This window comes from Drosophila obscura, unplaced genomic scaffold (assembly GCF_018151105.1).
Source record: "Drosophila obscura isolate BZ-5 IFL unplaced genomic scaffold, ASM1815110v1 contig_206, whole genome shotgun sequence".
NCBI classification, from domain to species: Eukaryota; Metazoa; Arthropoda; class Insecta; order Diptera; family Drosophilidae; genus Drosophila; species Drosophila obscura.
In genome coordinates, this window is record NW_024542797.1 from 152,301 (window position 1) to 224,389 (window position 72,089).

The following is a 72,089-nucleotide window of genomic DNA, read 5'->3' on the forward strand; positions in this document are numbered from 1 at the left end:
AGCAGTTGCCTAGGGCCCTCCTAGAAATAACAGAAAAATGTTGTTGAAAAAACAAAACTCCAAATAATGAATAAAAAATATAATAGCCACTGATAAAAATACAAATTAATAAAGCAAACATTAAATTTATAAGTTTTTATTTCAAATGAAAAAAAGAAGGAACTGGCGTGAAAAAATGGAGGGCCCCAGATTGATGGTTGCCCAGGCCCGGTTGAGGGTTGATCCGGCCCTGAATAGGTCGCTACATCACATCAGCCCTCAAAACAAAACGAACAACCAATTCAAGCGGACAACAATTGTAGAGCCCACACACAAGCACAGTATGTGTGAATACATGGCACACACACATTTACGTAACCTGGAAACGAAACTCAAAACGGTTTCGGAAAATAAGAATTGATACAAAATTTTGTCGTGTCTGTTTACACACATACATTTGCAATTCTCAGCTTGCTTTCGCTTCCCGACATGAGTCATACATGCCGAACGGCCCAGCTCCCGACCCGAATGGCCTGGCTCCCGACCCGAGTGTCTCAGCCTCACAGAGCCGAAGCGCTGGGAGCCGGGACAGAACACTCAGCTTGCGCCCCTTTCGATGTATGAACTGGCACATCTATATTAGAGGTGGAGAACTATCGATAGCACTATCGGCACTATCGATGGTAGGTCACTATCGCGGCGCCATCGATGGTAGCCAACCACTTTCGATAGTTCCCGACGTACCATCGATAGTATTTATTTCACATCACCAAAAAAAAAAAATTCGCGTTTATTTGTTTTGTCTGTGTGAAAACATTTATAATTAAAATCAGTGATACAAGAGATACAAGAGTGATACAGAGAAATGGACCGCTTTCTTCAAAGAGGTATAATGCTTACTTTTAAAGTAGTTATAAGTTGTTTTGACTTTGTGTCGAATTTAAGGTAAACGTCGGAGCTCCCTCACACCCAGTGTGTCCAGCGCTGAAATGCAGGCATGGGATAGCAGCAGCACGGACTCGGAGAAAGATTTGGCGACCGAGAGGCAAACACATAAGAAGAAAAATAAAATCTCACAAGTGTGGAAATATTTTAAAAGGTCTGAAGACAAAAAATTTGCAAATTGCATTAACTGCGGAAAGGAGTATAAGACCAGCGGAAATACGTCCAATTTGCACGATCATCTAAAAAGATTTCATCCTGGCTTGGTTCATGTCTCAGACTCCAGCACTCCAGCTGCAGCTACTTCGAAGGATACCGACAACATCGCATCTACAAGCAGCAGTTGTAGATCAAGTATGCATTCTGTAGCTTCTTACTTTAAAAGAGCTGTTTTGTACGACACTAATTCAAAACGAAAGAACGACATTGACAGGGCTTTAACGGAAATGATTGCAAAGGATGTACAGCCTTATAATATAGTGGAAAATGAAGGCTTTGTAAACTACAGTCAGGTATTGGATCCCAGATATAAGCTCCCAAGCAAAACACATTTAAGAGATGTGCTGATGCTTAATATGTTCAAGGAAACTTCTGCTAAATTGTTAACGATACTAGAAGATATTTCGTATATATCAGTCACATGTGACTTGTGGACATCGAGGGCCAACGATAGTTTTTTGACCGTCACATGTCACTTTGTTTATAATTATAATTTGAAAACAGCATCATTGGCCACAAGAAAATTATTAGACACAACAAACCATTCGGCGCAAAATATTGCAAACACTTTGCAAGATGTTTTAAATAATTGGAATGTCCTCGAAAAAACAGTTTGCATTGTTACGGATAATGCCAGCTCAATGCTGAAAGCATGTGAAATATTAAAAATTCAAAATCTTCCATGCTTTGCTCATACTCTGAATCTGGTGGTTCATGATGGTTTAAAATTCGACAACGACGATTTAGTAAAAGCTTTGTTTACAAAGTGCAAGACCATAGTAAGGTTTTTTAAGCACAGCACCATATCGGGTGAAAAATTTAAAATGGCTCAAGATGAATTCTCTTATACTTTGTTACAAGAAGTACCAACAAGGTGGAACAGTTTCTACCTTATGATCCAGCGTATATTAGCAACAAATGATGCCATTTCTACAGTTTTATTATCAACTACAAAAGCACCGCTACCATTTACTGCTGAAGAAATTAATATATTGAAAGATTTAGAAAAAATATTGGCCTTTTTCCAACAAGCAAGCGAAAAAATTTCTGGTGGAAAATATGTGACGATTTCGCTTATAATACCGATGGCATATGGACTCTACCGCAAACTTGAAAATCTTCTACCACAACTACAAACTTTGCAAGGAAAAAAAATGCAAAATACTTTATTGGAGTCCATAAAAAAACGTCTTTCCATTTATGAGCAACGGTCATTAACCAGAATGGCTACAATATTAGATCCACGATTCAAAAAAAACGGTTTTCAGCATTATTCAAATGCTGAACAAGCATCAACAGCTTTTGAAAACGAGCTTTTAAATTTGACGGTCAAAGAAAACCCTGTCAATTTGAGCCCGGCAACGGAGACCAAAACTCAGGACACATTTTTTGATTTTTTAGATGAGAGACCTACAAGCAAACAAACAAACGCACGAACAGATGCAATTATTATTAAAAGACAATATCTAGAAAGAGATATAGCCGCCCAGGAAATGGATCCTCTTTTATGGATTATGGTAAACTAAAATAAAGAATTATCAATACTCAAAAAATATATATATTTATTTATATTAAATTATATTTCAGGTCAACCAAACGGATTTTCCCTTGCTGAAAAGGCTATTCTTAAAATACTTGTGCATCCCCGCAACATCCGTTGAGTCCGAAAGAGTATTTAGCAAGGCGGGCCAAATTGTTTCAGAGAGGCGAACCGGGCTCAAAGAAGAAAACGTGAACATACTTTTATTCTTAAACCAAAACTTTTGGATAACAAAAAATTAATATATTATATGGATTTTCTTGTTTATAATTTAAGCAAACTTTAATACTAACCAAATATGTATGGATTTTCATATTTAAAATTTAAACAAACTTAAAACTTTATATACATACCAAATAATAGAAAAAAGGAAGAAAGAACTACCAAATATGTATATTATTGTGGGCCCTTCCACTATCGTCGACTATCGATGGCACTATCGTCCACTATCGATGGTTGTGAAAGTACTATCGTCGACTATCGATGGCGCCGACTATCGATAGTTCTCCACCTCTAATCTATATACTGTATGGTTAGTGGTTATGCTAAAGACAATAACAAAAAGATGCGGAACGCCATTTGGTTTTTTTTGCATTCGAATATTTCGAGCTTCCTGGCTCCCAGGCTCTTCTTAAATTTGGTTGAAAGGCCAGAGAGGGAGAGAGATCGTTTTAGAGCCAGTTTTCACACAGTAGCATCCGACGACTGTATGTGTGCTCACGTATTTTCGAAATATTCCATATATGAGCGCCTGTATTTCAGAGACTATAAGAGCTAGAGCAACCAAATTTTGTTTCCAGACTCATGTGATATCACACTCCCTGCAGTTCCAAAAGTCACTTTTCACTCGTGATTCATTCGGTGAATCACTCATGGCATGTCCTCTGCCACTGGTGACTCACTGGTGAAACTCCAGATGAAATTTGTATGGACATGTCCGCTTTTGTCACTCGTGAAACTTCATATGAAATTGTCACTGAATTTTCTAGTGATTTCACCGGTGGCTTATACGTATAAGCCAGGAGTGAAATCACTCGGGACATGCCACGAGTGATTTCACTGGTGACATGCCAGGAGTGATTTCACTCGGGATATGCCACGAGTGATTTCACTGGGGAAACTCCCGAAAATGTCCTATATGAAATCACTCGTGATTCATTCGAAATATCCCATATGAAATCACTCGTGGCTCTTTTGAAATGTCCTATATGAAATCACCTGTGAGACTTCTCATTAAATTTAACGGAATTTCACGGATAATTTCATAAGTGAAAGCCACCCAAAAATTTCTTTAAACACTTCATTCAAATAAAAGTAAATATATTTATTTTACACAGATTTTCTAGATTTTTCATTGACTTAATTATTTTTAATTATCTGTAGGGCCTTCCTTAACTGACTCGATCAAGTTAATAAGCACCAATGCTCCTGAAATGATATAAAAAATAAAAATATTTAGCCACGGAAGGTAATATTTTCTGAACTAACTTCTGAGTTATGTTCAGATTTGTATAAAGCAATGCACATATGAAATTTGATTTTACCTTTGAGGAATTTTAAACAATTACTCCTGGACTAATATTTTGATTTTGACTTCAGAAATGTTTTGATCTGTAAATAAATAAGTCAATTTGTACATATATATTTTTTAATTAAAAATGCTGTATTTGCAGTTACATGGGTTTCCACGAGCAAAAACAAACACTCGCAGCGACGCACATGGTTAACGGGACCACACCGCTTGAATGATCTAGAATCTAAACATATTTGTTCTTGCGAAACCCATGTACAAATTTAATTTAACTAACAACGCGCACTGTAATCACTGAATCCACTTACCTGACTTTAAAAACACTGAAAAACCACTTTTAAAAGGAATAAACATGTAAAAAGACGCTCAACTCAAAAAAATCACAGCCGCTCGCAACAAAAGATTGCACCAAATAATCGGTTTTTCTCCCCTCATCCCTTTGAGGAGACGAAATGCGCGAGAGTAGAAGAGTTAGGGTCGAATGCAGGTAGAGAAAACTAAAAATATGAGAGAGAGGGAAATCTATGGATATCTGCTTCTCTTTCTTACGAGTCAGCTTCGATCTGCAGCAGTTGAAGCTGGTCAGAATTTCATGCTGACGTCGACGTCGCTGCCTTTGTCGACGTCGAGCCCGAACAATTTTTCCTATGACACTTTCATGCCGTGACAGCCAGAACTGCAGGGAGCTGTTACAAGTGCATTTCAAAATTTCAGCCCGCCCCCTTCCACACACACAAATGACGAAAATCTCTGGCATCCGCAATACGATAAAACTAAAAACGCAGATTTGTAGAGTATGCCCATATGTACCAGAATGCCGAATCTGGTTCAGGTTGGATCATTATTATAGCCAAAATGAACAAATCCATTTCCCGTGGTTGAGTTGCTACGCGCTCAATCTCTCTCTCTGTTTCCCCTTTCACATTCAGACCAAGCCGCAAAAACCAAATAAGAAAGAGAGAGCATGACTCGGAATATAACATGTCCGAAACAAGAATAAATAATGAAGAATGACAAAAATGAGTTACGTCTACATGTATAATATACATGGGTGTACTTATACAGTATATGTATATATACAAGTTTAATAATGAAAACAATGCACACAAGCATATGAAAACATGTACCAAATATTTTAATTTAGATATATTTACATATGTATGTTATCAATATGTATGTATATATATATGTACATACACTTGCCAGAATAACTATGCGTACAAACCTTTTTTACAACTTTGTCGTAAAAAAAACATGTGTCAAAGCAAATATAGAATTTTAAATTTTTTATGAATAACAGTGTGTTTATTAGGCTTTATTTTGATTATACTCCCTAGCTTCTAGCTTATCAACTTTTCTTAATATAAAACAAAATGTACAATATAGTCAGAATTTCGGTCAGAAAAAGTATGCGTACAAACAAAAAAAACCAATGAATATTCCTTTTTTTTCACAAAATAATAAGAATTTTAGTATGAAGTTGGATACCCTTTACGTTTTATTACTTCCGCCAATCGATTTGGCATTGATTCGACCAATTTTTTGGTATCCTCGACCGTTATTTGGCTCCATTCTTCAATAATGACTCTTTTGAGCATATCCTTCGACGTTATAGTGTGCCGTCGGATCCTGCGCTCCAGGAGGTCCCACAGATGCTCAATGGGATTAAGATCTGGGGATTGCGGCGGCGATTTCAGTTGGTTCTTTACGTATGTGTATGTACATGCAGTTGTTAAAACGTACCAACTGGTGTTAAATAAAAGTATGAATCTATTTAAACGATATACTACATATGTAAATGTACACAGTATGTATACATATGTATGTATTAACTTTATCCAATAGTCACTAAGGCGGCAGCAGCTAAATAAATACATAATAAATCACCAAAAATAACAAATAATTAACCGAAATACAAAACATATTTAATTTCATATAATATTGAATATTGAAAATAAAAAGTTTTTGTCATTGATTTCAAAATGAATATTTTTAAAATAAGTTATAATAGTATTCAATATAAATATGGAACATATTAAACTACAAATGTAATATATTATATATGTTTTTAAAATTTTTACCTTTGATTTCAAAATAAATATTTTCAAATTTAATCACAACAATATTCAATATTAATATGAAACATATTAAACTACAAATTTATTATATTATATTTATTTTAAAGTGTTTTGTATTAAGATTAAATATGACCGTATTAAAAAAGCCATTTTAATACAATTATATATGAATCAAAGTGAATTCTATTTAATTTTACTATGTTTGTATTTAAAAATCGCATTTTAAATTCAAATATGATTGTAGTTATTTTTACTATGCCTTTTTTCTATCAGTGTATCTCGTCATGAATCGAACATGTCGAAAAAATGCCCGAACGTCTCAGGTCCGCGACCCTACCGTCTCAGGTCCAGCAGCCGAAGACCTGGGGACCTGGGACAGAAAACTCAGCAGCGACACGTTCGGTGTATGAACTGGCACATATATATAGTAACATATCCATAATGCCCTACACCCACATACGCATTAAGTATACGTTAAGCACTTGACATATTCATAACCACACCCACACCTATACACGTTATGCATATGCCCAGCACTCACCCCTACACCCATGTATTCGCATCTATATGAAATAAGATAAACATATAAGAAGATACCCCAACACCTGAATAAACAACGCATGATTCGTCCATACCGAAATCAACAGGAAGTCCCATGCAACCCAAAACTCGGGAATGCAATAGAACGTCGTCTCTCTCAGCCGAAGCCATCATCACTCAATTACGAAGACGAAATATCAGCCGAAGCCGAAAGCTTAAGGAGATAAGTTTTAAGCTTCCCAACAGAGGTCTCGAGAACAATAACCCGAGAACAAGAAGACAGTTCCGTTTGAGACTTTCTAACATTGAGTTGGGGAATTCATTATCATATCATATGTTCTATTATATAAGTTCGATTAAATAAAATATCTTTTTAAAAACCTACTTGTGAACTTGGAAATTCTTATTATATATACTGTATGGTTAGTGGCGAAACTTAACAAATCGCTCTAACCAGGTTCCTAAACTTAGTGTTGAAAAAGTTATTATTTTTAGTTTAGTCTCACAATTGATATTTTACTTTATATAATGAATATTGTTTAACCGATAGTTTATGGCGATAGCTGAATATCGATGGGTGTATGATCTCTTGAGAAAAAAGAAGAAGACGAACACGCGGAATAGAAAGAAATATTTTTTAAGTCGTAAATTGTAAGAGAAATATGAAATAAACGAGCAAATGCGCAACGGAATTAACACAATAAAAGGAAGAGTGATGGATAGCCAATCCAGGAGCTTTCAAGCCTGATACAGTTAATATTCCACAGGTACAACAACACGGCCTTTTTAGCCGGATAACACAGTTAATATTCCACAGGAACAACAACATGGTCCTTCGTAGTTTTGCGAAACAGCTTTTGCTTTAGCATCTTACGACACTAAGAGGTCCTATTTCATCATCCGTTGCAAGTGTGTATGGATTGGTAGATAATATGCAACGCTTTTCGGTGATCAAGTTTCTGGCATCTGAAAAAGCTCTTTCAGAAGCCGCACTACTCGCTGGTATGCAAAATATTTTGCAGCTTGTTTTATGCAACAGGGGGAAAACATCTTTGTAAAAATTCCACAACGCTAAACAGTCAAAGTCGGGTGTGTATATTACGTTAATGTTGCTATATCCTATGCTTAGAGTGCACGGCAAAAGTTCTAGTTATTCGAATTGCTCTATCTCTGCCATTTCGTTTTGTGCACTACTTCATTCTAACTCAAACAACCGAATGTTGAAAAGTGTGAAGCACACACACACTCCCATTTGTATGAACTTAATGCATTGTGTGTGTGTCACACACTCAAATAAAATCAATGGATTCTATTGGAATTTTTTTTTTAATGGAGCTACGCAGATCTCTATTACATATGTCGTAGAGTCATTTTTACAATAATACTCTTCATTGTTTTCCTCATCCTCTCCTTCTGCCACCTCGTCGACAAAACGTTTCCTGGCGCGTGGCATGACTTCTCGCTTCACACTCCAAAAACTGACTGCCTCCGCAGTTCTTTTCTAATTGCGATCTTCTCTTTTCCAGTCATCACTCACACATGCAAGAATTTTGCCAACACACACTCAAGCCTTGAGTGTACTTCTTTTTGCTCTCCTTCTTAATCTGCTTTACTGCAGATGTATTCTCTTTCATGCCCACGCCAGGCTACGTCAGACAAGAACTGCCAGTCCACGAAAGTAGCAGAGGAACAAACAAACAGTACCGTGGTTAAAGACACACCAAACACGGAAGTTACATTTATAAATAATTTTCTTTATTTAAATTAAAAAGTTAATATGCGACACGGCCTTCCTGACCTACACACGTCCTCGTGTGTTTGCAAATACAAATTTCTTTTCTTTTCTTTAATCTTTGTTTTTCTTTCACATGTTTTCGAAATATAAATCATAAACAAATAATTACTCCTTTATATAGAAATGCTTTCCTCAAAGCTTACTTTCTTTTTAAATTGATTCAATTTTACCGCCCCAAGATACGGGTTACCACAAATTAATATAGCCAAAATTTATTGAACGTACAATAGCTCTCAGTTTATATCACAATAAACCGGCCAAACAGCATTATCTTCGTTACCATAGCTCACAGTTTACACCACATTAAACCGGCCAAACAGTCAAAGTTCACAGCTTGAATCAAATTTTACTGACCATCATACAACAATAGCACGCAGCTTAAATCACATTAAACTGGCCATCATACAACAATAGCACGCAGCTTAAATCACATTAAACTGGCCATCATATCTTCTTAACAACTCATTACTTTTACATCAGGTCAACATCATCACAGCCCTCAAAGGCCTCATTTTCATCATTTTGATCATCATACTCAGTAACATCCAAGCTCTCACCGGCTTTACCTTCGACATTTTCCTCATCACTTCCAATATCCAACTCTGTGGTAATCCCCTCCTTGGGCATACTTCGCAAAAATTCGTGCGAGTATTTATACGTTCGATTAGAATTTATCGACTTAAGCTTATACCGATCCCCATCCAAAACTTCGGTCACTAAAAACGGACCTCTATACTTAGGATCTAATTTGGTTTGGTGCCTTTCTTCATTCTTAAGCAGCACATAGTCTCCGACCTTGTGTTTTACAATTGTTGCCTTATTTTTATCAAATCTATTTTTTTCGTAATTGGCATTCTTTTCCATATTATACTTTGCCATTTTCTCTAACTTTTTGAACTTCAACAGTATTTTCATTATCAGCAACAGGCGTTAGACCAAATGGCCTTGCTTCTTTTCCAATAAGTAATTCTAATGGACTAACTTTGGTCACTCTGTTGGACGTGCAATTCAGAGCAAATTGTACCTCTTGTAAAGCATCTTGCCAGGATCGCTGGCTCGTTTCAACAGCAATTAGCATTGACTTTAGAGTACTCATTACTCGCTCCACCTGGCCGTTGGCTCGACTAGCCCCAGTTGCAATTAAATGCAAATCTATCTTTTGCGCAGAGCAGAAATCACGAAACACTGAACTAGAAAAACTACGACCCTGATCTGCGATCAAGCGAGAAGGGACACCAAACAACGATATTGATGCCTTCACAGCTTTAATACAGTTTTCACTATCCAGCCTTACCGTATGGCACAAGTGGACAAATTTGGTAAATCCGTCTATTTGGACAATAACATACTCCTTTTGGTCGTTTTTACCACTAAGCTTTCCAGTAATGTCGATATGGACAGTATGCCACGGAATATCAATCTTCTGGATGGGATGCAATTCGGCCTGTATTTTTCCAGATGGTGGTTTGGACAATCCAGGTAATGCAGTTATCTACAAATTTGCGGACATATTTAGACATTTTTTCAAACCAATAAAATTCATACATTTTCTCCAGTGTTTTTTTCCCAACCAAGATGCATAATTGCCTCGTGAACATTATTAACTACGGACCACCTAAACGGCTTTGGGATAACAGGCAGACAACGGGTTTTTCCATTTTCTCTGAATTTTCCTATAGAGTGTTCCAGCTCGCAACTCATACGTCTTGGCCATATCCTCAGATAACTCATTGTCACGCAACTTGGTAACAATTGACGACGTTTCCTTATCTCTCTGCTGTTCAGCCAACAGCCAATTATCTGTGATCTCAGTTAAATTGATGTGATGTTCGACTGTACTAGGTAACACTACATGATTGTCTGGTAGTGGGTTTCGAGAAAGGAAATCTACATGAGCCATTCGCTCACCAGGTCTATATTCTATTTCGAATTCGAACGACTGCATATACGACCACCAACGATGTACTCTGGGAGTCAGTTCGATCTTGGTGCGGGAGGCCTTAAGCGAATTGCAATCTGTGAAAACTACAAATTTGCGGCCATGTATGTAATGGCGAAAATGTCTAATTGAATTGTAAACAGCGAGGGTTCTTAACTCATATGAATGGTATCAAGATTCAGCAGGTGATGTTCGTTTGCTGTAGTACTCGATTACCTAGGCGTTGTCAATTTTGTGCAACAAAATTGCACCATAGCCATCTGCACTCGCATCAGTGTGCAGCTCTATGGGAAATTGCGGATCGAAGGTAGTGAGAACAGGTTCATTGGTCAGAATAGAAATAACTTTCTGCCGTATTTGTTGTCTGTGTTTCCCAATGAAAAGAAACATTTTTCGAAGTCAAAGCATAAAGTGGTTTTAACATCTGCGAAAAATTTAGGCACAAACTGCCGAAAATACGAAACCAATCCAATAAACTGCCTTAATTGGTGCACCGACTGCGGAGGAATCAAATTCACGTATCTTTCGCGGATTTGGTCGGATTTCACCCTCTCTAACTTCGAATCCCAAATATTCAACGCTGGACTTAAGAAAAGAAAATTTTGCAACATTAAAAGAGAAGCCAGCTTTGGTAAGCGTTTGCAAAACTACTCGTAACCTATCCAGGGCTTCATTTTTATTGCCCGCGACTATCATAATGTCGTCCATATAAACAACGACATATGAATGAGTAAGTTCACCTAATGTCTTGTTAACGGCCCTTTGAAATACCGATGGGGCATTCGAAAACTCGAATTGTCCTTCTGGTGTCACAAAAGCGGTGCGCTCGATTGAGTTGGGATGAATTAGAATTTGATGAAACCCACTTGCCATATCTATGCAGGTAAAATATTTAGCTCCACACAATTGGGGAAATCTGATCAGAAATCAGTGGCAAAGGATATTTATCAGACACAGTGTTTGCGTTCAACTCTCTATAGTCTACACACAGGGCGGTCCGAACCATTTTTCTTTTCGGACAAGTATCATCGGGCTCGCAAACGGAGAACAACTAGGGCGTATAATATTTGCCTTTAACAATTCATCCACTATTCGTCTTACTTGTTCTTTTTCTTCAACACTCAACCTAAAGGGGCATCTCTGTACTGTCTTGTTAGGATCAATCAGACGTATTTCCAATTGTCCAGTAGTCACGCGGCTCTGTGGAACTCCATTTATAAATGATTTAGAATAGTCTTTTAAAATTGTTATCAACTGATCTCTATCAGATCCTACCAAATCGGTATCAACGCTTGCCAGGTCAGGAGTGCTTTCGGGAACCAACACAGGATATATAGATTTTTCCTTAAATATAACAAGCGATTTAGAGGTAATTGTTACACCGATTCCCTGGCTCAAAATCTCTCGACCAATCATTACTTCGTAATTCATGTAGTTGTTTAGAACCACGTGAAACAGAATCTCAAAAGAATATTCGCTTATCATAACATTTGCAAGTATTTGTAAAGTGCTACATACTGTATTATTACCAATACCCCTTAGTACAACTACATTGTTTACCTTAGTTCCGGAAAGTCTCTGTGACGCAGCTTCCTTGATGAGCGAGCATTCGGCTCCGGAATCAAAACAAAATGGAAACGACTCACCAAATTGCATCAGCGTTCCCATGGGCTCGACGACAGTACACACGTTAACGTGCTTAACGTTAATGTTGTTGGAAGGTGTGACACGCTCTGGGCAAACTGTAGATACATGCCCAACTTTTCCGCACTTGTAGCAGGTCAGAGCTGACCGATTCTTTATCTCCTGTGCTGGAAACGTGCTGATTGTGAATTGGTTGGTGCCGAGCTGCTTCTCTCTTAAAACGACAGGGCCATCTTATGACCAAGTTTCCCACAATTGTGACACTTGATGTATGGAAATTGCTTGACCCTTTTTGCTGGCGGAGCAGATGAATTATCAGTAAAACACTGACCCTGTCGTACGTCAAATGAAAACGCCTTCAATTCTTGATGCAGCTCGTTGCGCGTCTTAATGTCCGTTGTAAACACTAAACGCTGCAGTCTCTTGTCAACTCCAGCGGTATGCGCCAAAACAACAGAAACGGCTATTTGTTCCACGGTCAATGATTTCCATCTGGACATGAGCGAAGTGACCATTCTGCTTCCATACAACGAAAGGCATTCTCCAGCATTTGGGCGCCCATTTAGCAGATTCATAACGGTTGCCGCCAAGGTCTCCGTACCAGTAAAATGTTGCAAAAATAATTCTCGGAATTGTGTCCATGTTATGCCCGCAAAGCAAGTTTGCGACAGCCAATGTGACGCGGTTCCCTCTAGCGACTGGCTAAGAGACATTACAAGAGCGCTGCCCTCCAACGGGTTTTCAGAGAGAATGTAGTCGACAGTTGAACACCAAGAGAGCGCGTCCGCGCCTGCACGATCAGGATTGAATTTCGTAGTACGACGACTATTGCGTCGTTTGATTGCGTACGCTGCACGGTTTTGATGAGCTCCATAAAATGGCGATTTTGCGACTCCAACAGCATTCGGAGGTTTTCGTCAGAACCGGCCTGAGGAGTAGTCCATCCCACTTCTGATGTCGTAGAGTCATTTTTACAATAATACTCTTCATTGTTTTCCTCATCCTCTCCTTCTGCCACCTCGTCGACAAAACGTTTCCTGGCGCGTGGCATGACTTCTCGCTTCACACCCCAAAAACTGACTGCCTCCGCAGTTCTTTTCTAATTGCGATCTTCTCTTTTCCAGTCATCACTCACACATGCAAGAATTTTGCCAACACACACTCAAGCCTTGAGTGTACTTCTTTTTGCTCTCCTTCTTAATCTGCTTTACTGCAGATGTATTCTCTTTCATGCCCACGCCAGGCTACGTCACACAAGAACTGCCAGTCCACGAAAGTAGCAGAGGAACAAACAAACAGTACCGTGGTTAAAGACACACCAAACACGGAAGTTACATTTATAAATACTTTTCTTTATTTAAATTAAAAAGTTAATATGCGACACATACATACAACATAATATTAAAATTTATATAGATATGATTTTTTGTGTTGCCATCACCTCCGATTCAATACACACAAAATTTATATATTAACAATTGGTCACCGCAGCGAAACGAAACGGTTGGAAGTGCCAGTACCTTCGCTTAACTATACAAAATTTGTATAAAAAAAAACAACGTAAGAAGGAACAATCACTGTTTAAGTCGTGGATCTTGGCCACGTAACGAGGGGCATTGGAAATCCGGTAAGCCCAGGACCACGATCATACCGAGGAACAAGATCACCTGCACTGCTCCCACCAGGATTTGCTTGAACATTTCCAAACCCCACTCTGAGTCGTCCACTCGCGGTGCCGCGTTGATCTTTCTGGAAGACTTTTCCCGTCCCCCGGCCAAACGTGTCGTCCGCTTCTTGGTCTTGAGCCCAGGCCCACGGGCACTTGTCGATGGCTGTTCCTCGGTCTGCGTGCCGCATGGCACCTGTGGGGGAATGGGCAGCGAGGATATGGCTGTCACCAGTAGCTGCTCCACCATCGGCAAAGTCCATCCATTGTCGGAAATCCCGTTTTCGGGCATGTGCGTTTCTATCGGGTGGCCATCGGAGGTCAGGCATGTCATCATCGAGTGCGTCGACTGGGCTGAGAGGCTAGTGGGACTCAGGCAGGACTTCATCGACGGCGTTGCGGTGGCATTGAGGCTCAAGCAGGACCCCAACGACGGCGTTGCGGTTCCGTCGGAGCTCAAGCAGGACAATATCGATTCCATCGATTCCAACGATGTCTTCGAGTGCAATGAGGCCAAAAATTGGCAAAATTGTTCTTGCGTGTCCCGACTGCCGGTCGATTCCAATCCCAGCTGGAGCTGCGATATGGAACGAATCAAGCTGTCCCTGTCTGCTGTCCTTGATGGCTCGTGCTGCGCTCACCAGAGGACGCAGCTGGCCCAACACCCAGTTGGCGTTCGAGAAGCGGCACACGCCACCAACAGGACCAGCACGAGAAGCAGCACCTAAACCAGCATTGCGCTCAGAGTTTGCCGGTTTCAAACGGTCCCTGAAGCTGCGCCTCTCTATAGAGTACTGATGGGCAATGCCGATAGGCTGCGACCTGGCGCTGACGCGAGGCATCTGCATTACGCTCGCCACGTGCTCAATGTGCCGGAATCCGACCTGGCTGACGGTCACATCTTTCTGCCGGTTCTGCTTGCGCTTGGTCCCGCAGATGCTGTGCTTATTGGCACAGTAGCAGGGCTGCATAGAGGGACTGATGGATCTGAAGCTGTCGCATGGCGTGCAGTAGCTGCTCGAGGTATCGCTGGAGTCCACCATCATCTCATCGTTGGTTGTGGTTGCGGTTGCGGTGGTGGCTTTGGCGTTCGCGTTGGTCTTGATTGTTGGCTTAGATGATTTTTTGTGTGATTTGGGTTCTGGTGTCGTTGGCGGGCCTCCTCCTTCAGTGCGGTCCACCGGATTGATAATGGCCTGCATATTGGTCTCTATCTTCCTTTTCAGATGTATATTTATATTTTCTTCTTGTGCTCATTTTTAGCAGCGGAGGACACCGAGGGCCCCAGCTGCTTTTTGCTGGCCTCTTTTCGGTTGGGCCTGGCCGTCTCAGTGCCAGCGACCATCTCGTTCAGCAGCTGGTAGCTATCGTTTAACGCCTCCACGTCCCCTTGGTCCCAGGATAGTTCGCTCCAGCTCTCGGCACGACTGTTCGTTCCTCTGTGTGTATAGGAATCGTCGCTACGTCGGGGCACCTCGGCATTGGCATCCGTCGCCGACAGGTACGCGAAGCTGGAGTGGTGCACCTCCCCCTGCGCTGGCCATGTGCCAGACCGATCTGAGCGACCAGTTCGCCGGTCTCACCACTGCCACTGGTGCTGGGATTGGCGCTGCCCAGCACCGCCAGACTCGGCGCTTCGTGAGGATGAGGGGACGCCTTCTTGCTGGGCACTGGCCGAGCCAGTGGCGTCTTCAATGGCTGCACCTTTTGTGGGCGGGCCTGACCACGGCGGCTGAGTCCTGCGACGCGAGGCAGAAAATTCCTCATTGGCTGGCCAGCGGGTGGATGTGAAGCAGGTGCCGGATAGGGCGCAGCAGATCGGGCTGCTGCCATGGTCAAAGCTGTCCCCAGTTGCGTGACTTCGTCCGAACGTGGATGGGAATTGCAATTGGCATTGCCATGACCATGGCAATGGCCCTGGCCACTGGTTGTATTGTTCCTATGGCAGCCTGCCGACTGCCGGGAAGAACGTCCCTCGAAAACTTCCATGCCGGTCCGAAATCAGTGTAAGAATGAAAAATATTGCCCAGCCTCAAATCAAACGATACAAATAGAAAGGGAAATGCTAACTAGATGAAATACTTTTCCATGCAAGTAAAACACATGCAAAATATATTGATTTTTGTCAGTTTATGTTTTGGGAGAATGTTTTGTATTATCTTTCAAATTGAAAGCAGCAGAACGCCACACGTCTGACCTCGAAGTCTCAGCAACTTCTGATTCCTCTTCGGGAAGCTTCTATAAAACGGTTTGGATTCGATCATCTAGTTAAGGACTTGTGAAATTCCAAATAGCAATGTTTGCAGAAATCGGCCACAGCTGCAACGTAAATGGATTTCTAATTGAAATCGACGATTGTTTATAATAAGGCTGGGGTGGCCTGACTTCCAACTTAAGTGATATCAACAATTGTTTATATTAAAGCTGGGGTGGCCTGACTTCCAATTATGGGAAACCGAAGATTGTGTATAGCATACTATGGGAAGCCAAAGATTGTTTATAAATTGAATAATATTCTTATGGGAACGGGTTCGTTAACTTGCATAAGCGTGGTGAGTCTGGCGCACGAGAGCGCGTCACAGGGGGGAAAAACGCTCATAAGCGTGAGAGCGGGAGCGAGGGCAAACACTTGCGTAGCTGGAATGCTAACAGTGGTGTGGCTGGAATGCCCACAGAGCTGTTGCCCAGCCAGCGCCGTCCTCACTCTGAGCACTGTCAGAAGATAATCATTTAAGCAAGTACCATGACTGTTGCAGCCGCATCAAAGACAATCCGCAGTTTGTTTCGCTTGTTGATATTTTTAACACCAAAGTGTGGTAAATAGTACGTCAAGGAAGTTTTAGTAAGTATCCTTTGTATCCGGCATCCGAAAAACTTACTCCGACCACTCCCTTAGTGCAGCAGTTGATTACGTTTGCTACTCCAAGGGCAACGATCGCTGCTGGTGATGCAGATTCGGGAGCCGAATGCGTCACTTCGGAGAGTATGCAGTTAGAAATGTCTGTAGAGTCCGTGTCCGTCGAGTCCGCACCCAACCCCTTAACTATCCCCTCAGTTTTGCTCCCACCAGCTAATAGATGTCCAGGACCACCGGATACTGCCATCACAGGTACTAGGCCTGTGGTGCCAAAACCACTGGTGGGAGTCCCACCAAAGCGACAAGTTTTTGTCTCGTGGCTAGCCCCTGACCTCACAAAATGATGTGACCGCTTTTATACAAAGCAAAATAAAAGCCGTCGGCTTAAAGGTGGAAAAATTTAACTTTTCTTACGCCAGGAGATATCTTCCTTCAAGATAAGCGTCTCTCCAACTCAATTTGAAACCATTTGTTCCGCCAAGTTTTGGCCAGAGCATTTGGTGGTTAAAGAGTTTAAGGCTAAGAAAAAGAATAGGCCCCCCATGACTCTTCCTAGCATTCAGACCAGTGCTCCATCTCCATCCTCATCTTCCACCTCTACTTCCACCCATCCAAAAAACTAACTTCCTCTCTTGTAGTTACCTACCAGAATGCTAGAGGCTTGCGTAGTAAGCTCAGCACTCTTTTCCTTGAGAGTCTCGCATTCTCATCCCACGTTATTGTGTTCACCGAGACCTGGTTAAAGCCGGACATCCTTAGTTCCGAAGTTTTGGCAGGTCGGTACACAATTTTTAGAAATGACCGTTCGTCTGACGTGGAGGTGGGGTCCTTATTGCAGTGGACTCAAATTTCACGTCGGAACATTTCATGGTCCAGTTTCAACAAGACCTGGAATTCCTGTGCGTAAAACTGATTCTCCCAGGCTTTTCCATTTTCATTACTTGCTCGTATATTCCACCTTCCTCGGATATCTTAACATACGAGCATCACCTGACCGCTTTAAAAACTGTTTCTTCCTCGCTATCAGATAAAGACCATATGATAGTTCTTGGTGATTTTAATTTGCCAGGTGCTGTTTGGTCTTCGGTAAACGAGTCTAATAACCTTGTGCCCATGTCACGACATGACTTTATCGACGGCTTGCTAGACCTATCCCTGTCTCAAGTCAACCATGTGAAAAATTCCTTGGGTCGATTGCTTGATCTGTGCTTTGTCTCGGATCCGACCATAGCGTTGTTAACCCGAGCCCTTCCGCTCAGTATACCTGAAGACTCCTACCATCCTACATTCGAAGTGTCAGTCGATATTGGCCCTACTGTATTGGATCGAGATGAGTAGGCTATCCGAACGTGTCCGCTGCTTTCGTAAAGCCGAGTTTACGAAGCTTAATAACCTTATTAGGGATTTTGATTGGTCCGCTCTGTACTTGTGCACTGACGTTATGAAAGGCACACACATTTTTTACAATGTACTTGACACATTTTTTGATTCTTGTGTCCCACTTTCTTGTCCGGTTAGATCTGGAAAACCTCCTTGGTTTACCAAGGAGTTATCCAGTCTAAAAAATTTAAAATCAAGACTTTATAAAAAATTTCGAGAAGTTGGTTCTCCCTCTTCTCTTTCTCACTATGTAATAGCTCGGTCAAATTTCTCCGTTCTTAACGCTCAATGCTATAAGAACTACCTATCTCGATGCAGGATACGATTTTCACAGGACCCTAAACAGTTTTACAGCTTCGTAAATAGTAAGCGTAGAACGTCCGTACATCCATCCTCGTTATCTTTTCTCAATATGTCAGCAAACAATGATCAGGCAATTGCCGATCTTTTTGCCAAATTTTTCCAAACAACCTATTCTCATGAAAGCTACTCTGGTCAGCCGTATCCATACAGTTTACCAAGGTCGAATGGCATCTTCAGCCCCTTGTTAAATGAAAGCTCACTGCTTCATGATCTTCGACTAGTTAAGCCGGTGTTTTCACCAGGTCCCGACGGAGTTCCCGGCTGTGTACTCAGGTACTGTTCCGACGCTCTGTGTGGACCCTTGCTTAAACTATTCACCCTATCTATTAACTCTTCATGCTTCCCCCCATCTGGAAGGAATCTTTTATTATTCCGCTCCATAAGAAAGGTAGCAAGTCTGATGCAAATAATTATAGGGGTATATCTAAGTTATCCGCTATTCCTAAAATGTTTGAAAAAATTTTAACTCCGCACTTGCAACATCTCTGCAAATCACTTATATCTCCGTCCCAGCACGGATTTATAAGGCGACGATCAACAACCACAAATTTATTAGAGTTTACCTCTTTTATCATTAAAGGCTTTCAAGGTAACTTGCAGACGGATGTCATTTACACTGATTTTAGTAAAGCATTTGATTCTGTAAACCATTCCCTTTTAGCACAAAAACTTGACCTTTTAGGGTTTCCGCCTAATCTCTTGAGATGGATTTCTAGCTACCTTTGTTCTAGGTCTCAAAGAGTCCTCTTCAAAAACTCCTTCTCTTCACCTGTTAAGGTTACTTCTGGAGTACCACAGGGCAGCCATCTAGGCCCCCTACTATTCACACTCTTTATTAATGATCTGCCTTCAGTATTAACAAACTCTCGAGTACTCATGTATGCGGATGATGTTAAACTTTGTGTCCAGTATAAGGACATTTCATTTCACTCTCGCTTGCAATCCGATCTCAATAACTTTCAATCATGGTGTTGTGCAAATATGTTACACCTAAATGCCTCGAAATGCAAAGTAATGACATTTCATCGCTCCAGCCCCCTATTGGCTCCTTATAGCCTCTGCGGTGGTTCTCTTGAGAGAATTACCTTGGTTGATGATCTTGGTGTTAAATTAGACCCAAAGTTGAAGTTTTCTGAACACATTTCTACCATGGTAAATAAGGCCATGGGTGTGCTTGGGCTTATAAAGAGGTGGTCAAAGGAATTTGATGACCCCTATATAACGAAGACTCTCTATATCTCGCTTGTTCGTCCGATTTTAGAATACGGCTCTTGTGTATGGTGCCCCCAGTACAAAGTACACCAGGACCGTATAGAATCAGTCCAGAAAAACTTTTTACTTTTTGCTCTGCGTGGCCTTAACTGGGATGCAGGTGTGAGACTGCCATCTTATCCTCGTAGATTGCTTTTAATAAACCTTCCAACCTTAGTTAGTCGTAGAAAAATGCTTGGTGTGATTTTTATGCACAACCTGATCAAGGGTGATGTAGATAGCCCTGACTTGTTGAGCCGCATAAACTTTACGATTCCTATCAGATCTACTAGAAACTTCATTGCTCTTTTCCTTCCGCTTTGTAGATCGAATTATTCCTTGCACGAACCATTTAGGGTACTTTGCTCGGACTTCAATTCCCTTTACCACATAATATCAACTACTAATTCCCTTCCTCTTCTTAAATCACTAATACTAACATACCTTTCCCGTAATTAGTTATATTTTTTAGCTATCTTTGCATGCTTAGCTCTTTGAGTTGTGTTTAGCTCTAATTTTCCTCGAATTTTAGTCTAACACCTATCTTTCCTGCATGCTCGCGATCGGTTCGGTAACACGCGTCGCGCGTCATGCGGCAGCGCCCCTCGGTCGGTTGGGCGGGAGGAGGGCTGCGTTTCTGCCTGGGTTCCGCGCGTAACAGGCTTCGGCTTGGTGTCGCATGGGCCACTTGATGGTGCAGGCATTGCATATCAACGTCCAGACATCCTTTGTCTATATATGATTCTATCACTTCCTGATATTTTAAACCATATAGCTTGTTTTTGTCTATTTTGCGTTCTAACAGAATTAGTCGATAGGTATGCGTTATTGTAGCTTTCTGGAAATACAGTATTCTCGTTCTTCCAAAATAACCCACACTCAAATCTATTTTCTTTTCTTACATGTGTCTTGTCAATGATATCCAAGCATTTTTTATCGTCAAAAGATATTGGATTATCTTTTGGAAAAGTCATTTCATTCTCCATTGACCATTGACAAGGTTGTGCAAAATACTTAAATCGTATATTTCGTCATTCTTATGTGAACAGTTATATGTAACATATACATAATTTGAATTATTGTCCGAACTATTCTTACTCGTGACTATGAGTGACCAAATGTACTGTCCAATAAGTATCGTAGGCCTTGCATTCTGATATGCACAGTCCTTAAAGTCATTTAGGAATTACGTTACTCTGATTCAAGTTTATATTACAATTTCTTTGGGTATCAATTCGGTGATTTTGAATCTCTGGTAAAATTAGATTTTGACCTGCCAAGTTTGGTAATTTCTTTATGTAATAATGTATTATGACTGTACGTACACTTATTAATATTATTAATATTACAAATCTTTTTGCGTTTACAATTTTTCATTGCATGATTCTTACATAAACATGAAATACACTGTAACGAACCATGGTTCTAGCCTAGCTCGTCACAAACGGCGGAGTGTCAGCGCATTTACGCTAGTCGACAACAATAATCAAACTGATCTACACAGAGAGAACGAACCACGGTTCGCCACAAATAGCGGTGCGTCAGCACCTCCGGAAAATAAAATAGTCTTAAGCAACGCACGCAATTACTAAAATTAAGAGCTCTCGATCAACAACTCTACCCATTCTTGTCCACACGTCAATTTAAAACAACACACCTCTTGCATTATTTCGCAATCAGCGAAGACAGCATGAAATTCTCGACCACCCACTTCTATGCGATATTTCGCAACCACTCGGCCTCAAATTACCGACCCAAATGCAGATATCGCCTTCAGCGATCTTAGTTAGCAAAACCTTATTTCGCAAAACCCCATTTCGAAACCCAATTTATAATTGCAGCCCGCACTTTCCGCGATGCAGTCTCATCAAAAACTCACTGACCCACTAACAATTGTCAACGAAGCACCAAGCTTCAACCCACTTACCACGGCCCACAATTATTGTTACCAACAATCATAAGTTAGCAATAATTAATTATTTCCGGGTCGCAGACAGACCACGGAAAATCACGGTCTCAGGTGCGATCGCCAGCTGCATAAAAAGGCCAATATCGGCCGAAGAAGCAGGCAGTCCATCAGCCCAAAGCCAAGCCACTGCACTAGGCAGTCCATCAGCCCAAGCCCAAGCCACTGCACTAGGCAGTCGATCAGCTCACAGCACTTCTAGCAAGACCAGCAGGTCTCGAAATTGTAATTGTATATGTAAAACGAATAAAAAGCATTCATAATAAACAAAACCACAAAAGCTACCGCGTCATCAATTCTTCCAATTTTCCTAATGCTCTTTCGGAAATTTCAAGGCCAGCACCGAACCTGAAGTTCCTATACATCTACAAATTTCTTGTAGAGTACCCTGGACAGGCTGGTGCATATCCCAGCCTGAAATAGGTATCTTGCAACACAAATGATTTTTTGAGACGTGCTCCCAGCTTTTGTCAACGTCTAGGCTTTTAAATTTGTCACATGATGACACATAGTGATCAATCAGCTTACAAAAATTACAATATTGAGTTGTTATTTGTTTATGTGGCCACTTATCATCCTATATAGTAAGTGTCGTTTCTTTTGGCTTGTTCAGTCGATACCCTTATATTTGAGCAGCTCTACTTTTTTTGCCAATCCATCTTTGCAACACTAGAAGTTGCGGTTCGTCTTTATCCGTTTCTTGATAATGCAGGATATGCGTTGTGATACTGGAAGTTTTCCAATATGTCATTAAACAAAATAGGATTTCGAATATGGTCAATTTGCTCAAGTGACAACAAAGTATGAATTAAATTTGTAAGTTGGTCAATAAATTTATAAATTATTCAAACTTGTCATCTTCTAAAACAGGAATATTTCTTATTTTATCAATTAACTGTCGTACAATATGATTTGCAGCGCCAAATCGTTCTTTCAAAACCTCAATGACATCATCAATATGGCAATAAAAGAAGCGACTGTACTGCTTCCTTAGCTCTACCTGTCAAGGCCTTTCTTAAACGAATGATATTTTCATAATCATTAAATTTACAACTCGCTGTGCTGTTGACAAACTCAAACTAAAGGGTCGCCTGCAAATTTTGGGAAATCCTGCACGATTGTTTGTCTTGCCATAAAACTTGCAATTAAATTTAAACTCGTCTTTTCGTTATTACCATTATCAGCGCTACACTTAAACTGTAAAATACGAGGAAGTCCGTCGAAGCACTTACGTGTTCTGGATTCCGCCTGTGCTTTGTCTTCCTGAGGACACTGCACATTCCAGTTCTATTTGTTGTTGAAGCTCAACTTTTTGCTGCATCAAAAAATCCATTTGAATTTCGAGTTTCTCCATTTTCGACGATTTCCGAGAGCATTCTGATGTTCCTGATCCTCCTTTTTTTGTAGCTGGAAAAGGTGTCAAAGCTGGAACTACCGTGTTGTGAATTTCATCATAATCGGAAATATGCTGTATGTCGTCTTCGTCAGCTATCTTTTCTTTGTCTGCCGTTTTAGGCGTTTTCGGCTTGTGCTTTGGTGGCATGATTGCTGTCTGTTATCTGCTTTACTCTGCTGTCTGCAAATTTGTATGTATACCCAAGCCTGGGCTTATACTTATAAATGTCGTTGAGTCTGTGTGCTCGGTGCAACTGTCTGTTGCTGATATGCGTGTCTAAATCTGACCAACTTAGAACACTCCTCTCCAGAGTGTGTCCAAACCTCTGAATCCTCTCTAGAGTGTGTCCAAACCTCTGAATCCTCGCCAGAGTGTGTCCAAAACTCTGAACCTTTCCCAAACCTACGCATCAATCTTCTCCTCGGAGCGTGTCCAAACCTCCGCACCAATCTTCCCCTCGGAGTGTGTTCAAACCTCCGCATCAATCTTCTCCTCGGAACGTGTCCAAACCTCCGCATCAATCTTCTCCTCGGAGTGTGTTCAAACCTCCGTATCGATCTTCTCCTCGGAGCGTGTTCAAACCTCCGCACCGATCTTCCCTCGGAGTGTGTTCAAACCTCCGCCTCCATACTCTCGTCCGAGTCCCCTCGAGCCACTCGACTTATAAACCGACGCAGCACGCAGCAAACAGCCACGTGCGGCCGAGTAGCCAAAACCGAAGGATAATCCAGAAGGAAGACGAGTCACCACGATCCAACCTATTTCCAACTCTGTACAATTAAGACCAATAAAAAATCCTTTTTACTATACTACTTGTCCTTGCTTCATCTGAACCGAGATATCCCTTTCAGCTACCACAGCCAGAAACCTAACAAATTTCTGGGAACCCGGCGCGGCGAGCACACCCCGGACGAAGCGACGTCACAGTGGCACCCGAGCAGGTTGTGATAGGGTAAAGTGAAAATATCTTATGGTCAAGATGGCAAGAGTGTGGATCAACCAAGCGACAAAAGCAGAGCTGATCAGCTACTGCGAGGAATTTGGATTGGAAAAAACTGAAGGAGTGGAAATATTGCGGAAACAACTAATACAATTCACGGAAAGGAAGGACCTAAGCAGGGAAATACTGGAGAGGCTGGACCAACTCGGAACAACCCAGACAAGAGGCAGGAGCCCAAAACAATCACCGAGGATAACAACACAGAACAATACAGAACACTGTTTCCAAAGCAGATACGAAAAGGTTCACCAGAAGCGGTGGCCATAATAGATAAAATAAGGAAGTGGGACCTCACATTCACGGGGAATGGAGAACTGCTCGAATTCCTCAGCCGAATGGAGGAATTAGCAGAGACATATGGGATCGAAGTAGACCACATAGTATTTGCAATGCCAGTAATACTGGAGAAGAGTGCATTGGACTGGTGGCACACAAAACCCAGCGCCATAACGACATGGGAGGACGTGAAAAGCCAGTTAAAGGAGACCTTCATGTCGCCACAATACCATGAAGAACTGATACAACTCGTATCAGAACGGAAACAAGCAGAAACAGAGACCATACGAGAATTCATTCAAGACTTACGTAAATTGATGAGATTCGGGACGTACACCGAGAACGAGAAACTAGACATGGCATACCGGAATTGTAGGCTACCGATCAAACTCTATGTGAAGAGAACAAAATTCCCGACTCGATCAGAATTCATTATAACAGCGGAAGAGTTTGAGAAACTGGAGAGAGAGGCAGGCCTGTCAAAAACCACGACCAATACTCAGCTGAGTCGACAGTTGAACACCAAGAGAGCGCGTCCGCGCCTGCACGATCAGGATTGAATTTCGGTAGTACGACGACTATTGCGTCGTTTGATTGCGTACGCTGCACGGTTTTGATGAGCTCCATAAAATGGCGATTTTGCGACTCCAACAGCATTCGGAGGTTTTCGTCAGAACCGGCCTGAGGAGTAGTCCATCCCACTTCTGATGTCGTAGAGTCATTTTTACAATAATACTCTTCATTGTTTTCCTCATCCTCTCCTTCTGCCACCTCGTCGACAAAACGTTTCCTGGCGCGTGGCATGACTTCTCGCTTCACACTCCAAAAACTGACTGCCTCCGCAGTTCTTTTCTAATTGCGATCTTCTCTTTTCCAGTCATCACTCACACATGCAAGAATTTTGCCAACACACACTCAAGCCTTGATTGTACTTCTTTTTGCTCTCCTTCTTAATCTGCTTTACTGCAGATGTATTCTCTTTCATGCCCACGCCAGGCTACGTCACACAAGAACTGCCAGTCCACGAAAGTAGCAGAGGAACAAACAAACAGTACCGTGGTTAAAGACACACCAAACACGGAAGTTACATTTATAAATCATTTTCTTTATTTAAATTAAAAAGTTAATATGCGACACATACATACAACATAATATTAAAATTTATATAGATAGGATTTTTTGTGTTGCCATCACCTCCGATTCAATACACACAAAATTTATATATTAACAATTGGTCACCGCAGCGAAACGAAACGGTTGGAAGTGCCAGTACCTTCGCTTAACTATACAAAATTTGTATAAAAAAAAACAACGTAAGAAGGAACAATCACTGTTTAAGTCGTGGATCTTGGCCACGTAACGAGGGGCATTGCAAATCCGGTAAGCCCAGGACCACGATCATACCGAGGAACAAGATCACCTGCACTGCTCCCACCAGGATTTGCTTGAACATTTCCAAACCCCACTCTGAGTCGTCCACTCGCGGTGCCGCGTTGATCTTTCTGGAAGACTTTTCCCGTCCCCCGGCCAAACGTGTCGTCCGCTTCTTGGCTCTGAGCCCAGGCCCACGGGCACTTGTCGATGGCTGTTCCTCGGTCTGCGTGCCGCATGGCACCTGTGGGGGAATGGGCAGCGAGGATATGGCTGTCACCAGTAGCTGCTCCACCATCGGCAAAGTCCATCCATTGTCGGAAATCCCGTTTTCGGGCATGTGCGTTTCTATCGGGTGGCCATCGGAGGTCAGGCATGTCATCATCGAGTGCGTCGACTGGGCTGGGAGGTGAGTGGGACTCAGGCAGGACTTCATCGACGGCGTTGCGGTGGCATTGAGGCTCAAGCAGGACCCCAACGACGGCGTTGCGGTTCCGTCGGAGCTCAAGCAGGACAATATCGATTCCATCGATTCCAACGATGTCTTCGAGTGCAATGAGGCCAAAAATTGGCAAAATTGTTCTTGCGTGTCCCGACTGCCGGTCGATTCCAATCCCAGCTGGAGCTGCGATATGGAACGAATCAAGCTGTCCCTGTCGCTGTCCTTGATGGCTCGTGCTGCGCTCACCAGAGGACGCAGCTGGCCCAACACCCAGTTGGCGTTCGAGAAGCGGCACACGCCACCAACAGGACCAGCACGAGAAGCAGCACCTAAACCAGCATTGCGCTCAGAGTTTGCCGGTTTCAAACGGTCCCTGAAGCTGCGCCTCTCTATAGAGTACTGATGGGCAATGCCGATAGGCTGCGACCTGGCGCTGACGCGAGGCATCTGCATTACGCTCGCCACGTGCTCAATGTGCCGGAATCCGACCTGGCTGACGGTCACATCTTTCTGCCGGTTCTGCTTGCGCTTGGTCCCGCAGATGCTGTGCTTATTGGCACAGTAGCAGGGCTGCATAGAGGGACTGATGGATCTGAAGCTGTCGCATGGCGTGCAGTAGCTGCTCGAGGTATCGCTGGAGTCCACCATCATCTCATCGTTGGTTGTGGTTGCGGTTGCGGTGGTGGCTTTGGCGTTCGCGTTGGTCTTGATTGTTGGCTTAGATGATTTTTTGTGTGATTTGGGTTCTGGTGTCGTTGGCGGGCCTCCTCCTTCAGTGCGGTCCACCGGATTGATAATGGCCTGCATATTGGTCTCTATCTTCCTTTTCAGATGTATATTTACCGGTGCCGTTTTCTTCTTGTGCTCATTTTTAGCAGCGGAGGACACCGAGGGCCCCAGCTGCTTTTTGCTGGCCTCTTTTCGGTTGGGCCTGGCCGTCTCAGTGCCAGCGACCATCTCGTTCAGCAGCTGGTAGCTATCGTTTAACGCCTCCACGTCCCCTTGGTCCCAGGATAGTTCGCTCCAGCTCTCGGCACGACTGTTCGTTCCTCTGTGTGTATAGGAATCGTCGCTACGTCGGGGCACCTCGGCATTGGCATCCGTCGCCGACAGGTACGCGAAGCTGGAGTGGTGCACCTCTCCCCTGCGCTGGCCATGTGCCAGACCGATCTGAGCGACCAGTTCGCCGGTCTCCCCACTGTCACTGGTGCTGGGATTGGCGCTGCCCAGCACCGCCAGACTCGGCGATTCCTGAGGATGAGGCGACGCCTTCTTGTTGGGCACTGGCCGAGCCAGTGGCGTCTTCAATTGCTTCACCTTTGGTGGGGGGGCCTGACCTCGGCGGCTGAGTCCTGCGACGCGAGGCAGAAAATTCCTCATTGGCTGGCCAGCGGGTGGATGTGAAGCAGGTGCCGGATAGGGCGCAGCAGATCGGGCTGCTGCCATGGTCAAAGCTGTCCCCAGTTGCGTGACTTCGTCCGAACGTGGATGGGAATTGCAATTGGCATTGCCATGACCATGGCAATGGCCCTGGCCACTGGTTGTATTGTTCCTATGGCAGCCTGCCGACTGCCGGGAAGAACGTCCCTCGAAAACTTCCATGCCGGTCCGAAATCAGTGTAAGAATGAAATATTGCCCAGCCTCAAATCAAACGATACAAATAGAAAGGGAAATGCTAACTAGATGAAATACTTTTCCATGCAAGTAAAACACATGCAAAATATATTGATTTTTGTCAGTTTATGTTTTGGGAGAATGTTTTGTATTATCTTTCAAATTGAAAGCAGCAGAACGCCACACGTCTGACCTCGAAGTCTCAGCAACTTCTGATTCCTCTTCGGGAAGCTTCTATAAAACGGTTTGGATTCGATCATCTAGTTAAGGACTTGTGAAATTCCAAATAGCAATGTTTGCAGAAATCGGCCACAGCTGCAACGTAAATGGATTTCTAATTGAAATCGACGATTGTTTATAATAAGGCTGGGGTGGCCTGACTTCCAACTTAAGTGATATCAACAATTGTTTATATTAAAGCTGGGGTGGCCTGACTTCCAATTATGGGAAACCGAAGATTGTGTATAGCATACTATGGGAAGCCAAAGATTGTTTATAAATTGAATAATATTCTTATGGGAACGGGTTCGTTAACTTGCATAAGCGTGGTGAGTCTGGCGCACGAGAGCGCGTCACAGGGGGGAAAAACGCTCATAAGCGTGAGAGCGGGAGCGAGGGCAAACACTTGCGTAGCTGGAATGCTAACAGTGGTGTGGCTGGAATGCCCACAGAGCTGTTGCCCAGCCAGCGCCGTCCTCACTCTGAGCACTGTCAGAAGATAATCATTTAAGCAAGTACCATGACTGTTGCAGCCGCATCAAAGACAATCCGCAGTTTGTTTCGCTTGTTGATATTTTTAACACCAAAGTGTGGTAAATAGTACGTCAAGGAAGTTTTAGTAAGTATCCTTTGTCTATATATGATTCTATCACTTCCTGATATTTTAAACCATATAGCTTGTTTTTGTCTATTTTGCGTTCTAACAGAATTAGTCGATAGGTATGCGTTATTGTAGCTTTCTGGAAATACAGTATTCTCGTTCTTCCAAAATAACCCACACTCAAATCTATTTTCTTTTCTTACATGTGTCTTGTCAATGATATCCAACATTTTTTATCGTCAAAAGATATTGGATTATCTTTTGGAAAAGTCATTTCATTCTCCATTGACCATTGACAAGGTTGTGCAAAATACTTAAATCGTATATTTCGTCATTCTTATGTGAACAGTTATATGTAACATATACATAATTTGAATTATTGTCCGAACTATTCTTACTCGTGACTATGAGTGACCAAATGTACTGTCCAATAAGTATCGTAGGCCTTGCATTCTGATATGCACAGTCCTTAAAGTCATTTAGGAATTACGTTACTCTGATTCAAGTTTATATTACAATTTTCTTTGGGTATCAATTCGGTGATTTTGAATCTCTGGTAAAATTAGATTTTGACCTGCCAAGTTTGGTAATTTCTTTATGTAATAATGTATTATGACTGTACGTACACTTATTAATATTATTAATATTACAAATCTTTTTGCGTTTACAATTTTTCATTGCATGATTCTTACATAAACATGAAATACACTGTAACGAACCATGGTTCTAGCCTAGCTCGTCACAAACGGCGGAGTGTCAGCGCATTTACGCTAGTCGACAACAATAATCAAACTGATCTACACAGAGAGAACGAACCACGGTTCGCCACAAATAGCGGTGCGTCAGCACCTCCGGAAAATAAAATAGTCTTAAGCAACGCACGCAATTACTAAAATTAAGAGCTCTCGATCAACAACTCTACCCATTCTTGTCCACACGTCAATTTAAAACAACACACCTCTTGCATTATTTCGCAATCAGCGAAGACAGCATGAAATTCTCGACCACCCACTTCTATGCGATATTTCGCAACCACTCGGCCTCAAATTACCGACCCAAATGCAGATATCGCCTTCAGCGATCTTAGTTAGCAAAACCTTATTTCGCAAAACCCCATTTCGAAACCCAATTTATAATTGCAGCCCGCACTTTCCGCGATGCAGTCTCATCAAAAACTCACTGACCCACTATCCAATTGTCAACGAAGCACCAAGCTTCTACCTACTTACCACGCCCCACAATTATTGTTACCCAACAATCATAAGTTAGCAATAATTAATTATTTCCGGGTCGCAGACAGACCACGGAAAATCACGGTCTCAGGTGCGATCGCCAGCTGCATAAAAAGGCCAATATCGGCCGAAGAAGCAGGCAGTCCATCAGCCCAAAGCCAAGCCACTGCACTAGGCAGTCCATCAGCCCAAGCCCAAGCCACTGCACTAGGCAGTCGATCAGCTCACAGCACTTCTAGCAAGACCAGCAGGTCTCGAAATTGTAATTGTATATGTAAAACGAATAAAAAGCATTCATAATAAACAAAACCACAAAAGCTACCGCGTCATCAATTCTTCCAATTTTCCTAATGCTCTTTTCGGAAATTTCAAGGCCAGCACCGAACCTGAAGTTCCTATACATCTACAAATTTCTTGTAAACCCTGGACAGGCTGGTGCATATCCCAGCCTGAAATAGGTATCTTGCAACACAAATGATTTTTTGAGACGTGCTCCCAGCTTTTGTCAACGTCTAGGCTTTTAAATTTGTCACATGATGACACATAGTGATCAATCAGCTTACAAAAATTACAATATTGAGTTGTTATTTGTTTATGTGGCCACTTATCATCCTATATAGTAAGTGTCGTTTCTTTTGGCTTGTTCAGTCGATACCCTTATATTTGAGCAGCTCTACTTTTTTTGCCAATCCATCTTTGCAACACTAGAAGTTGCGGTTCGTCTTTATCCGTTTCTTGATAATGCAGGATATGCGTTGTGATACTGGAAGTTTTCCAATATGTCATTAAACAAAATAGGATTTCGAATATGGTCAATTTGCTCAAGTGACAACAAAGTATGAATTAAATTTGTAAGTTGGTCAATAAATTTATAAATTATTCAAACTTGTCATCTTCTAAAACAGGAATATTTCTTATTTTATCAATTAACTGTCGTACAATATGATTTGCAGCGCCAAGTCGTTCTTTCAAAACCTCAATGACATCATCAATATGGCAATAAAAGAAGCGACTGTACTGCTTCCTTAGCTCTACCTGTCAAGGCCTTTCTTAAACGAATGATATTTTCATAATCATTAAATTTACAACTCGCTGTGCTGTTGACAAACTCAAACTAAAGGGTCGCCTGCAAATTTTGGGAAATCCTGCACGATTGTTTGTCTTGCCATAAAACTTGCAATTAAATTTAAACTCGTTGTCTGGTTTCCCGGCCTCATATTCCCCAATAAATTCCTCAAAATAGCCAGTGGAGCAAATTAACGTAATCTCACCTTTGTTTTCTATTTGCATTGCCCACTGCATATATATTGTAACCGATTATAATTACTCACGGCAGCGGCCGTTCTTTCGCCTCTTTATATCTCCTTCTTCATTTGCTACTGCAGCTGCAGCATCTATACTGTTCTATCGCATTCTCTCTCTCTATCTATCGCTCGTGCTCGGCTCAGCAGCAGCCGAGCTTCTATCGCTTCTTTCGTTTCTCTCTCGCTTGCATTAGGGAACGGGCAATTCGGTCCGCCTGCCCTCTTCTAGTCTTTAATTGATCGTCATCATTATCGCACTCACGTTCTACTGTCTTGATCAATCACTCACTTCTCTCGCATATTGAACAGACCCTGCGTCTTCAATTCTCGCTTTGATTTGATCATCCGGTACCCCTCGCTTTATTTTCGCTACACCTACGCACCCCATATTTCGCCTACTTAACAAATAAACTGTACACACATAAAGTATATTGAATCGCTCGACTTCTTAATTTAATCTAAATTCAACAGCTAGTGAAAAAGCTCGCTAGCTCAACATTTGGTGACCCCGACGTGATTTGTGCAATAAACAATTCGGTAGTGCAAATTACAAACTACAATTTATTATCGAAATTACCCTCAAGATCCGTTCGTTCGTTTGGTTTCACTTGCCTGCTGTCTCAACCCGTGTCATCGACCACATAGGTGCATACAAGCTTATAGAGACAGCCCATGCATATAGGGCATAGCTGTCGGCAGTCTTTCCCGTATATTTTGCGTGTTGCTCTTTTCGGTCATCTTCCCGCTAGAAACGTTTCTAACTCTGCCCTTGCTATGGGAACCGATGCTGGAAACGACATTGCAGTAGCCGCAGCTAAAAACAGGGTGACTTTCCTGAGACTGAAAGTACCTTCATTAATAAAACAATTGGAAAGGATGAAGGCTATTTTGGAGAGTGAGATATCGCTGCGTGATTATTTTACGCTAATTGTATGGCTGAAGGAGATCGAGGAGCTGCAGGGCACTTTTAAAACCCTGCACAACGAGCTCCAAGAGTTGGATTACGACAATAATCACATTGGATTGTGCGAAAAGTTTAATTGTGGTTTTATGCCGCTGAATGCTTCGATTCGGCTGGAAATCTCTCGTCTCAACCCTCACCTGCCTCCTCCCTCTACAGTTTCAGCAAAAACTATTATTGCTAATATTGTTGGCAGGCAGCTGCCACCACGGAGGAATCCGGCACCCGTTCTATGCCTTGTGCAATCGCCATCTACGGATACAACGAAGCCAGCCACATGCTTATGTGTGGGGCGAATGCTGCAGTTGACAACAGATGAGCGGGTAAAGCAGTCTGTTGATGCAAAAAATCATTTTCGCGACGTATGCATGGATGTCTCTGAATCCAGCTCCCGTTCTCAGGAGGAGTACAATACGATTTTGGAGAAACCAGCTTTATCAGCTGCTCAATTGACGACAGGTTACAAGGAACCACATTTGAAGTTCGACATTGGCAGCGATGTCCCAGCACCGTTGGAACTAGCTTCGGAACCGGCTACTAAGAGACCATTACTCTCGTGCTTGAACATTCAGTCGTCGACGCGCCCTGCAGGCGCTCAGTTCATGCCTTGTCTACAGAAGAACAGCCCAACGACCCCTCCGGACTACCTGGTCCTAAACTTCCTTTATCAAGACCAGCTCTAAGCTCTGAGTGTGAAGCTGACGGATTCTGCAACGTCAGCATTGAGACTTATCGTGCCAGTAGCTACGTGAAGTCAAACGGTCACAATCCGGTTGGTATTTCTTCTCGTTGGTCTCGTCGGATTCATTTGAACGAGCCCCCTCTTTTGATTTATGGAACTCATTCTCAATCTTCGTTAAACCTGGCTGGCCGTCATCCAATCGGCGTACCAAACAAGACTCTAGTTCAGCGCACCAAAACCTTAGCGTTCATCAACGCTAATAAGCAGAAACTTCGCGCTGGACTTCGTGCTCTGCTTGCAATAAGTCCATCCCAATATTGGCCTATTAGGGGGAGTGGAGCTGCCGTGAAGATGGGCAACTACAATTGCTTTCGAATCACTGACAATTCAGGCCACATTTTGGGCATTTTTAATCCTACAACATTAGCTTCAATTACAGAGAGCTCTGCCGATCTGGATGTGCCAGTTCGTGGCCCTCTCTTTTCGTTTCCTGAACCTAGCGTAACATGCCTGATCTTGCGTCAATTGGATGACAGGCAATGCGTTACCTACTTACTCCATATCTCCTGTACGCGATGGAAAGAAGATTACATCTCGTCGCTGCAGCTGCGTTCAAAGCGTATACAGAACCCTGGGACATTGGTCAAATTCATACCCGGATTCATTGACGTGTCTCAAGATGCTTTGCTAAATACGGAATCAGGATTGCTACATCAAATCAGCCACAAGCGACGGCTGTGAAACCCTTCAGCATCTGTTGAAAGTCAGGCTTTCAACGGGGGGAGTATGTCTGGTTTCCCGGCCTCATATTCCCCAATAAATTCCTCAAAATAGCCAGTGGAGCAAATTAACGTAATCTCACCTTTGTTTTCTATTTGCATTGCCCACTGCATATATATTGTAACCGATTATAATTACTCACGGCAGCGGCCGTTCTTTCGCCTCTTTATATCTCCTTCTTCATTTGCTACTGCAGCTGCAGCATCTATACTGTTCTATCGCATTCTCTCTCTCTATCTATCGCTCGTGCTCGGCTCAGCAGCAGCCGAGCTTCTATCGCTTCTTTCGTTCTCTCTCTCGCTTGCATTAGGGAACGGGCAATTCGGTCCGCCTGCCCTCTTCTAGTCTTTAATTGATCGTCATCATTATCGCACTCACGTTCTACTGTCTTGATCAATCACTCACTTCTCTCGCATATTGAACAGACCCTGCGTCTTCAATTCTCGCTTTGATTTGATCATCCGGTACCCCTCGCTTTATTTCGCTACACCTACGCACCCCATATTTCGCCTACTTAACAAATAAACTGTACACACATAAAGTATATTGAATCGCTCGACTTCTTAATTTAATCTAAATTCAACAGCTAGTGAAAAAGCTCGCTAGCTCAACACTCGTCTTTTCGTTATTACCATTATCAGCGCTACACTTAAACTGTAAAATACGAGGAAGTGTGTCGAAGCACTTACGTGTTCTGGATTCCGCCTGTGCTTTGTCTTCCTGAGGACACTGCACATTCCAGTTCTATTTGTTGTTGAAGCTCAACTTTTTGCTGCATCAAAAAATCCATTTGAATTTCGAGTTTCTCCATTTTCGACGATTTCCGAGAGCATTCTGATGTTCCTGATCCTCCTTTTTTTGTAGCTGGAAAAGGTGTCAAAGCTGGAACTACCGTGTTGTGAATTTCATCATAATCGGAAATATGCTGTATGTCGTCTTCGTCAGCTATCTTTTCTTTGTCTGCCGTTTTAGGCGTTTTCGGCTTGTGCTTTGGTGGCATGATTGCTGTCTGTTATCTGCTTTACTCTGCTGTCTGCAAATTTGTATGTATACCCAAGCCTGGGCTTATACTTATAAATGTCGTTGAGTCTGTGTGCTCGGTGCAACTGTCTGTTGCTGATATGCGTGTCTAAATCTGACCAACTTAGAACACTCCTCTCCAGAGTGTGTCCAAACCTCTGAATCCTCGCCAGAGTGTGTCCAAAACTCTGAACCTTTCCCAAACCTACGCATCAATCTTCTCCTCGGAGCGTGTCCAAACCTCCGCACCAATCTTCCCCTCGGAGTGTGTTCAAACCTCCGCATCAATCTTCTCCTCGGAACGTGTCCAAACCTCCGCATCAATCTTCTCCTCGGAGTGTGTTCAAACCTCCGTATCGATCTTCTCCTCGGAGCGTGTTCAAACCTCCGCACCGATCTTCCCCTCGGAGTGTGTTCAAACCTCCGCCTCCATACTCTCGTCGGAGTACCCTCGAGCCACTCGACTTATAAACCGACGCAGCACGCAGCAAACAGCCACGTGCGGCCGAGTAGCCAAAACCGAAGGATAATCCAGAAGGAAGACGAGTCACCACGATCCAACCTATTTCCAACTCTGTACAATTAAGACCAATAAAAAATCCTTTTTACTATACTACTTGTCCTTGCTTTATTCTTGAACCGAGATATCCCTTTCAGCTACCACAGCCAGAAACCTAACAAATTTCTGGGAACCCGGCGCGGCGAGCATACCCCGGACGAAGCGACGTCACAGTGGCACCCGAGCAGGTTGTGATAGGGTAAAGTGAAAATATCTTATGGTCAAGATGGCAAGAGTGTGGATCAACCAAGCGACAAAAGCAGAGCTGATCAGCTACTGCGAGGAATTTGGATTGGAAAAAACTGAAGGAGTGGAAATATTGCGGAAACAACTAATACAATTCACGGAAAGGAAGGACCTAAGCAGGGAAATACTGGAGAGGCTGGACCAACTCGGAACAACCCAGACAAGAGGCAGGAGCCCAAAACAATCACCGAGGATAACAACACAGAACAATACAGAACACTGTTTCCAAAGCAGATACGAAAAGGTTCACCAGAAGCGGTGGCCATAATAGATAAAATAATGAAGTGGGACCTCACATTCACGGGGAATGGAGAACTGCTCGAATTCCTCAGCCGAATGGAGGAATTAGCAGAGACATATGGGATCGAAGTAGACCACATAGTATTTGCAATGCCAGTAATACTGGAGAAGAGTGCATTGGACTGGTGGCACACAAAACCCAGCGCCATAACGACATGGGAGGACGTGAAAAGCCAGTTAAAGGAGACCTTCATGTCGCCACAATACCATGAAGAACTGATACAACTCGTATCAGAACGGAAACAAGCAGAAACAGAGACCATACGAGAATTCATTCAAGACTTACGTAAATTGATGAGATTTGGGACGTACACCGAGAACGAGAAACTAGACATGGCATACCGGAATTGTAGGCTACCGATCAAACTCTATGTGAAGAGAACAAAATTCCCGACTCGATCAGAATTCATTATAACAGCGGAAGAGTTTGAGAAACTGGAGAGAGAGGCAGGCCTGTCAAAAACCACGACCAATACTCAGCTGAATAACCAGACAACGGGGCAACGATCACAATGGAGACAACCAAAATGCCACCGATGTGGACAAAATGGACACGAAAGCCGAACATGCATCAGAGAACCAGGAGGAGGGAATACATACAGACCCAGAAAAAGTAGCGGCGGTCAAAGAATTGGCAGCACCAACAACCCTAAAGCAATTACATAGCTTCCTGGGTCTAGCATCATGGTATAGAAGATTTTTTGCCAAACTTTACCGAACGAGCAAAAATACTACAGGACTTACTGAAAAAAGGGCAAAAATTTGTCTGGGAAAAAAACTAAAACTATGCCTGACTGAAGCACCAGTCCTAGCATACCCGGATTTTAGCAAACAGTTCATCCTACAGACCGACGCAAGCGACTGCGGAATCGGAGCAGTATTAACCCAGGAAGATGCAGATGGGGAACACGTGATTGCGTATGCAAGCCGAAAACTAAAGAGCGAGGAAATAAGATACTCAGCTACCGAAAAGGAATGTCTCGCGATCTACGGGAGCATCCACAAAATGAAAATGTATCTAGAGGGATACAAGTTTATAGTAGTCACTGACCACCTAGCACTAAAATGGCTTAATTCCATCGAAAGTCCATCCGGAAGAGTAGCACGGTGGGCGTTGGGACTACAGCCATTCACCTTCGAAATCAGATACCGAAAAGGAAAATTGAACGCAGTGGCGGACGGACTATCCCGCTTACCACGCGAGGAACTGAGAGTATCTAGAGTAGTAGATTGCGCATGGTATCAAGCTAAATGGAAACAGGTAACAACAACACCGAAAGAAACGCCCGACTAAGTGATCAAGCACGAACGGTTATACAGACATATACCGAGCCAAACAGACGAGGACGACCAGCCATGGAAGTTGTGTGTGGCAAAACAAGATCAGAGCAGAGTATTAAAAGAGAATCATTCGAATGCAACGGCCGTACATCTAGGTATCAGACGAACAAAACATCGAATACGACAACGATATTTCTGGCCAGGCTTAAGTAAAGATGTGACAAGATTCGTACGAGCGTGCGAGAGTTGCCACATGTACAAAGTATCACAACAAGCAGCAGCCGGAAAAATGCTAACAAGGATAGCAGACGCACCGTGGGAGACGATATGCGTAGATTTTGTAGGCCCTTTACCGAGAACCTCGCATGGCAACACGGTAATGATAGTATTCATCGATAAATTCTCAAAATGGGTAGAGGTCACACCGGCCAGACAGGCAAAAGCTGACACGCTCATAAAAGCGTTTAGAGAAAAAATCCCTGCAAGGGGAGGAGCACCGAAACAGCTGATCTCGGACAACGGAGTACAATTTACAAGTAGAAAGTCGAAGAAGCGATATGAATAAGAAGTTCGACGTAACGGCGAAAAGGTTTAAGGAGAGGATGGCGGCCCACCAGGACGAAGGCAGGCGCACAAAGATGCTGGACCAGAGAATACAAACAGGATAAAGGTATCCAGAACAAAAGTAGTGGCTCCACCAAGAAAGCCCCAGACCGATGCAGAACGAGAAGGAACGTGTGAGTCGCTTCTGGGGACGCGACTCTACTTATACCCGTACTCAGTCAGTATATACATTTTTGAGCTTATGATTTTTTAGAATTTTAAAAAAAAAAAAATTTTACATTTTACATTTTTTTGCTACATTTGTTATCTACATCTTATCTACAATGTCTATTCTACATCTAACATGTAGATTGTACATGTACCATTTAGATTATACATCTCCTCCGCTAGGGGTTGCTTGCGCACTGAACGCGGCAGAGTGTGCGAGCGAGAAGGAAAATGAGTTGCGTTGTCGTTTGTCGGAGGGGGAGGGGAAGCAACTGAAAATTAATTTCTTCATTCTGGCTATAATTATGATCCGATCTGATTCAGATTCGGCAATCTGGTAGATATGGCCATTCTCTACGATACTGCGTTTTTAGTTTTATCGTATCTTTAAAAATGTGCCTGCCACAGATTTTCGTCCTTTGTGGGAGGGGAAGGGGGCGGGGCGAAATTTTGAAATACACTTGTAGCAGTGTGATATCACATGAGTCTGGAAACAAAATTTGGTTCCTCTAGCTTTTATAGTCTCTGAGATCCAGGCGTCAAACAAGACGGACAGACGGACAGACGGACAGACGGACAGACAGACATGGCTCTATCGACTCGGCTATTGATGCTGATCAAGAATATATATACTTTATGGGGTCGGAAAATTTTCCTTCTCTGCGTTACACACATCCACTTTTACCACAAATCTAATATACCCCTTAACTCTTTTTTGAGTACGGGTATAAAAACCAACGACATCACGCAACGCGGCACAGCAAGCGAAGGCACGATTGCAAATACCAGAAACGGGAACAGGCAAGAAACCTCCGTCGAACCCCACCGTACCTACGTCGACACCAAAACCAAAACAGCCGAATACAAAGCCAACGGTAGCCGTCGGATGGGCAAAAATGGTCGAGGAGAAAGAACGAGACGCCGACATACTGGAGCTGGAGCACGAGCAATTTCCGAAAGGAGGCCAACGCCAGAACCCGAATGGCGACACGGGCCCACGAGCTGCACCATCCTACCGCAATGGGGAATAGCGCCAGGGACAATACTAGAGGAAAGACACGTCGAGCTTATCAAAAAAAAGGAGTGCCGACCGCCCGGCCCACGAACAACGACGCTTTAAAATACGGAAAGGGCAGGAAGAGGCATGCTCGATAAAAATAGGAAGAGCAGGAGACGTCAGCATCGGCAAGTGGTTTGACGCGAAGCCGAAACAGAACCACACCTTACACAGTTCATCCGAAGAATGATGAATGTTTCTATTTGCGGTTGTTGCTGGTACAGGGCCAGCATGAATGTTCGAGGTCCAGCATCATTTGAATCACTACGAACTGTTAATGGTATTGTGTGCCCCACATTTCGTGCAGCATGTCAAGAGCTAAATTTGCTTGAAAACGATAGTCATTGGGACACGACAATCGCTGAAGCAATTATTTCTGCATCTCCAAGTCAGATACGCACATTATTTGCTATCATCATTTCAACATGCTTCCCATCGAACCCACGTGACCTGTGGAACAAATACAAAGATAACATGTCAGAAGATATTTTACATCGAATTCGCGTCAGCTCAAGAAATTCCGATCTTGAGGTGAATGAGGAGATCCATATCCAGACTTTGCTCTTGATCGAAGATATGTGTTACCTCATGTGCGGCAGTTTGTTAGTTAGGTTAGGAATGCCAGCGCCAGATCGCGGAATGAATGACGCATCGAATAGAGAATTGGAACGTGAACGTGAATATGATCCACATGAACTAATCCAATCAGTTCAAACGAATGTACCTCTGTTGAATCCTAAGCAGAGGGAAGTCTATGATACACTGATTAATTCAATTGATGATGGAAATGGCGGCTTATTTTTTTTGAATGCCCCCGGTGGAACTGGGAAGACATTCCTCATGTCATTGATTTTGGCCACTGTACGTGCGAGATCCGAAATTGCGGTAGCAATTGCTTCTTCTGGAATAGCGGCCACATTGTTAGACGGATGCCGTACGTCTCACTCAGCGTTAAAATTACCATTAAACCTTCAAACTACTGAACAACCGACATGTAACATTTCGAAACACTCCGCAATGGCCAAAGTTTTAGTAGCATCAAAAATCATCATATGGGACGAATGCACAATGGCGCACAAACGCGCATTGGAAGCACTAGACCGAACATTAAAAGATCTGCGCAATGACTCGAGATGTTTTGGTGGTGCAATGATTTTATTATCTGGCGATTTCCGACAAACACTACCAGTCATTCCAAGATCTACTGCTGCCGACGAAATAAACGCTTGCCTCAAAGCATCAAATCTGTGGCGATATGTAAAGAAACTTCAACTGTCTGTAAATATGAGAGTTGCATTGTTGAACGATCTATCTGCTGATGATTTCTCGAAGCAATTGCTGACTATCGGTAATGGCCGTGTTCCTGTTGACAAGTCGAGCGGTTTGATTTCATTTCCTCCAAATTTTTGCAATTTTGTATCATCAAAAGACAAAAGACAAGAAAGTATTCCCGGATATCATTGCTAACCACAAAATTACTAAATGGTTAAGTGAGCGAGCAATTTTGGCCGCTAAAAATAAAGATGTAGATGACCTCAATTTTATAATTCAAAATCAAATCGTAGGTACTCTGTACCTACTGTGTAACAAACGAAGAAGAAGCCACTAATTATCCAACTGAATTTTTAAACTCCTTGGATGTGCCTGGTTTACCACCGCACAATTTAAAACTTAAAGTTGGCTCGGTTGTCATCATGCTTAGAAATTTAAACCAACCAAAACTGTGTAATGGAACGCGTTTGGTTATAAGAAAACTGATGAGCAATGTTATTAGCGCGTCGATACTTAAAGGAAAATTTAAAGATGAGGAAGTTCTTATTCCAAGGATTCCGATGATCCCAACGGATATGCCCTTTGAGTTTAAACGAATTCAATTCCCGATTCGTCTTGCCTTCGCCATGACGATCAACAAATCACAGGGCCAATCCTTGACTATTTGTGGCCTCAATCTAGAAAATGCATGTTTTTCTCATGGTCAATTGTACGTGGCATGCTCACGTGTCGGCAAACCATCCGCTTTATTTGTTCTTGCGCCTGACCAAAAAACAAAGAATGTCGTTTACCACAAAGTGCTTGAATGAAAATCCTATTAATGAATTAATCCGAGTTTTATTTTTTTTTTTTCCCAATTTGCACAACATAGTTTTCAATCATTTTTTTCTGACATGAGTTTGAAGTACTTATTTATTATTTTTTATTTTCTTTTATTTTTATTCTCATTCTGTATTTATGTTTTTATCATCATTCATCATAATAAAATACTTTTTTGTTTCTATCTATATAAATATATTATTTTGTATCATTGTTTTACGTTCATCAAAGCCTAAATTAGTTCAGCTAAAAAGTAACACGACATTCATTGACTGTTAGGTGGTACGAAGTTTGCCGGGTCAGCTAGTTATCACATATTTATAAGCGACAAAAAACCATGAAGTTCCTTCCAATAAATAAATAAGAAAAACGAGAAGGAACGTGCGAGTCGCTTCTGGGGACGCGACTCTACTTATAACCGTACTCAGTCAGAATATACATTTTTGAGCTGATGATTTTTTAGAATTTTAGAAAAAAAACAAAATTTTACATTTTAAATTTTTTTGCTACATCTGCTATCTACTACAGCATTTTTAGTTTTAGCGTATCTTTAAAATTGTGGCTGCCACAGATTTTCGTCCTTTGTGGGGGCGGGACGAAATTTTGAAATACACTTGTAGCAGTGGGATATCACATGAGTCTGGAAACCAAATTTGGTTGCCCTAGCTCTTATAGGCTCTGAGATCTAGGCGCTCATCGGGACGGACAGACAGACAGACGGACAGACATGGCTATATCGACTCGGCTATTGATGCTGATTAAGAATATATATACTTTATTGGGTCGGAAACGTTTCCTTCTCTGCGTTACACACATCCACTTTTACCACAAATCTAATATACCCCTTAACTCTTTTTTGAGTACAGGTATAAAAAACCGTTTAACATTTAAATACAAATCCAAACCAGGAACACGCGCGCCAAAGACTAGTGTGACCAACGCGCACCGAACACGGTCACACTAACAGCTGGGCCGGGAAGCGTTATGGCAAAATCAAAACGCGTTAGGCCCATATCGGGGCACCCACAGCTGATCGCCGGCAATAAAAGGAGGATCGCCAGATCGGAAAGCGCTGGCCTAACAAACCAGAATTTTACAGCGGACCTTGTGATAAAGGTAATATCTACCTTTCCACTCGTTCTGCTCAATACTTTACCTCTCCTCTCCAGAGTGTGTCCAAACCTCTGAATCCTCTCCAGAGTGTGTGCAAACCTCTGAATCCTCTCCAGAGTGTGTCCAAACCTCTGAATCTTCTCCAGAGTGTGCTCAAACCACTGAATCCTCTCCAGAGTGTGTCCAAACCTCTGAATCCTCTCCAGAGTGTGTCCAAACCTCTGAATCCTCGCCAGAGTGTGTCCAAAACTCTGAACCTTTCCCAAACCTCCGCATCAATCTTCTCCTCGGAGCGTGTCCAAACCTCCGCACCAATCTTCTCCACGGAGTGTGTTCAAACCTCCGCATCAATCTTCTCCTCGGAGCGTGTTCAAACCTCCGCATCAATCTTCTCCTCGGAGTGTGTTCAAGCCTCCGTATCGATCTTCTCCTCGGAGCGTGTTCAAACCTCCGCACCAATCTTCTCCTCGGAGTGTGTTCAAACCTCCGCCTCGATCTTCTCCTCGGAGTGTGTCCAAACCTCCGCCTCCATACTCTCGTCGGAATACCCTCGAGCCACTCGACTTCCAAACCGACGCAGCACGCAGCAAACAGCGCCGTGCGGCCGAGTAGCCAAAACCGAAGGAAGATCCAGAAGGAAGACGAGTCACCACAATCCAACCTATTTCCAACTCTGTACAATTAAGACCAATAAAAAATCCTTTTTACTATACTACTTGTCCTTGCTTTATTCTTGAACCGAGATATCCCTTTCAGCTACCACAGCCAGAAACCTAACAAATTTCTGGGAACCCGGCGCGGCGAGCATACCCCGGCGGAAGCGACGTCACAACACTTGAACCCGGCGCTCGCAAGCAACAGAGCAAGCACGCACAGAATCCACAACGGAAGAATTGAACGCACGGACACCCTCAAAACCGACCATCAGCATCGAAAAAGGACAACGGCAACCACCACCCGACAGCCCAGCAACACGGGAAACAGCCACGCTAACCCCACGCTGGTTGCGGAAATCAGGACGATACACCCACTGTTTGTAGTAGGGCGCTTCCTAGTGCTGCAGATAAGCCCTCAGCAGATCCACAGTGTCCCGCAATGAATAGGCACAGTATGATCGTTAACTAATTGGTTTATTGGGCACTCGTAACGGCGCGGTTGTTTGATTATATGTGTGTATGTATGTGGGTGTGAATATAAAACGATTCTATGTATCGACGCGTACCGGAATGTACGGGGGTGGGTAGCATACTAAACTCCCGCTTAGTGAGCTGGCTGCCCGCCAACTCGCTAGCGCCAGGCAAGAGAGAGCGCGCTCCGGCTGTTAACAACAGCCCCCTGCCAACTCGCTGCTGCTACTCTCAACATCCTCCCCCCCCTTGCAGGACTGCAATGGAGAACCTCTATGGCTGAGTGCACGCCCCAGAAACAATCCATCCGAATACGGTGCTTTGGGCCACGGGAAGACCTTCTCCTAGGGCGAGGAACCCGGGTTGAATCACCTTCTGGTAAACGTCGGCGCCGAGCACGAGGGAGACAGTGGATGGGCGATGGAAGCGCTCGTTGGCGAGGCGAATGTCGTCGAAACGGGTTCGCACCGCCTCGGTCACGAGGCGTAGTGGCGTGCGGACGCGCAGGCGGGGCTCGACCTTCAGCACTGCGTCCACTTGGAAGTTTCCATTCTTGGCGCGGACAGTCGCAGTGCACACCTTTTCGGTGCCAACCCGCGTGGAGGGCAGTTTGAAGGCGATGGCCAATGACTCGTCGATGCTGCTCACTGGGGTACAGGGGTCTATAAGAGCCACTGTCTCAAAAGTTCTGGAACCCGTATCTAAGACCACCAGGGCCGTCGGGAGAACGTTGATGCTCCGGTTCTGGAGGAGCGTAGCCACGGATGGTGCCGGATCTTCCACGACGGGGCGGCTTTCGGGGAGACGACGGCGTCGTTCAACGCTAGAGGCTGGAGCCGCCGGAGGGGCTGGTCCGGAAGCGCGGCCTGAACGCTGGGACGCACGGTTGTGGAGTAGCGTATGGTGGTTCCCACCGCACACTTTGCAGCCCTTGGTACTGCGGCAGTCTCTGCCGGAGTGCCGATGAGCCAGGCAATTAGCGCAGTACTTGTTAATCAAGACGGCTCGGAGTCTCTTCTCGGCGTCCAGGCGAAGAAAGCGTCGGCAGGCACGGAGCGGATGGCTTCCGGAGCAGACTCGGCAACGGTAGGAGTTACTACCTCGAGAACGTCTACTCTCCGAAGTGCGGGTGTTACGAGACCGTGGAGCCATCTCTAAATACGGAAACTATGGCGAAAGAAGAAGACAAAGAATAGGAGACGGGTTAGTAACGGGATAGGAAGCGGGGGACGCGCACGCTCTTCGTTAATGTTGGATGGAGCGAGGAGGTTCTACGGACAGAAGAACGACCTTTGCGACGGGCCTTTTGAGGACCCCCCGTGCAGTGAGGATGTCGACTACACGGACCCGATCGTCGGCGCCGGGGTACACGGAATGGATTCGTCCGAGACGCCATTCATTAGACGGCAAGTTGTCTTCCTTGACGACGACCATATCACCAATCTGCAGATTGGGCGTGGGCGTTTGCCATTTGGTCCGCTTGTGGAGTTCCTTGAGGTATTCCTCTTTCCACCTACGACAGAACTGTTGGTTGAGTGCCTTCAGATGTTGCCATCGATTTATGATCGAGGTGAGGTCACCCTTAACTTCTGGCTCCGCCGTCGCCATTAAGGGTCCCCCCGTAAGGAAATGCCCGGGAGTTAGGGCCAGTAACTCCGTCGGATCTTCGGACATAGGCGAGAGCGGTCTGGAATTAAGGCACGCCTCTATTTTCGAGAGAAGCGTGGAGAGCTCCTCGAAGGTGTATCTACGAGTGGACGTGGCCTTATAGAACAGGGTTTTGAAGCTCTTCACTCCGGCTTCCCAAAGTCCCCCCATATGTGGGGCCCCTGGTGGGATGAATTTCCACGAGACCCTTTGGTGACTGTACGCATCAATCACAGAGTCCTTAAATGCTTCTAGGAAATCACGGGCCAGTACTGTGGCTGCGCCCACAAAGGTCTTGCCGTTATCGGAGTGGATACTCTGTGGACAGCCTCGTCTCGCGACGAACCGCGCGAAGGCAGCGAGAAATTTCTCGGTGGTGAGGTCGGACGTAGGCTCCAAATGAATAGCCTTCGTGGAGAAACACACGAACACGCACACATACCCCTTGGTAATAAGGCACGCCCGCCCTGTGTAGTTGCGGATTTCGAAGGGACCGGCGTAGTCAATTCCGGTGTGCGTGAACGGTCGGGAGAATGAAGTTCGCTCCCTGGGGAGATCCCCCATCAGTTGAGTTTGCAACTTCCTTTTGTGGTTAAGGCACACTTTGCAAGAGTTCACGACACCCTTCATCAGCTTCTGAATCCGTGGAGTCCAATACTTGGATCGGATAAGTCGCACCATCAATTTGCTGCCCCCGTGAAGAGTGATCCGGTGTGTGAACTCCGTGAGGAGTCGCGACAAACGACAGTTATACGGAAGAATTATGGGATGTCGCTCGTCATACTTCAGCCCTTGCGCCGTAGATACACGGCCGCAGGAGCGTATGACCCCATGTTGATCCATAAACGGATTCAAATTCAGGATAGAACTTGATCGAGGCACTGGACGCTTCTCACGTAAGGAGTGATACTCTTGAGAATATTCTCGGCGCTGAGTTTCTAGGATAAGAGTTCGTTCAGCCTCGTTAATTTCCCCGCTTGTAGGATGGATCTCCTGTGCGTACGGTAGTTTTCGGCAGCGCTTTAGGAAACGCAGGACGTACGCGCGGACTCGTAGAGCTTTTTCAAGCGTGGAGAATCGCTCGAGGAAGTCTTCGGGTGGGCTGGTTGTGAAATGGACTTTCACAGCCCGCTGCTCGAGGTCTATGACGGGGGTTTCCTGATCTTGGAGCAGCCATTGAGAGCGTGGTTGCTGTAACCATGAGGGCCCATGCCACCAGAGATGGTTGTCAACCAGATCCTGTAGAGGAACCCCCCGACTGGCTAAATCCGCCGGGTTGTGCTCGGAGCGCACATGAGACCACTTTTGGGTCTCGGTGGTTTGAGCGATTTTCGTTACTCGATTGGCCACGAAGGTGGTCCAATGGCATGCAGGCTTGTTCAACCAGGCGAGAACGATTGTGGAATCTGTCCAGTAGTAACAGGTAGACCCTGTCGTCGGCATACTTGGCAGGATAGCCGTCGCCATTTCGGCTAGAAGCACGGCCCCGCACAGCTCTAACCGGGGAAGCGATACGGTTTTTACGGGCGCAACTCGTGTCTTCGCTGCCAGTAGATGCACGTCGATACGCTGGCCCATCTCAACGCGAACATAAATCGCGGCGCCGTAAGCCTTTTCTGAGGCATCACAGAACCCATGGTGCTCCACCTTAACGGATGGCTGGGAACCAATCCACCTTGGGATACGGATCTTGGTGAGACAGGAGTAGCTACGCAGGAAGGCTTGCCAGTATTGACACAGTTCGTTCGGAAGGTTCTCATCCCACTCCAGTTCCTGCAACCAAATTTCCTGCATGAAGATCTTGGAGCGGACGATGAACGGTGCCAGCCACCCTGCAGGATCAAACAGTTTCGCTATCTGCGAGAGGACTTCTCGCTTGGTGTAGGATGACTCAAGCGAGAGCACCGGAGGAACAAAGAAGAACTCGTCGGAGGTCGCTTTCCAGCGAATGCCAAAGGTTCTTTGCCGTGCTCTGTGCGTCAATCTCCAGGAAATCAGTGTGGAGGAGGTGGTCACTCGGAATCTCGGCCAATACGTCCTTGTGGTTGGCTGTCCACTTTCGTAGCGGAAAACCTGCCGAACTGAGGGCGGCCTGTAATTCGCGGATGGCTAGCTGAGCCTCCTGTGTGGAGTCAGCGCCGGCGAGGACATCGTCGACGTACATAAAGTGCCGAATGATATGACTAGCCCTGGGGAATTGCGATTGGACGTCGTTGGAAAGCTGTTGAAGGACTCGAATGGCGAGAAAGGGGGCGCAGTTGACGCCAAAGGTGACGGTTTTCAATTCGTAATCACGAATTTCCCCCTCTGCGTTTCGAAACAAGATTCTCTGGAAACGAGTGTGTTCTGGATCCACCCAAATCTGACGGTACATTTTGGTGATGTCGGCGTTGAACGCATATCGGAAGTAGCGCCATTTCAGAATCTGAAGGGTCAAATCGGATTGTAGGACCGGGCCCGCGCGTGCGGGCTGTGCGCCGGCTTCGTTGTAGTGTTCGGGTTTGTTTTTGTTGTGAGGGAAAGAGTTTTTGCCCCGGGCCACCCCACCCCCAAAACTTTGTTTGGGGCACGGTGGAAACGCACTTAGCGGAATTGGATATGACGGGAGATTGCCTGCTAGTTCCGGCAATACGTAAGCCGCGGCTTTCAACTGCAAGCCCGGCTTAGTCGGGGAACGAATGGAAAAGTGGCAGAGCTTCTTGGACTGAGCTGCTACCGACTCCTAGGCCTGAGACTTGTGCCTGAATAAGGCGGAAATGGTAGTTTGATGATGTTAAAAAGCCGTTCCGTAATGAACGTAGCCTCGGAGCCCGAGTCGATTAGAGCGCGGGCGCGGAAATTTGTCCCCAGGTGGCAAATGTTAATTATTGCCGTGCCTAGAAGAACGGGCCTGGTGCCCGAGGCGAAATAATTTTGCACGGTGGGCTGAGCGTCGGACGAATTGGAAATTTGCGCGGATGTGGACGACTCACTGGAGGCAGGAGTACCGCGATGCAGCAGTGTATGGTGACGGGCTCCACACGTGAAACAATTGTGGGCGCTGGTGCACTCTCGGAGCTGGGGACCTCGGGCAAAACAGTTTAAGCACAACTGCTTCGTCTTGATGCAGCTTGAACGTGCTTCAACGTCCATTTGGAGGAAGTGCGGGCAGAGCCGGACCGGATGATTCTCTTTGGAGCAGAGATCGCACTGCTTCGGATTAATGTGGGTCTTGAAGGAGTGAAAGTTCCTCGGAGGAGGACTGCCTTGAGACCGGAATGGGTTGGCGTGGCTTCCGGAGGATTGCGGATTTTGACTGCCTTTGGACGGTTGCTGATGCGGATCGCTTCTAGCCTGGGAAGGGTCGCTCTCCATGGCCTCTAGCGTCAGGTACCGCTGTGTCAGGAAGGAGTCGATTTCCGTCCATGGAGGCATTTCCTTCTTGTCAGTCACTGACGCTTCCCACAGAGCCCGGGTCAGTTTTGGCAGCTTGGATGCACAGATGGTCACCAGAATACTATCCCAATTGTCTTTGCAGACCTTGGAGTGGGCCAGAGCAGTTAGAACACCTTGAATGGTGCTCTGAAGCTCTTTCAAGGCACGACTAGTCTCGGAACCCAAGCGAGGCAGCAATAGCAGGATATTTATCTGGGTGGTCACCAGGAGTCGATTATTTTCATATCGACTACGGAGGGCTGACCATGCTGCCTCGAAACCGTCATTGGTAAGTGGGGACTTTTCTACTATGGCTTTCGGATCGCCACGGGTTTTAGTAGTGAGGTGGTACAGCTTTTCCACCGGGGACAGCCTCGGATTGTTTATATAAATCGCTGTGAATAGGTCGCGGAACGTCGGCCAGCGAACGTAATCCCCTGCGAAAACTTCAATGTTACAGGGGGGCAGCCGACAACCGCCCTGGGAGGTCTGCGGCCCGGGAGGTCGGAGGTCTGGGCGGTCTATTTGGGCTATGAGGTCCGCCACGCACCGCTCATAGCCCTCATAGCACTCGCCATACATTTTCTGAATTTCCTCTTGGTCTTCAGGGGCCTCGCACAGCATTGCCAGCGAACATGCCTCAAATTCAGCATCCACCTTGGCCCACATGTTTTTGAGCTGGTCACGACGGACCTGTGAGACCGCGGAGGATGGGGTGGCGGTCCCTGGAGTGGTGAGCCGTGCCTCCAAGGTGGTCAGCCTATCGATGGCTGCCACAAACTTGGCCCGTGCGGAGGTGACAATCGGCTGTGCCATTGGAAGTGTGGAGCGAGGATCGACTAGTTGCGGGTATGGAGGCGAAAGCACCTTAGTCGTGATCGGCGAAGGAAACAGCACCGATTTGGTCGTCGCCGCCGTGGCACTCGTGGAAGCCCTTGGAGTACCTAAGGACCTTGCCCTTTGAGTCCCCGAGGTCGGCGTTGATGGCACGGATGAGCTAGATGGCCTTGATCTACCAGGCGTAGGCACCGCCAAAAACTTCTTGTTGTCTTCCACACCTGTTGGCATACTAAGAAGGACCGCACGCGGAAGCACAAATGAACGCCAAATGAGGACTGTGCGGATAAAGCGGAAATGGACACCACACCAGAGGCAGAACAACAAGGAATTGTTTTCCTGTCGAGCACGACTATCGGACGATATTCCTCAAGAAAATTGATATTTTCTTATTGGCAGTGGTTTTAATGCACGAAAAAGTCGAAAACGGAATCAGCACTAGACTACGATATTTGATATATCGGTATTGGATTTTATTTCGTCGTAGTGGGTGATGTGTAAGACGATCTTAGAGCGAAAACGGAAGTGTTCGGGAAAACTATCGGATGATATGACGCAAGTAAAAAGGATATTTTTCTTGTTCCCCGCGGTTTTGGCGCACAAAAGAATCACAATCGGGATCCGCACTAGACTACGATATGTTTAAATATCGGTACTGGAATGGATTTAGTCGTAGTGGGCGATGGACAAGGTGATTTGCGAAAAAATATTAACTACTCGATGGATACGAGGCCCGTGAGCGATATTTTTATTTTTGCCACCACTAGGTTTTTTTTTGGTTTGTCACCTCTAGTTTTTTTTTCAATTTGGAATTTGGCGCGGAAAAATGCAAAAAAGACTGCGGAAATGAGCTGTGCCTCTTGTTGGATGAATTTATCCCGGATGTGGGGGAAATTGCTCGGGCTGTGGGTCACTTTAGGGGCGCCTGGAATGCTTAAATTCTTGGTAATTGCGAAATTTGCATAAGCAGCGGAGTGCTGGTACCGCGTATCGGACGAACGCGTTCGTGCCTACATATACTAAGTGTGGTATGTAGATGTGGAGTAATCGGTATTTTTTTTTTAGGTATTTTCCCACCGGGATTAATGAGGTTTATTATTTATGAGAAGTATTGAGTGAAAATAAGATTGTAAGAATATCCAATTCGATATACACAATAAACAATAAATACAATAAACAACGCCAATAAATTACTTCGGATGAGTGTTTTATTGGGGGCGGGGTATGTGTGTGCGAATCAGGCACAACATATGCACATGCATATATACATACGTGTCGGACGCCGTTATTGTGGCTGTGTAGCGGATAATTGCTAATAACTAACGGAAAGTGTTAGTGAGATCGGACAATATGTACATAAGAATATATGTACATATGGATAAGTGGACACTCGGACGTGAATAGTGCGGAACGCCAATCGCGGAAGGAATCGATTGGCGGCACAATATGAGCGTACTTATCTGCAGTTCTCTCTGGAATCCACCGATGCTTGCTGGGACAATCTCGATTCAGCAAGAATCCGGCTCGAAGGACCAATGTTTGTAGTAGGGCGCTTCCTAGTGCTGCAGATAAGCCCTCAGCAGATCCACAGTGTCCCGCAATGAATAGGCACAGTATGATCGTTAACTAATTGGTTTATTGGGCACTCGTAACGGCGCGGTTGTTTGATTATATGTGTGTATGTATGTGGGTGTGAATATAAAACGATTCTATGTATCGACGCGTACCGGAATGTACGGGGGCGGGTAGCATACTAAACTCCCGCTTAGTGAGCTGGCTGCCCGCCAACTCGCTAGCGCCAGGCAAGAGAGAGCGCGCTCCGGCTGTTAACAACAGCCCCCTGCCAACTCGCTGCTGCTACTCTCAACACCCACAATGCACCGACCGCCGCCCTGTCGTACCCAGGCCGACGCCACCCCGAAACTCGCCAACACACTGGAGTACCTTCCGCGTACCGACATGATTCTTAGCGTCATGCAACGAGCCTTGCCTAGAGCCATGTCCGAGATCTTCGCCGCCCACACAAGTCGTTGCTGAGATACCAGAGGCGTCATCGCGACTCACCTGTTCGCGTACCAGTCTGGCTGTAGTATAACACGAGTACTACACCCGGCATACCAAAACATTATACCCATGGTCGACACAACCCTCTTACCCGAAGACCCCAGCCAGCCATTTGACTCCGAAGCCGCCGATCCAACCGAACATGAGCCCGAACCAGTCCCGGAGCAGTGACCTAGCACCGCCGATCCAAGAATGCCTGGACAAAGAACTACCAAAGAAAACTGCGGAGAAAACCATCGTCATATGGGATAAGCGACCCACCAAGTAGAGACCAACTACAAAGCACCCAGAACAGCAGAAAGATCACGATCAGACCTGCAGTAGAAAATATAACGGTTCTTATATAATAAGAACCTGGAAAAAGGCAAACCTCAGCACCCGCCAAGCGACGACACTAATCTCTCCTTCACCCACCCGGAAGAAAGGGGGGGTGTAACGAACCATGGTTATAGCCATGGCTCGTCACAAACGGCGGAGACAATAATAAAACTGATATACACAGAGCCAACGAACCACGGTTCTCCACAAACAGCGGTGCGTCAGCACATCCGGAAAATAAAATAGTCTTAAGCAACGCACGCAATTACTAAAATTAAGAACTCTCGATCAACAACTTTACCCATTCTGCATTATTTCGCAATCAGCGGAAAAAAACAGCACGAAATTCTCGGTCACCCACTTCTTGGCGATATTTCGCAACCACTCGACCTCGAAACACCGGCCCAATTGCAGCTATCACCTTCGCGATGCGGAGGTAGCAAAAACTCAATTCCCAACTGCAGCCCACACCTACCGCGATGCAGCCTCAGCTAAACACTCTCATCAAAACACACATCAAACCCTTGCTTTTGGCTGTGTGCTTTTGCACTGGTGGACTGCGTAATGTGGTGTTTTGCGTTTGTGACTGCCTAGTGCAGTGTCTTGTGTTCGGGCTGATGGACTGCCTACTTTTTCGGACGATCTTGGCCCTTTTATGCAGCTGGCGATCGTACCTGAGATCCGGAAATAATTGCTTATTGCTAACTTTTGAAGTTGACAATTGCTTATGACCCACTAAGCAATTGTCAACGAAGCACCCAGCTTCGACCCACTTACCACGCCCCACAATTATTGTCACCCAATAATCAAAAGTTAGCAATAAGCAATTATTTCAGGGTCTCAGGTGCGATCGCCAGCTGCATAAAAGGGCCAAGATCGTTCGAAAGAGTAGGCAGTCCATCAGCCCGAACACAAGACACTGCACTAGGCAGTCACAAACGCAAAACACCACATTACGCAGTCCACCAGCACAAAAGCACACAGCCACACAGCCAAAAGCAAGGGCAACCACGTAACGAACTAATGAATGAAAATTACTGAATAAACCAAGAAACAACCAAACCCAAACTCTCGCGTCATCATTTCTCCCTTGCCTACTACATTTTCAAGCTAGCCCGACACCTGAAGTCACCTGCGATCTACAAATTTTCTTGTAGCGGACCCTGGACAGACTGAAGCATACCTCAGCCTGAGATAGGACCTCACAATATATGGAATAGATTTCACCAATTATCCAACTCATTCAGCAACAAATTTTATTTTAATTGTCTTGATTAAAATTTTTTGTAAAATTCGGTAGCAACCTCTAAAAAATAAAAAAATTAAATAAAATCATATAAATTACTATTAAATCCAAGGTAACAAAACTAGGGAGTGTCCCATTTGAATTTCGGAATAAAATATTTGTTGGCCCATCTTAGGCTACATATGCCTATTTGTTTGCCTATTCACGTCGGCAATTCACTTGGAACTTGCCACTGATCTCTACGTGGCCGTCCATTCACCACTATACCGGATGCTGACTTGGATCACATCCCTATAGGCCGATTGGGCTAGTGGCAGACCATCAATCTATGTACCAAGGTTTCTGGAAAAAATGGCATCAGGAGGATTTGACTTCGTTGCAACAGCGTCCAAAATGGACCACGTCAGTCCCTAACATCACGAGCGGAGATGTTGTGCTTGTTAAGCATACGTCGTCATGGCACATCACAAAGGTTATTGAAACCTATCCAGGAAAGGACGACCTGGTTCTAGCAGTAAGGCTCAAGACCCCATCTGGAGAAGTTACCCGACCAATCATTATTGCTATATTGCTTCGTTCAGAAACTATGTTTCATGGCCGGCCGGGATGTTGATGAACGCATCCGATATTACTTTGTCATCTTTATATTAAGTCCATCTCGAAGAAGAAAGGAAATTAGAATAGAATGGAAAAGACGAAAAAACAGCTGTATTCGCTTGTCGCTGCGCCGGCATTATTCAGTACCGAAAAGACAGCGAACCGAACAAGAAATAAAAATAAGTACAGTCCACTAAAATCAAGTTACTCAAAAGGGAGTATACCAGAACAAGACTATTGAGGTGAATCTAGGAAAATTACGTTCTTTAGCTGGAGACCTGTAAGTTAGGTTAGGTTAGGTTGAGGCGGTTGTCGGGATCGCCAGGAACCCGACACACTTGGGCCGGTTACGGCCCGTTGTGATGCCGCGTGGATCATGTCCTCTTCCCTTGTGAGACACTATGTCAGCAGTTGTCCCATCCGGATGCCCTTATGAAGTTTGCGATCCTTCTTGGACTTAAATTAGGCATGTCCGATACGTCGTTCATGAAAGGCATTCCCAAGTATTGTAGCCTCCTTCTACTGAGAGCCGGACAGGAGCACCGTTTCTTCCTCGTCCTCATCTCTACAACTACGACAGAAGTCGTTGTAGGGGGCAACCATCCTGTTAGCATGGGTGCCTATTAGCCAATGTCCTGTGAGGGAGCGTATCACTGAGCTCCACCTTTTTCTGCTGAGCTTGCAGAGCTCAGTGGTGCGCTTTTTTGTGATACAAGGCCATTCTTCGGCTAAGCGCCGGCCCATGGCAGCACATAGAGTAGTTGAGCATCTCTTAATGTAATGTCTCTCTTTATAACCGTTTGTTTGCTTGTACTTATACTCTTGCTGGTGCCTTGCTCTTTCTCGGCTTTCGTCAGCCGCTGTGGGGGAGGCTCATCAGAAAAGGAAGAAGTCACTTCAAATTCCATCATCACCGTAGTTAAACGTTTGGCTGTCTGGCACAGTGACCTGCATGCCACAGAGTTCTAAACTAAACCTAGCATAAACATATCAACTTCAACAGTCTTGAACCGGCCCCCGCGTCTTTAATCGACCCATCGTTAACTCTCGTTATCAAATCCGCACACCTTTCGCTAGTTTGGATAATACATATATATTAACTTAAGTAAAATAAACTGTGAATATATTTACTGAATAGTCTCTTAAATAATCTTGCAAAACAACGCTACTGAAGAAGCTCAGTAGCTCAACAGCCATGTTAGCCGAGTTATGCGACATTGTGGTATTGACTGCTAGTAGCTTGAAGTGCTCTTTTATAATGTGCTTACAAGTGGCCATTGGCATACGAATGTCCTATTTGTCTTGGAGAAGGGGGATTGTAGTTCCACTTCTGGCCAGCTCATCTGCTATGCAGTTGCCTTCAATGTCCTGGTGGCCAGGGACCCATATTAGGCTTATAACAAACTGATGAGCCATCTCGTGTAGAGATTTGCGACAGTTTGCCACGGTAGCCGAGCTCGATGTTATCGCAGCTGGGCTGTCACTATAAATGTTTAAATGAGATGCCGTAGTGGCAATCGCTATGACTTCCTCTTGGAAGACACTGCAGTGATCTGGAATCCTGAAAGAGTGTCTTATGTTTAGCTGTTCGGAGTAAATTCCCCCTCCGACCTTATTGTCCAGTTTTGTGAAATCTGTGAAGATTTGTATGGCTCCGTCTGGGCCAGGTGGTCCCTCGAGCCAGTTGTCTCTGTGGGGGATAATTATTTCAAAAGGAGTATCTATGTACTCCCTCGGAACACAGTAGTCCGTTTTTGTTGGGACAATCACGTTTCCGTTTAGGATAGATGCGTGACCAGAGTGCTGTGACACCCATTGGTCGGAGTCTCTCAGACGAATTGCTGCCATTTCTGCCTCCTCCCTGCCTGCAAGGTCTAGGCTCTGCAGGCATAGGATGGCATTTAGCGCATCGTTTGGTGTGGTGCGTAGGGCTCCACTGATGCATAAGGCGGCAGTTCGTTGTACTTTGCCCAGTTGTTTAGTGATGGTCTTCTTTGATAGGGCAGGCCACCACACTGTGACTCCGTAGAGTAGTATTGGCCTAACTATTGCTAGGTATAGCCATTGGACTATGCTTGGGTTCATGCCCCATTTCAAGCCAATTGCCTTTTTGCAAGTGTAGAGGGCTATCGTGGCCTTCTTCACTCTGTCTTTGATATTCAAGTCCCAACACAGCTTCTTGTCAATTACCAACCCTAGGTTAGGTTAGGTTTATAGGGCTGCTCGACTGAAGTCGAGGTCACTCGGAGGCAAGTCTGCCCATTGTGATGCCCACACTCGTCACGGGATATTGTCCGGTGCCTAGGGAGGTTTCGCGAACCATCCCGAGGCATCTATAAAGAGGCACCAGTTTCTCTAGAGGCATGCTTGCCAGGCTGTCCAGATCTTCGTAGAAGGCGCCACCGAGTATTCGGTGACGCCGCCCCATGAGTGCAGGACAGTTGCAGAGAAGGTGGTCGGATGCTCTCTATTTCCTCCTCGTCCCTGCAGCTGCGGCAGAAGTCATGGTGGGGCAGTCTGTACCTTGTGGCCATGCGGCCGATGACACAGTGCCCCGTTATAACTCCCGTCAGTGTTCGCACCCGACTCTTCCTGAAGCTTAGGAGAGTCTTGGTGCGTTTAAGGTCGTAGTGGGGCCAGAGCGAGCGAGAGATCTCACAGTTGGGTGTGGTGTTCCACCTCCTGTCCGATCTCGTTCTGGCTCGGCCCATCATCTGCGAGATGATGTCTCGTAGTGGTCTCCTTATGTCGCTGACTGCGTCCGCCATGGGCTTGGCCGATCCAGTTCTGGCACACTCGTCCGCACTCTCGTTGCCCGCTATGTCGGTGTGACCCGAAACCCACGTGAGTGTGATTGAGTGCGCGCTGATCTGGTTTAGTGCGTCCACCGTATCACGTACGAGTCTGCTTGTGGTCTTGCAGGATACCAGGGCTTTGATGGCAGCTTGACTGTCAACGCAGATTGCTATGTTCCTCGGAGGTATCTCCAAGGTGTATACCAACTTTGCCGCTTGCCATACTGCATATATCTCCGCCTGGAATACACTGCACCAGTCTGGTAGTCTTAGGGATATGTTGGTTGCTAGTTCTTCGAAAAAGATTCCAGCTCCTGTCCCTTCGGCCGTCTTTGACCCGTCGGTGAAAATGGAGAGCTCGTTCTGCCCCAGGACAGTGTTACTCTTCCATTTCTTTCTATCCGGTATGTGTCCTTTAAAGTTTCTTTTCCATGAGAACTCTGAGACACAGTAGTCACTCCACCTGGCCGTTCCACTATCTTCCATACGGAGTATAGTGGCGTGGCCATAAGGCGATGGCTTGAAGAACTGCGCGGCTAATAGCCTAGCGGCACTTGTCTCAGCCTTGCACTTAAGATGAAGGTCTATCGGTTCCAGGCCTAACATGGTGTCCAGAGCTGCCTGTGGGGTGGATTTGAGAGATCCGGTGACCCCAAGGCATGCTGTCCGTTGGACTTTACGGAGGTTCTCCAGGTGGGATTTGGTGTTAACCGCTTCCCACCATACCATGCCTCCGTATGTCAGGATGGGTCTTATTACCGCTGTATACATCCAATGGATGATGTGCGGCTGTAAGCTCCATGTTCGTCCAAAAGTCTTCCTACAGGTGTAGAAAGCTGCCATTGCCTTTTTCTTCCTTTCCTCCGTGTTTCTCTTTCAGGAGAGTTTGGAGTCAAGGATGACACCAAGATACTTGGCTTCGCTCGATAGCTCGAGTGTCGTTCCACCGATTGCTGGTAGTTTGAAACTCGGTATCTTATATCTTCGTGAGAACAGCACCAGTTCTGTTTTTTGAGGATTGACCCGCAAACCGTTCTGGCGTGCCCAGCTGGCGGTAGTGCCCAGTGCAGATTCTAGAAGGTCACTGATTGTGGGCAGAAATTTACCCGTTACCAGTATTACTAGATCGTCTGCATAGGCCGTAACCTTATATCCGCTCCTCCCCAGCTGAAGAAGGAGGTCGTTTTGGACCAGGTTCCACAGGAGAGGGGATATAACTCCCCCTTGCGGAGTACCTCCTGTGACCGTCTTTCTTGACGAGGAGGAGCCTAGATTGGCGCTTATCGTTCTGCTCCTGAGAACGCTGTCTAGCCATCCGGTTACCGTCGGATGTGTACAAATCTTGGCCAGTGCGGCCGTTATTGACTCGATCCTGACGTTGTTGAAGGCCCTTTCTATATCTAGAAAGGCCGCCAAGGCATATTCCTTATAGCTTAGATTCTTTTCGAAATGCCCAACAACTTCGTGTAGTGCGGTCTCAACTGATCTACCTTTGAGGTAGGCGTGCTGAGCTCCACTGAACACTTGTTTGTCTAGCTTGGTTCTTATATATAGATCCATTAGTCGCTCCATCGTTTTAAGCAAAAATGACGACAGACTGATGGGTCTGTAGTCCTTTGGGGAGATGTGGTTTATCTTCCCGGCCTTGGGGATGAAGACCACTCTCACCTCCCTCCACCCATGGGGGACGTACCCAGTTAGGAGGCATCCTTCGAATATTTTCTTCAGCCATGGTAGTAGGTGCAGGCAAGTTGCTTGCAGCATGGCTGGTCGGATATCATCCGGTCCCGGTGACTTGTAGGGACTGAATGATTTAATGGCCCAGATAATCTTGTCTGGTGCCATTATATTTCGTATGAGATCCTCGATTTCCTCTCCTGGATGATCCTCAGTGTCGTTGGTGGCGTTGGATTTGTCACCGGTGACATCTGAGCAACCCGGGAAGTGAGTACTCATGAGGAGCTCCAGGGATTCTTGGCTGCTCTCTGCGAAGGTACCGTCCTGGCTGCGGAGCAGGCCTGGTGTTGTGGGTGCCTTCGACAGTACGCGTCGAAGCCTTGAGGCCTCAGTGGTACCATCTATGGCATCGCAGAAGGCTGCCCATGATTCCCTTTTCGCCCTCCTACAGGTGTTTTTGTAGGTATTGAAGCTGCGGAGATACTCGTCCCAACTTTCCTGTGTGTGTTGTCACTTTTGCTTTATTGAAGAGTTTCCTCGATTCCTTTCTGACTTCGCTCAACTCCCTGTGTCCACCACGGGTTGTGATTGGACTTTGGGGGTCGGCTGATCGGGCAGGATTTGAGAAACGCCATCTGTAGAGCATTAGTGACGGTCTGCGTAGCTTTCTCTAGTGCTTCCGTTTGAATTATGTCCCCTTCCGGTGGGTTAGGCAGCACCTTCTGTACGGTTGCGGAGAAGCGGTTCCAGTCTGTCCGCTTGGGATTGCGGTAGGCCTTGGGCCTCTCCTTGTTCCATTTGATGCTGTACACTATCCTGTAGTGGTCCGAAAAGGAACACTCACTGGACACGTGCCAGTCATCGATGGTAAGGGAGTCGCTATTCGAGGCCAGTGTTATATCTATAACCTCTGCACGGTTCCTGTTGCGGAAGGTGGGGTGGTCTCCCCGGTTGCACACAACAAGATTTGTGGACAGAATGTACTCGAACAGCGACTCTCCTCTAGAATTTGTGCCCGTACTTCCCCAGAGGGAGTGATGGGCATTCGCGTCACAGCCTAAGACAATATCAAGTCCCTCCCTCCGCGCTTGGTGGATCAGGGCCCTGACATCCTCCGAGGGTGGGTCTTCCTCTTCGTACGACAGGTATGCAGAGGCTAGGTATAGGTTTTTCCCGTCCTCCCTCTCACATAGTGCCACCGTTAGGTCCGGAGTGCTGTACCTGAGAAGAAACAGAACATTAAGCTCGTTCCTTACCACGATACAGGTTCTTGGCTTACCCGTGGCGTAAGAAGGCGGTATCCCCGATCGTTCAGTCCCCGAACCCTTTCACTTACGATCCAGGGCTCTTGGATGAGAGCCACGTCCACCGCCTTCTCCTCCATAAACCGCAGCAGGTCCGCCGATGGTACACTTGAGTGATGCAGATTAATCTGCACCACCTTCATGCTATTCAGCGGACCTGGGGTGTCGCGGTACTGCTACCGCCAGGGTGCCCATACCAAAGGATATGCGGCAGTCCGTTGCAAGGAGTTTGGCCAGGCTTTCTTGACCAATGCTGATCCAGAGTTCCTTGCCGTTCCCCTTGTCTCGCGCTATCGCTCTTGTGATGGTCCAGTCCGATGTCTCCAGGATCCGGTTTTGCGCCTTGATCAGAACGAGTGTGTCCTCATCCGCCTTAATCGGGGGAGGAATCCATACCTTCATGATCGTTCTCCTGGGAATCTGATCCGTCGGGACCACGCGGAGTGCCGCTCCTGGCCAAAGTTCACCAAAACCTTGGACCGTGGTTTTGAGAAACTCAAGAGTTTCTGCATTGCCACAGGCCACTGCTCTGGCTCCCTTATACCACTTGATACCCTTGAACTCGCAGACAAACGGGTTATCTGCGCGCACAATGGCATCCTTCATGGCGGTCAGGATCTCCGATTCTGCCTTCAGCCAATTGACGTCCGATATCTTCCCCTCTGGGTGACTTTGTTCGATGATGGCTACCTGCAGCTCGGCCGGCGATCCTAGGCTGGCCAGAATGTCCTCTGGTTTCGCCTTCTTCGACTCGGAAGCTTTTGTGGAGTCGTCCGTTCTCTGTCGCTTGAACCTTGGCTCTCGACCAGTCGGTTCCACCGGTGCCTTCTGTACAGAGGGCGTTGGTGGTGCCTTGGCACTCGCCGTGTTCTGCGTCAGAGGTGTGGTCTTCCCCCTCTGCTTCCCGGACAACATTTTCCCCTTTCTCCCTCGCGCGTTCGCAGACGATGACTTTGAGGGTTGGTGCACCTTCGTCTTCGTGCCAGCTGATGCTGACGCTGAAGTCGACGGTTTGGGGTCCTCAGTCACCGCCGCGTGTGCGCTTGGGGGGGTTTTGTCTCCGTTGGTAGGAGCGACTCCGTTAAGCCGCTCGTATCTCCGCACGTTTTGCTCGTGCTTCTTCTTGAGGCTCCTTTCCCTCGCCGTCAGCGTATCGGGGGGTCTTTGGCTAATACCACGGAGGTATTTTGCCGATGCCCTGTATCCCGACAGCCGTTTGCGTAGGGTCTCAGCCTCCGTCTTCTCATCCGTCACAGGTAGTGGACCCGAGTCGACCTGGATGTTGGGAGCCGTGACTTGTGGCTCCGCCTTCTGCGGCTCCTCGTTGTATCCGAGTCGAGAGAAGGCGGTAGCCAACTCTGCCTCCGACACTGAGGGACCAGTGAAGACGAAGCTTCCGTCTGTGGTTCCCGGTTCCAGATCCTCTATCGTCCCTTTCTGTCTGCGGATCCTTCTGTTGCTTGTGGCATTACACGATTTGGCAGCCAAGCACTCCAATGCCATCTCGGGTTTCCTGCAGTCACAGGATATCGACGCCGGGGGGCCTGCGCTCGCACCCCCAATCACCGCCGGTACTGGGTCTCCGACTCCCTGCACCTTAACTGTTTTTTCGTTATTGGACATTCCCCCATAACGGATGCGTTTTATCCCTACCGCCAGGGTGAACTACTTTTAGCTTCGGCGCTCCCCCATGACCTGCCCGGCTTGGGTGGCCCTTCTGGCAGCATTACGCTACCGCCGGTAAAGCTCTTGGGTTCCTTACGCTTACTAAGCCCCCTCATCGCGGCAAGATGGTAGTTCTCCGAGGGGGTTACCAACCCTAAGTATTCTGCATTGTCACTGAAGGAGAGCCTGCATCCGTTTAGTATTGGGGGGTTGAGAGGAGGAACTTTGTAATTGGTTGTGAATAATAAAAGTTCCGTTTTCGAGGGATTGACTCCCAGACTTCGTGACTTTGTCCATTCAGACAGTCGCGCGAGCTTTTCAATCATTAAATTGCAAAGTGTTTGATGGAATTTTCCCGAGAAGATGATGGCAACATCGTCCGCATATGCCACCACTTTGCAGCCCCTTTGATGTTTTTAAAAGCTTCCTCAATATCTAGAAAAGCTATTAAGGAGTATTCTTTGACGTGTAGGGATTTCTCTACCGTCGAGACTACTTCATGGAGTGCCGTTTCCGTGGATTTTCCTTTTTGGTAGGCATGTTGTGCGCCTCACAGCCACTGAGGATTTATGGTTGTTCTCAGATGTAGCCCGACTAGTCTCTTAAAGGGTTTGAGAAAAAAGGACGATAGACTGATTGGTCTGAAGTCCTTTGGGGTTGAGTGTGAGGCTTTCCCTGCTTTGGGGATGAAGACTATTTTAACCTTAAGCCAGGCGTGGGGAATTTTTCCCACTAGCAGTATCTTCCTGAAGATGCATTGCAGCCAGTTAATGGCTGTGTCTCCGGCTTTTTGTAATTGAGCCGGGACCACGTGATTTGAAGGAACTGAAGCTATTTATTGCCCAGCTGATGTTCCTTTTTGTGAGGATGTGCGCCATCGATGTTGCCATCAGTGGGGGGGGTCTGCCGGCTCGATGGTTGTGCACCCTGGAAAATGTGTCTCGAGTAGAATATATAGGGATTCCTGTAGTATACCACCTATGCGGTCGAGCTGGTGGAGGTTGTATCGGACCCGAAAGCACGTGCTCGTTCCGGCTTCCAAATTCGGTAGAGAAGGGTTGGGGTATAAAAATTCGAGCCGATACCGTGCTCGCTGACATTAAAGGTACAATTATTGTTCACGTGCTACAAGACCCTATTGTGAAGGTACCCTTCCCAACCACCACCACCTACCTCAATCCATCACCGGTCTCAGCTCCCCACCTACCTCACCAACACGTCATCTTGTAAAATTATTTATATATTTTCTTTCATTATTTTTAGTTCTAAGCCATCCATATCAACTAGCCAATATTTTCATTATTTTTAGTTTTAAGCCATCCATTTCAACAGCCAATATTTTCATTATTTTTAGTTCTAAGCCGTCCATATTAAATAGCCATACAAGTTTAAATATAGCGCCTATCCTTTATTGAGGGACCAGAACCGGTGTCAGAACTAGTACATCGGAATCAGCATAGGAACCAGCACATCGGAACCCGCACATCGGAACCAGCATAGGAACCAGCCCACCAGAACCAGCGCCGGAACCACCACAGCGAGCGAAGAGAAAGAGATTAAGAGCAACGACAACGGCACAAAAGAGCCGAACCACCTGCCCACCCACATCACCGAGCTTGGACCGATGCTCACGCCGTAGCGCAAGCTCACGCAACGATGAGTAGGGGAGAAACGCGCAGACTCTCAGCCACAAGCGCGACCGAAGGAACTCCCACCCACCCACAGAGCCGAGCGAGGACCGCTGCCCACGCCAGCGACTCACCGACTCCCGTGAAGAATAGCGGAGAGATCCGAAAAGCCGAAGCGCCAGCAGAGGCTAGCGGCAGAGAAACCCAGATTTGGGAGCCAAGGAAGGCACGCGCCAAACAGAGGATCGGGAGAGAAGTTTTGACTCTAGAACTGGCCGGTCGCAAGCGGAAAAAAGTAAAGTGAAAGTGGAAGCAGAAGACGAGGAGCGGAACAGGAGCCAACAGAAGTGGAACACCAGGAAGACAGGAGCGGAGCAGGAAGGAGAGGGGTAAGCTGGCCTCACGTAGATGAGAAGGAGAAGAGAGATAGGTGCGATCGTAGGGATTAGGGACACACACACACACACACACACTCACACAGACACTAAGCTAGTAGGCAGGAAATAAAGACAACTATTAAAACCTACACACATCTTTTTTATACATACATGGAAATTTGTAGCTTTGTAGTTTCCGTTCCTCTGCCCCGCTACTCAAGCGTGGAGCCGTAGTCAACTACCTTCCCGTCCCCTCCCTCGCATGTTTGGGAAGCCAGCCAGTGGTGTCGTACGCGGATGCCCCGGCATCCACGAACTGGTCTTCCCTCTCCCTCTTGCCTAACCTCTTCCACCCCGATTGAGCATTTGTTGATTCCGTTCCTCCGCCCCGCTACCCAAGCTACCCAAGCGTGGAGCCGTAGTCCGTTACCTTCCCGTCCCCCTCCCCCTTCCCCCTCGCCTACCATCCTTCCTCCCGGGGACGCCAGCTAAGTGAGACACTACGCGGATGCCCCTGTCTTCACGAACCGGGCTCTTTCCCCTTCCCTTTTGCCTATCCTCCTACATACCCAGGGTCAGCCAGCACCTCGTGCCCTGCCCTCGAACCCAAGCGCGGCCCGGCGCCCGTCACCGTGGCCCATAACTCTGGCCCTACGTTTACGTCCTACCCAAGCGGCACCTCGCACCGCCTATATGCCTCCCCGACCCGGTCTCTATGGTCTTCATTAAAAATCTTGCTGTATTGAAGGCCGGGCCCTGGACAGACTGAGAGGCTGTACCTTGGCTGGGAAACTTCCTTACAGATGGCGCCCGAGCAGGGACCCTCAAGAGATTAGGATCGGGATCGTTAGTGCGGTGCAGAGCGTCACAAATAAAATCGTGTGAACAATAGGGAATATAGCCAGAGCCACGACCAGTGCCCGGCAGACCAGATCATACGACCACCCCCACCACGCCACTTTCAAATACCACGTCAAAAATTTGCAAGCACGCCAAATAGAGACGGCAAGTGACGCCACCAAAAATCTGGGAGAGTGAGCTCACGCAGAGAGACCAGAAACAGCACCAGGGGACGAAAGGTGAAGTGAAGCTACATCGCGCACGCGTACATGCGGTCGGACAGAGATCCACAGCAACGGTGTGAGCCCGAGCGGGCATTGGAGTGAAAATCGGCAACCACGCCGTACCTGCGAGCCTGCAAGCCTGCAAGCCTCGCCGCCCAGGAGCTTGGCAGCAACGCTCCGACGCGCGCGCAGAGAGAGCGGCTGCAGCGGCACGACGAGCCAACGCCGACAGCGACGTGACGACCAGGAGCGAGTATCCACGGTAACAAGGGAACCACGCTCCAAAAGTGACACGGCGAGCAGGCGCCGGCAGCGACTGGAGCCGAGCCAGCGGCAGAGCCCTCTGCCCAGAACCGAGCCGCGGAACCCATATAAGGAGGAACACAGGTGGAGGACAGACACTTAAGTCCGAGGCTTCAAAGCGATCACGACACACCAAAGTCTTCGAAATCAGATCCTAAACAAAAACAAAACCACATCCTTAACTAGGATCCCTGACCTACAGTGCCGCTTATCCTACGACTGTAAAACATATCCTGTGCCAGGATCCCTGACCTACAGTACCGTGCCGCGTCTTCTACCACGGTAAACCACATCCTTAACCAGAAACTCGTACAAAACGAGAAGGAGACATGGACGAGAAGAAACGACAGTTGATCGTGCCCGAGTTGATTAGCCTCACCCGAGACCCAGACTCCAAATCCACAGGAATCCAGGAATCGGTAGCCGATCCGGTGGCCATAGAGGCTGTCGGTACACCCGTGAACAAGAACTAGACAGGATCTATGAGAATCTTAGACCGGAATATCAACAGTACACGCGCCGGCATGATTTTCGCTCACTTACTGAATTAACGCAGCTCGCACCAATGGATCCGGACAGTCAAACCGACCCCGGGCCACGTACCCCGGCAACGGCACGACGGCTCCACGGAGCACCTCAAACGATGCCAACGGAACATCGAACGTCGCCAATCGGGTTATCACCCAAGAGGAGGAACGCCCACTCGATGTGCGACGAGCGTGTCGAAACTGCGGAGAAGAAGGACACTTCAGCAGTGCATGTGCCAACCCACAGAAACTATTCTGTTGGGAATGTGGCCGCCGAGGTGTCAAGACGATCAACTGCTGCCGGAAGACCTAGTCGGGAAACGGATCGGGTCTCCGTTCCAACGGGACACGGACGGAGACACACACCCAGGATCAGGAGCAATCCACCCGTTAAGAATGATAGGAGGAAGGATCACAGGGATGGTCACCATCGATGGGAAAGCCTTCGAGCTACGCTCGACACTGGAGCCACGCGATCCTTCATCAGTCAGCGAATGGCCGAGGAGATCGGGACAGCGATGAACAAACGCGTGGTGAGGACCAGGATCAGCCTGGCAGATGGGTCAAGGAAGGAGATCACTCAGGCGATAACAGTGAAGGTGCGCCTCGACCAGAAGGAAACCCAAGTATCGCTTTTGGTCTTGCCCACAGTGCTGGACGACCTAATCTTAGGCCTTGACTTCTTGGGTGGAGTTCGAGCCAGAATCTAGCATATCTCCAGCTGAAGCCATGCCCGGATCCCCCCCCCAACGACAACCAGAAAATGCCATGCTGCCGCACACCCGGATAGTAACCTTCGCCAACACTCTGGTGACCCCAAGTCACCCAGCAGCCACCCCGATTCCCCAAGCCATAACCGACACCACCAAAACTACGCCCCGTGCCAAGCAAATCAGCTCCAACAAACAACACAGGAAGACAACCCCGCCAACCAACCCGGACCGGCACCCGACTACGAACCAAGACTTGGCAGAGACAGCTATCACCAGCGCGTCAAACCAGGAGTCACCTGCAAAGCTACGATCACGGGTAAAGACTTTGGCAGAGGTAGCTGTATCCAGCGGGCCAAACCAGGAGTCAAACCCGAAGCAACGGTCACGGACAGAGACTTTGGCAGCGGCCGCCACACCCAGTGTGCCAAACCAGGAGCCTCATGCCCAGACACCTTCACGGGCAGAAACGTTGTTGGAGGCGGCCATCAACGGCATGTCGAACCAGAATCCACCAGCAAGAAAACGACAACGAACCAAGACTTGGACAGAGACGGCGACAACCAGCTCAGCAAACCAGGAGCCGACTCCAAGAAAACCCAAGGAAAACCCCAGCACTCGCAGCAAACGGACAACATCAATACCGAGCCCCGCGCCCGACTCGATCGGAGAGGCTCCGGAACAACAGTACGCCGGCAACAAGAACCAAAACGTGGACTACAACCTGGAGCCACTGGCCGACGCCAAAGTAGGCCGGACGAGGAATCCGTTCCGCACCACCGATCGGGACGACTACGACCAATCAATCTTGGCCGCGGTCACAGCCATGGAATTGGAGGACCTCTCTCCCTGGCCACCAGCCACCGACCACGTAGAGCCTCCCACAGCAGAGGCAGCCAAATTCTTGGAGGAGGAATTGGCCAAATTCGACGGGATGACCGGAATTTCACAGATCGCAGAGCATACGATCACCATGCGGGACGACAAGCCCGTGAAGCAGCGATATTTCCCCAAAAATCCAGCCATGCAAAAGATAATCGACGGACGAATCGAGCCTTCCCGAAGCCCACACAGCGCACCAATCGTACTGGTGGTGAAGAAGACTGGCGAAATGCGGATGTGTGTGGACTATCGGCAGTTAAACGCCCGATCTGTGCCTGACGCATACCCACTACCACGCATAATTCATATTCTGGAGAGACTCCGGAACGCCTGCTACATTTCCACGCTGGACCTCAAAAACGGATACTGGCAGATCCCGGTGGCGGAAGACAGCCGAGCGGCAACAGCATTCACCGTTCCTGGTAGAGGCCTCTTCCAATGGAAGGTCATGCCATTTGGTCTCCACTCCGCACCAGCCACCTTTCAACGAGCCCTGGACAGCGTCATTGGCCCCGACATGAAGCCACACGCCTTTGCATATCTGGACGACATCATCGTCATAGGAGCCAGCCTGGAAGAGCACATCGCAAATCTGCGGGAGGTCCTTTGAAGACTACGAAAAGCCAATCTCCGGCTGAACCAGAACAAATGCTGCTTTTTTATGAAGAGCCTGGTATACCTGGGCCATGTCATCAGTGAACAGGGTATCCACACAGATCCGGACAAGGTCATCGCAGTTGTAAGGATCCTATTTCAGGCTGAGGTAAGCATCAGTCTGTCCAGGGTCCGCTACAAGACAATTTGTAGGTGGTAGGTGACTTCAGGTGTCGGGCTGGCTCGTAAAAGAATGTAGTAAGCAGCGAGAAATGATGAGGCGACGGTTTTGTTGGATTGGAGAAATCGTAGTTGGTTGTTTTTGTTGGTGTTCTTTGCTTTGTTCTTTTATTATTTAATTCTTGTTTTTTTACAATGACTTAACTCGCGGATCTAGTTACTTGGTCTTGGAGCCGGTGGACTGGGTTGTGCAGTGTCTTGTGTTTGGGCTGAGGGACTGCCTAGTGCAGTGTCTTGGGTGTGTGACTGAGGGACTGCGTAGTACAGTGTCTTGGGTGTGTGACTGAGGGACTGCCTTGTGCAGTGTCTTGGGTGTGTGACTGAGGGACTGCGTAGTACAGTGTCTTGGGTGTGTGACTGAGGGACTGCCTTGTGCAGTGTCTTGTGTTTGGGCTGAGGGACTGCCTAGTGCAGTGTCTTGGGTGTGTGACTGAGGGACTGCGTAGTACAGTGTCTTGGGTGTGTGACTGAGGGACTGCCTTGTGCAGTGTCTTGGGTGTGTGACTGAGGGACTGCGTAGTACAGTGTCTTGGGTGTGTGACTGAGGGACTGCCTTGTGCAGTGTATTGTGTTTGGGCTGATGTACTGCCTACTCTTTCAGCCGATCTTGGCCCTTTTATGCAGCTGGCGATCGCACCTGAGACCCGGAAATAATTGATTCTTGCTGACTTAAGGTTATTGGGTAATGTTGGCGTTCGACCCCCAGCGTTCCCAACCAATCACTAAGCCACGGCCTCACCGGGTTTTTATATACCTTGCGGGGGAGTTGGAGAAGATGGAGGGACCACAAAAAAATGTAAAAGTCATTCTGGGAATAAAACGTATCTTGCATAGACATACTTGTGTTCTTTTTTCTAACGATTTCCCCCGAGATCGCCCACGTCGCCCTCTGGACTCCCCCGAAGCCTGCGTGCACCTTCATTTTGGTCCTTCGAGCCGGATAAATTAAGCATTGGAGAGATTCCCCCCTCCGATCCAGCTTGCAGCGCGGGAACTTTGAGGAACCAGAATCCAAGCTAAGTACCAGCTTTGCTCATTCGAAAACACTCCGTCCGTCATCTGCATCTCCATCCAAGTATATGTATGTACATATCACCTAAGTCCCATTTTCCGCCAACTCTGGCACCCCATATAGGCACTCCAAAGCCTGTTATCGCTCTTAATTGCCTAAACCACTCATGCTGCCTACTCCGTTGGTCCTCTTGCCTGCCTACCGGTCTCCCGGAATCCTTCCAAGCGAGTTTTCTCCCCCTACAACAGGCACCTCATACATATATGTATGAGTGGATGTACTGCTGCTGAGATCCGTCGCCATTCCACGGGTGCAAGTGCGTGCATATGTGTGTGCACACAGTCCGTCCCACACAACATAAAACGCCAATACAAGGAAGATATACATGTTTATTTGTTGCGCATATTACGGTAGTATCCACATAGCATGCATCGCTCACATCCATATGTATATATATGTTTTCACCGGCTTATAGGCGCCTTCACATCCATACATAATCGCACGGCTAAGGCAAATTACACGATCATTGACTAACATCTGCCCGCATATATGGACTGACCCATTAAATATTTTATTTCCGATTGCGCCGGCGTACAATGCATGACAATGCATGCATACATAATGCATAAATGTGCAAATACGCATTCTTGGTGTTGTGTACATTTTATGTTGAGATCGATAGTCCAAGATCGATAAATGTATACAGGTTGGGGGTACTCGTGGTTTTATTTTTGCCACCTTAGCAAGGCTGCTGCCGCTCATGTGATTAATAATTATAATTGATCGCTGTTGTTATTAAAAAGTGATGATTGTTGAGGACTATTAATTTATCATTAATAATTATATTTTGCTTGGTAATTAATAAATTTCCTTCCGACAACAAAATCACCCAACGAGTGCGCAACTAAATATTATAATATTTAAATTCCTCTGACTTACGTGTGCGACGAGTATCAGTCCAACTTCAACGTCCGCCTGTGCACTCTTCCCTCCGTGTACCACAGGAATTGCGAACTCTTCCCATAGCAGATCCATCAGCTTAGTATGCCTTCTGGTGGAAAGAGAGTCAGCAAAAAACTAAAGCGTGTAAGCTCGCAGAGTGACGCCAAGCCGCCCAGCTCTTCCGCAGCAGTTACTACACCCACTTCGTCGCGTTCGCCCTCACGCCCGCAAGGTCCGACCACTTCCAAGGTCTGCCCCTCCATATTCGACACCCTCTTGTGTCCCTCACCATCCACGTGCACGGTTCCAGGAACAATGGCCCAATCTGCCGCCAGCTCTGCACGGTCTAGGTTTGTTTTGGCTACAGGCCGGCTCACTCACTTTGACCAGAAACTTAATGCTCCTGATGCGCGCACCCCAACCATCTCTCTTTCTCAAGTCCGCCGGGAACAGATCCGAGGCATGTGGTTGGAGGTCGAATCGGAGTATCGAGCCTGTTCTGCACTTCTAGCAACAGAGGATCCGGATGGTCAAGTTGAGGTCCAAGACATATACGATGAATGTTACGCGGTGTACGAGCAAAGTTTAGCTGAACTCAACGACCATCTCCAGCCCCCAACTGTCATTCCGACCGCGCAACCAGCCGTCCAGGTGCAAATGTCCAACGGTTGCCGCCTTCCCCCATGCGACACGGAGGTTTTCAGTGGAGACTACCAGCAGTGGCCCACGTTCCGAGACCTATTCACCGCCATCTACATAAACAACGCCAGGTTGACTCCGGTGGAGAAATTATACCACCTCAACCAGAAAACGAGCGGTGAAGCCCACGACATAGTTGCACTGGCCCCGCTTACGAATGATGGGTTTGAATCTGCCTGGAACCACCTTCGTGAGCGTTTCCAAAATAAACGGCTGATACTCAAGGCCCAGTTGAAGATCCTTTTCAGCTTGCCTTCCATCCGATCGGAATCTGGAGCCGCCTTAAAGGAGCTCCAGAGGTCTGTCCACAAGTGCCTCACGACCCTTCAGCACTCCGAGGTGTCCACCGACAGCTGCTTTGCAGATGGCGTGCTGGTGTACCTCATTACCGCGAAGTTACCAAAGGCGACCGTGGAGCTTTGGGAACAATCGGTTCCGAATAAATTCGAGGTTCCGACTTGGCGCGCCATGAACAAGTTCTTAGAGGAGAGATACCTCTCTCTCGAGGCGACCGAGGACGGTCATCCAGGCATCGAGCCGCACTACAATTCCCGTACGAGCCTTCCCACTCCTGCACCTCGACGAGTGAACTCCTTTGAGGGGAGAATCTCCAACAAGGCGCGCACTTGCGACCTCTGTTCCAGGAGCTACCATCCTGTGCGATCATGCCCAGAATTTCTTCGCCTGACCGTACAGGAACGGTCAAGCTACATTCAGCAGAAACAACTCTGCTTAAACTGCTTCGCGCGAGGACACCAACTCCGGGACTGCACCAGCGCGTACAACTGCAGTACGTGCAGTGGACGACACCACACCCTCCTTCATCGGGGCGAGCAGACTCCGAGTGGCTCCAACGATGCTCCCAGTCCTCACACCACACAAGCCCCTACCACCATACAGTCCACTTCCTCTTCTCTTCCTTCGTCCAACGACTCAGCCCGTGTCCAGAGCTATTGCGCTACAAATGTACACCAGGTGCTACTGGGCACAGCAATAGTGGACATTTGTCATGCCGGCACAAGATACAAGGCTAGAGCCCTGATCGACTCCGGATCTGAGGCCACCTTTATTACTGAGCGGATGTTCAAAATCATTCGGCCCCCCTTCCAAGCCGTCCAGGCTCAAGTCTCTGGTTTGAGTCAAACGGTAGCGGCCAAGGCCCAGAAACTCTGCCACTTCACGATCGGCTCCGCCTTAAGGCCCGGCCTCCAGGTTGAGACCACGGCGTACGTTCTTCCGCAATTGGCGGGTAACCTCCCGTCATACCCTGTACCGCAGAACTACATGACAGACCTTCCTAAACTCCATTTAGCGGATCCCTCCTTTCATCGCAGCGCGCAGATAGACGTGCTCATAGGCGCTGATATCCTTCCATCCATCCTTTTAAGCGGCTTCCGGTCCAACATTTGTGGCTCGCTCTTGGGCCAAGAGACTATCTTCGGATGGGTCCTATCCGGTCCTGTCGCAGCTGACTCGTCTCGAATCATCTCTTCCTTCACCACGAAGATCTCGGTCAGCTCTGACGTCCGACTCGAGAAACTTCTCACAAGGTTTTGGGAGGTGGAGGACCTTCCAGGGAGACCTACGAGCGAGTCAGACTCCATTTGCGAGGAAAATTTTCTCCAGACCACGCAGCGAGCTCCCGACGGGAGATACATCGTCACTCTTCCATTCAAATGTCCGGAAAAGATAGACTTGGGCTACTCGAGGCCTTCGGCCCACGCCCAGTTTCTGAGAAACGAGCAGCGTCTGCAGCGAAACTTGCCTCTCAAGAAGCAGTACGACGATGTCATTCACGAATATTTAGAGCTAGGCCACATGAAACAGGTTCCACCTAGTCATGACTCCGGCCACTTCTATCTTCCACACCATGCCGTTTTCAAGCCAGAAAGCACAACGACCAAGGTGCGCGTGGTCTTCAACGCGTCCAGCCCGTCCTCGAACGGAAGAAGCCTTAATGACGTATTGCATTCAGGGCCAGTCCTTCAGTCCGACTTGACCACGCAAATCCTTAAGTGGCGCGTATTCCGTTACGTTTTCAACGCCGACATCAATAAGATGTATCGGCAGATCCTCGTGGCGCCACAACACACTCCCTACCAACGGATAATCTTTCGCAATCCTAACGGGGACGTTTGCGACTATGAACTCGATACGGTCACCTTCGGAGTCAACTGCGCGCCATATCTCGCCATTCGCGTCCTAAGGCAACTTGCACATGAAGTGCATCCTCGGTTCCCAATGGCAAGCGACATCCTGGCCAATTACATGTACGTAGACGACGTTCTAGCTGGTGCACATACCCAGCCTCAGGCAATTTCCGCCATCGCCGAGTTGCGAGAAGCACTCGATTCCGCCGGCTTTCCACTCCGAAAATGGACCGCAAATCAGAAGGGCGTGCTGAGCGACATCC

The 72,089-nt window shown here is 46.5% G+C and overlaps 4 protein-coding genes across 4 annotated transcripts in view; 2 read left to right on the top strand and 2 right to left on the bottom strand.

The window, feature by feature from the left end:
- The first annotated feature begins 773 nt into the window (after positions 1–773).
- Positions 774–5,880, top strand: LOC111076628 (zinc finger BED domain-containing protein 4-like). The gene is made up of 4 exons (XM_041594016.1): positions 774–866; positions 925–2,657; positions 2,728–2,871; positions 5,827–5,880. The coding sequence occupies exons 1-4, from the start codon at positions 845–847 to the stop codon at positions 5,878–5,880; spliced, it is 1,953 nt and encodes a 650-aa protein (XP_041449950.1). The 5' UTR covers positions 774–844.
- Positions 5,881–14,235: 8,355 nt separating this feature from the next.
- LOC121404479 lies at positions 14,236–27,859 on the bottom strand. The gene is made up of 2 exons (XM_041594017.1): positions 27,009–27,859; positions 14,236–15,101 (listed from the first exon to the last, which is right to left on the bottom strand). The coding sequence occupies exons 1-2, from the start codon at positions 27,775–27,777 to the stop codon at positions 14,236–14,238; spliced, it is 1,635 nt and encodes a 544-aa protein (XP_041449951.1). The 5' UTR covers positions 27,778–27,859.
- Positions 27,860–43,182: 15,323 nt separating this feature from the next.
- LOC111080966 lies at positions 43,183–50,613 on the bottom strand. Its single transcript, XM_041594019.1, has 2 exons — positions 50,489–50,613; positions 43,183–44,301 (listed from the first exon to the last, which is right to left on the bottom strand). The coding sequence occupies exon 2, from the start codon at positions 44,284–44,286 to the stop codon at positions 43,408–43,410; it is 879 nt and encodes a 292-aa protein (XP_041449953.1). The 5' UTR covers positions 44,287–44,301; positions 50,489–50,613; the 3' UTR covers positions 43,183–43,407.
- An 18,052-nt stretch (positions 50,614–68,665) lies between these two features.
- LOC121404473 overlaps positions 68,666–72,089 on the top strand; it is a 6,178-nt gene continuing 2,754 nt past the window's right edge. The window contains exon 1 of the mRNA XM_041594008.1: positions 68,666–72,089. This exon is cut by the window's right edge and continues 1,034 nt beyond it. Coding sequence (XP_041449942.1) covers positions 69,080–72,089 — 3,010 coding nt within the window. The 5' untranslated portion in view covers positions 68,666–69,079.

Bases quoted from the DNA above. Each gene is read 5' to 3' on its own strand.
- LOC111080966 (XM_041594019.1), bottom strand. From the start codon at position 44,286: ATGGCTCCACGGTCTCGTAACACCCGCACTTCGGAGAGTAGACGTTCT.
- LOC111076628 (XM_041594016.1), top strand. From the start codon at position 845: ATGGACCGCTTTCTTCAAAGAG. The intron at 2,658-2,727 runs GTAAACTAAAAT...ATTATATTTCAG, and splicing joins ATCCTCTTTTATGGATTATG to GTCAACCAAACGGATTTTCC. The intron at 2,872-5,826 runs GTGAACATACTT...TCGACGTTATAG, and splicing joins CCGGGCTCAAAGAAGAAAAC to TGTGCCGTCGGATCCTGCGC.
- LOC121404479 (XM_041594017.1), bottom strand. From the start codon at position 27,777: ATGGAAGTTTTCGAGGGACGTTCTTCCCGGCAGTCGGCAGGCTGCCAT. The intron at 15,102-27,008 runs ATCTGAAAAGGA...ATATAAATATAC, and splicing joins AACGGCACCGGTAAATATAC to ATCTGAAAAGGAAGATAGAG.